Raw genomic sequence first — 72089 nt, forward strand, 5'->3', positions numbered from 1 at the left:
GGGAGCTAGAAAAAAGGAGAAAAACACCAACAAAATGTAGATCTTAGCTAGAACTTAGTCTCTTAGTTTAGGTTAGAGTAGTATAGGATTAAATTAGTTCATTTACTCTTGTATTTAGCTAATCTTGGATAAAGATTAAGGATGAAGGAGGGAGAGCATGGAGGCTCATATGACAAGGATTCTTCTCTCTAGCTCATGTGACAAGGCTTATATTTGGTGATAATACAAGATCTGTTGCTTTACGTGTTTCTAAAGTTACATGCTTTAGGTTTTGGTCAAGTTATCTATAGATTGTTTGTGATATTTCTTTAGTTATTTAATGCTATTATCTTGTGTAAGTTATTTAGTACTTTTGCTTTTATAATTATGATTAACTAGCCATTAATTGTGATAATTTCAAGGTATTAAGTTTGTAATGAAAATTGTAATTTAAAACTAGTTCAAGAAAGTACTAAACCTAGATAATACATTCATGAAAGTAGAAGTACACCTTTATGGCTTGTTGCAAAGTAATTTCATAGAATTTCATAAGTTTGTAGTTGATTTCATAGATTAGGTTGGTGACAAGGTTTATACCTACACTCTAATTTGAAACCTAATTCTCTCGTTAATTGCAAGTGTACAAGTTGTTATTGTAGCACAAAGGGAATAGGGTCGAACCCACAGGAACCATTTTTGAAGTATTAAGGTTTAACCATACTCTCTAGTATCTAAACTACTAAATAATCAATTGAAATTAAGCAACAATAATAATAAGACAATTCAAAGGTTAACAAACAAATTTGGAGTAACTCAAATAACACAAGTGTCCTAGGCAATAGAATCCATTAATCACACTCAATCATGGAAGAAATAATCAACTAATACTACTCGTCTTGTCTTGCTAGGGATGCATTTCACTAAAATAATCAGAACTCGCTTTTTCCGATGAACCGGAATTAGCTAATACCTAAGTTTCCCTACTATCATGGTGAAATCTCAAGTATCAACTAGATCAAGCACAAGAAATGTCATACACATCCACCTAAGTGCACCACTACTTTTATGTGCCTACTCTTTAAGTTCCACTCATTTATTTTCCATCATTATCAACTATTTTCAGATATTAACAACAACTAAAATGGCTTACAAATACTGATCAAGCATTCATAAGTGTTAAAGTATGAACAAGTGAACAAGAAAATACAAGATATAGAAATAATCAACTAGATATAGTCATAATCAAAGTATAAATAATTTCATCTACACCTAGAACAAAAAGATCTAGTTACACATAGTGCATTTGACAATAAAGTTCATAACTTCTATGAAATCAAACATCTTTCAAGTAAATAGAGAGGAAAGAGAGGAAGAGTTGCTCATTCAAATGAAGAAACAAGATCTCCCTTGTTCATCAATTTCATAGGCATCCAAATATTTGATTACATCCAGTGTTTTTCAAGTTTCTCTAAGAAAATAAGAAAACTAGACTAAAAACTAAAACTAGAGAGAAAACTAGAGAAAAACCCTATTTTTTTCCCTTCTAACTTCATTTCTCTCTCTCTGTCATTCCCTTTTTTGTTGTTTTACTTATTCTCCTTGTTTTCTTTTACTTTTTCTTCCCAAAAAGCCCTTAATTGGAATCTTCAATATTCCCTTCAAGTGTACAAGATGCTTGCCAGCTTTCCAGCTGAAATTCATTGTGAAACAAGAGTCAAAAAGCATGTGTGAAATATGCACAAGTTGTTCTACAAATTGCAAAAGAGAGAGGTAGATTCATGTCCTAGGATCCAAGGAGTACCAAGCTAATCTGAGCTTGGATCTAGGGTTTCTCCAATTTTTTCACTTGTTTTGCAAGCAAAATCCAAGGCTTTTCTCATAGGGGTCCGCGCTTGGATCCCATTCCCTCAGATCTATTCCTCTAGCTTCTCAGACGAGGTCTCGGATCTGAGGGTAGTGGGATGGATTTGAACTCGAATCCAACTCCTCTATTTCCAACTTCAACTTTCTTCCTTTTTCGCACGACTTTTTCTTCTTGTTTCACTTATGCGTTATCCTTCAAGAAATACATTGCATCTTCTTCAACTCAAATGATTGTTTCATGCACCAATAACCTACAAACACCATACATTTATGCATTAATCCACTCGTTTTGCATATTTACTTTACTAAACGACACTTGAAGAAATTTTCACCAAAAAGTGCTTAAAAATGGCTATGAACCCCTAAAATATGCCAAAATCTTACATGTAACCATATGAGACACACGTAAAATATTCACTTATCAGTTGGTACATAGATGAAAGCAAGTATCACAAATATAGGGAATTTATGCCATATCTTAGCCGAAGTATTGGCACTCCTTTAGTCGGGGAGTTGCACTAATTGGAGTAGATAGAAATTCCATAATCCTATGAGTTTTCATTTATATTTTTATACCCTTTTATAGCTTACATTATTTTTCTTAATTTATTTAGAGTCTAAATAATAAAGGAGTCTGAGTAATGCCTATAGTTGATCATCTTTCTTATGTGTTCAATTTTTAATATCCTATACTATCTCACGACTTATATACTTGCGAAAAATTATATGTAGAGTGTTTTAAAAAATTGTAAATTTAAAATTTAATTGTACATTGAGTTCTATTGTTGTAAGCATACCCCGGGCTCGTTACTATTCATGCAAAATTGTTGAACTTTTCTACTTTCTCCTTTAAATTTCTCTTTCCTTTGTTTTATGATAAGAGCATATTTTGAGTGATTTAAGTGTGTTTTCTTATTTAGTTTTGGTGTGTTTTAATCTTTTTTTATAGCTAATTAACTAGGATTCTAGTGAAAATATACATTTTGTGGTTTAAGTGATAAAAATTGTATTTCTATGGATTTTAATAGTGAAAACTTCATGTTTTCATAGGTTTAAGGATTGAATCATCAAATGGCATGAATTGAGAAGATAAATGTGAGAACCTGAAAATTTTCACATTTTACAGGAATTATTTTATTTCTTCGCCTACATTTTTATTACTATCCTTTAAAATATTACATTTTCTATATATTTTATAAGTAATTACAGTTTTTAAATCATTTTTCTGATATAAATTAGTGTACGTTCAATTTGATGTGCAGTAGAGGCGTGGGACCCGCTAGTGCGCTTAGTACGATAAAATTTTTGGTGATTAATTGAATTTTTGTATTAAGAGATATTATTTTTTAAGGTGCTAGGAAACAATTAGAGGTTACTTAGATGGTTTAATTTTGGAGAGACAAAAGGATAACTTTAAGCCTACAAGGTGCCATATGTCACTTTTTAATTTCAACTTGACTTTGACCACTATTCCCTAACTTTACCAAATATCCAATTTGACCCAAAATGATCTTCATTCTTGCTCCTCTTGGCCGAACTTCATAGAGAGAAAAGAGAGAGGAACCTTCAACTTATTTCATCCATTTCTTGCACAAATCTTGTAATTCAACCACCAAAACTTGAAATCACTCCATAAAAATCCTTTGCTAGGTAGGATTATAGAAGGTGGTGGAGTTGTTTTGGAAGAAAGAAACCTAAGCTACTACCTTTCTTGAGGTATCAAGGTATGTAGTGTAGAAATTCATTGTTTGTTTTTAATAATGGTTTATTAGTGACTTGTGGTGGCTAAAAATGTTATTTTGTGGAAAACTTTATGGTTTTAAGTGGAGTTTGTGAAATTTCTGATTTTGTTCATGATTTTTCTGATTTGATATGATAAGTGTTGATTGGCCATGGATGATGGCTTGATATGGTTTAAAGTGGAGCTTTGGTACGTTAATTGTAGTTATTTGCGAAAAATTTCAGTTTTGTGTGGAAATTTCAGTTTTAGGGTTCCAATCTGCCCTGTTCTGACCGGCTTTATTCGTGCATGTTAGAGGCTGAATCAGGCTTATGTTAAAACATGAAAGTTGTAGCAAATGGTGTTAGCTAGCTGCCTACAAAATTTCAACTGGATCCGAGCATTGTAGCATGTGAAATGACCAAAATACCCTTGACTGCCCATGAGCCCTGTTTCGCGGACAGATTTTTGTTTTGATGGGGATTTCCATTTTTTACCATGAAAATGCATGATTTGGCTTTGGAGGTCTTCATAAGAAATGTAGGCATATGCTTTGGCTTCGAAACGCCATAAGATTCGTTTCAATCTGATAAGTGTAGCTTCAGTTGTGCTTATTGTGTTGAAAGGTGTATTTTATAGTCTATGATGTGTATGTGGTTGATTTGAGACGAATTGGTGTTGCTTGTAGGATAGAAAAGTAAGGAAATGTAGGGGATATGCTGTCCAAATTTTGGGAGTGTTGGATTTCTTCGAATTTGGTTTGGTTTGGGATATATATAAGAAGGGCTTTTGGGGTTGTTCGAGCCCTAGATCTTTATGTTATCTTTTCGTCCCAAAATTATGTTTTGCACACTTGCATGAGTAATTATTTGGCGAGATCTACGACTTGTAGTCGAGCCTTATTTGTACAATTTATTTACTGGATTTGTGGCTGTGAGAACCATAATTGTTTACCTTGGTTATTTTAGGGTTTCTTGGTGATTAGAGCCCTACCTTAGTTGAAACTTTTGACGTATCTTTGCTTTAACTGGTGAGTGTACCACTCCCCTGGATTATTGGTAAACTGGTTGTCTGTACTTACAAATTGCTATTTGAATGTCCTTATCGACTGTTTATTTTGTACGAGACAAGTGTGTATTTTATCGCACTCATTTTTTGGCCTGTGTGACTTGTTTCCTGTATATACTTGAATCTGTTACCTGCGCCTGTTATAATGTCATTTGAAAGTGCATCCAATGATCTTCCTGTTAAATCTGAGCTCAACCTCATGGGGAGTCAATTGGATCGAGCCAGTAAAGGCTTGGTCGAGAAAATTTGACAATCCATGGGTGCCTGTTCCTGGGAAATCTTTGGGTATTGGAGACTCTAGATTTCCGGTATACTCGAGTATTACCATTCCTGTTCTTGTTTGGCGTTCGGGACTGGTAAGGGGTATGTTTGGTGATCGGAATTTTGGCGTAAACGGGGTCTACGGACATGTGTGTTTCATTAAACGTTGACGGAGGGTCAACAAGGTTGGATCAAGTATTGCAACGGGGATTTGGCTCCTGAGAGCCACTTGTATCCTTTAAATTGTGGTGTTCGTTCATTTCTCTTATTTGATGTGTATATGTGCCTTAAAAGTATTTTCTCATGATTTCTATTGTTTATACTTTTGGTACCTCATTGAGCTTCTAGCTCACCCCGTTCCGTTATCCTTGATTTCCTTACAGGGAACCATCTTTTGAAACTTTGATGTTTTGAAGAATGAAATGAGCTAGTGTAAATACTCTTTTGTCTAGCTCCTCGGGAGTTGGAAAATCCTAAATGTACCTTGATCCAAATATTTCCCTTTTGATTTGTAAATTACAGACGTATGTATATAAAACTGTTTAATCATGTTCATGCATTTTATTTGGTTTGGAAATGTTATTCTCTAGAGTTATATAACGTTATCTGTATTCGATTGGGTTCCGATCGGATTGTGACGTGGCAGTCACTGTTCATCCACGGCTTGTTTTCGTTCTTTGTTTCGTTTCTTTTAACGGTCGTTATAGCGCTCGAGCACTGTATTATCTTTCAGAACAAGTTTTTCAGGATGTGATTAGCTTAGTAGTCCTGGCGGCACTTCCATTTCGTTTTGATTTTTCGTGGGAACGTTGTACTAAAGATTGATCATATATTTTAGTTCGGCTCAACTGGGTTCTAAATGTTTATCTTCTCGAAGTTCCTTTGAGCGGTTGGTAGGGTTTACATTTGTTCCCGATCCGTAGTCCCGGCGAGAGTTGGGCAGGCGGTCCGCCGAACCCTTTGGTTCGCCTTAGGGTAAGGTGGAGCTGTCACAATAAATGGATGATTGATGATGGTTTGAAGTGATAAAAAAAGAATATGAAGTGCAAGAGATGAAATGCAACTTAGAATACAAGAAGGAAGTTTTACAGCTTTGACACCTTGTGGTATTTCGGACATATTTTGAGCTACCAACCTTGGATTGAGGTTATCCTTATAGCTTTGAAGTTAAGAGATAGCTCTACATTTGTTATGAAGACCTTAAAGTCCAGTTTAATCGTTTTCATTGTCAAAAAGTCAAATACAGAAGTGTAATTATGTTGTCAAAAGCTGATGCAGAGTTTTGACTAGTAGAGGGTATTTTGGTCATTTCTCAGTTTACACAGATTCAAATTGGATGATTCTTGATGCATTGGAAATCTAACTCAAAGGAGTACAAGAGTTAGTTTAGCTTCCATCATTAAGAAAATATTGATTGAAGTTGGACCAAAATCAGAGCAAAGAGAAGACTTGACTAGAAATGAGCAAACCTGCAAAAGAGCAAAACGTGGGTACAATACGCCACCTTAGGTCGCATTTTTTAGGTTGCGTATTCTTCAATTTCGGCTGCAACTTGCTCTACAACTTGTGCTTTGTTCACACAAGTTTTTTGACCCATTTTTCTGTAAGAATTTAAGTGGAAATAGACCAAGACAACTGTCAAAGAACCTTTACAACTCAAATCTAACTTGTTTATGGGCTCAAGGAAAATCTTAACATGATTTAACATTTTGTCTTTTGCATGAAATCCTTTATAAATAAAGGCCTTTGGAGAGCATTTTTGATAACTTTGGAAAGCTAGAGAAACTCCACAAAAATGTAGTCTTCACTAGTTTTGTTTGATTCATTAGGATAGTATAGTTAGTATAGTTATCGTTCTTGTACTTGTAGCTAGATTTGGATGAAAATTTGAGAATTAAAGATGGAGAGTTAGAGCTCATGTGACAAGGGTAACTTCTCTCCTATCGCTTTCTCTTTTATATTTGAGTTCATACTTAGCTATAATACAAGTTTGGATCTTGTTCTGCATATTTAGTTAAAGTTTATGCCTAGAGTTATGGATGAATTTTTTATATTTTGTTAGTGATATTTACTTGGTTATTTAATCATGATTAACGGCCATTAATTGTGATAATTTTAATGTGTTAAGTTTGTAATGAGAACTGAGATTTAACACTAGTTCAAGGAAGTGATAAATCTAAGAAGTACACTCACAAGAGTAGAGGTGCATCTTTGTGGCTTTAGTGACTTGTTTCATGTAATTTCATAGAAGAAATAAACTTGTAATTAATTTCATAATTACGAGAGTAGATATGGTCTAATTACAAATATAGTTGATTCACTACGAAAGTAGATTTCACACATATTAGAAATTACGCTATAACTAGTCAAGATAATAGCACTCATTTAACCAGTAATTTCATTTACAAAAGTAGTGAGGAATTTCATACCTCTAGGAGTTTTATATTGTTATTTTTATTATTTTTATTTCATGTGTATAGTGTAGATTTAATATTTTGGACATATGATAATCTAAATAATAAAAGAGTTCGAAAAACATCAGTAATCATCCATTCTTCCTTGTGGGTTCGACCCTTAATACCCTATACTCGCTCTCGCCTCGTATACTTGCCAAAAATTATGTGTGGGGTATTTAGAAATTTATAAATATAAAACTTGACTATAGATGAGCTAATTGTTATACGTATACCTCGCACTCATCATTTTGATTTATTGTTTCTATTTTTCTATGCTCACTTTCGTAGGCCAAAGGTGAATAATTCTTTATCCATGTTATAGCTATTAGTTATTATTGAATATTTCTTTTTTTTCTTTGAATTTCTCTTTCCTTTATCCTGTTCTATTTTTCTGTTTCTCTAAGCTTACTTTCGTAGATTAAAAGTGGGTAATTCTTTAATGGATATGTATGTTGTACTCTTTAAATTAAATGGAGAAAATACTTTAAAGAGAATTGGAACAAGAAAGCAAGTACTTTTGCACATGTGACATTGATTAGAAATTTAGAGAAATGATATTAGCATTCCTCAAAAAACACCATGCACTACTCAAACTTCATCTAATCCAAAAGAAAGAAAGGACTGGTTGAGGTTTTATGAGAAATGCTAATATCATTTTTCGAAATTCATTCACAAATGCATACAGAATTTCTTGGTAAATAATTTAATTTTAAAAGGTAAGTTTGGCAATCCTTATGGCATGTGACAATTGTGTCCTTGTTCAATTGTAGTTATAGACTTATTTAATGTGTCTTGACTAACTAATAAAACATGTCTAAGTTTCACCATAATTATGCACTTAACCTGCACCAAGAAATTAAGAAAAAAGTAAGCAATTTAAATTTTGATATCAGAAAATGTCATTCTCAAAGTATATCTCAATCACTCCAATATTAGAAAGTGTATTGAAGAAACTATAGTTATCAAAGTTGTTTCGAATCTTTGGTCTTTGATTTCTTGGATCTTGAAATTTTGGGCATCAGCTCCTTGTTGACTCAAGGGGTTGGCCTAGTTAGATGTATCTGCACTAGTACAGGAGTTTCCTTGCCAGTATAGTTAACAAGCCACCATTGATATTATCATTTTCTTCAAATGGCTTAAACTCTACAAAATCAAAAATACCATTTTAGATTCATTAAAGAAGGGATGGGATCATCACGACTTGTTTGAATTCCCAAGTTAGGATTGTATGATGGTGCTATAGATAAGCCATCAAGATGCTGAAATTCTTGCTGAAAATCATTGGTTCGATGGCTATCCATGCAAATTCCTTGTCAATTAGAGAAAATTGAAATAAGAAGGCTAGCTCTTGAGAGAGAGAGAGAGAGAGGAAAAAAGGCTTTAATTTTGCACATGTGATATTGACTCGAAATATATAGCAAAAGCATTGTAAATTTAAGTGTAAAAGTAAATTTGACAATCCGTATGAAAAATGACAATTGTATCCTTGTTTACTTGTAGTTATTAACATCATCTCAAAGTTTCTTGATTGACTAATAAAACTTATCAAAGTTTCACCATAATTATGCACTAAACCTGCACAAAGAAATTTGCAAGAAAGAAATAAGAGAGAGTGTGAGAGCAATTAAAATTTGGGTAAATTACTCTTTATTCATATAGTTTCACATATTACCATATGAACCCGTTAATGTTGCAAAATATCCACTGATAAGTGCATATTTCATATCTTTTAAGTGTGTTTTATTAGTTAGTTTTGGTATGTTTTATTTAGTTTTATAGCTAATTAACTATATTTCTAGTGAAAATATGTATTTTGTGGTTTAAGTGTGAAAAATTGCATTTCTATGGATTTTAATGGTGAAAACTTCATATTTTTGTAGGTTTAATGATTCAATCATTAAATAGAGAGAATTGAGAAGATAATTGGATTATTATTGGAGGAAAAGTGCGGTGTCCATGGAGGCTACGATGGGATTTACAGGAATTGTTAAAAGATAGCAGGTTTTTTAGAGAGGTGTCACATTGCTTTCGGGAAGCAAATAAACCTGTTGACAGACTTTCAAACATTGGCGTTGACTCTGGAGTAACGTTGACGTATGATTCGTTCAGTGAGTTGCCTTGTTTGGTGAGAGGTGACATCACTCTTGATCGGTTGGAGTTTCCAAGTTTTCGAAGAATTAGAGTATAGCAAGTTAGTAAGTAATAGGTTTCCTATGCTTCTTTCCTTACGCTTTATGGAGGTAAAGGCCTCGGCCCCTCGTTGTATTCGGTGATTTTCTTGCATTAATAAGATCATTTTTCATTAAGAAAAATATTGATGATTTGAAGTAGTTTAAAGAAGATATGAAGTGTAAAACATTCAAAGGAAGAAATGCAAGCGAAGATAGCTTTGACACCTAGAGGTATTTCCGCAATATCTTGAGTTACAAGTATCAGATTGAGGTGATTCTTGTACCATTTTGAAACTAAGAGATATATCTACATTTGACATGAGATATTTAAGTCCAGTTCAATCATTTTCATTGTCAAAAAGTTGAAATATAGAAGTGCAATTTCATAGTCGAAAACTGAAACAGGGTTCTAATCAATTGAGGGTAGTTTGGTTATTTATCAATCCACAGAGTTCCAAATTGGATGATTCTTAAGGTATTGGAAAGCTAATGCTAAGGGCTACAACTTTCATGTTTCGTACAAGAGCTAGTTCAGCCTCTAACATCAAGAAAATATCAGTTGAAGTTGGACCAAAAAAACAAAGCAAGGATGAAATTTATCAAGAAAATGCAAACCTACAGAAGCAATATGTGGGGTGCAGTACGCGACTCAAGGTCACGTTTTCGAGGTCGTGTATTCTTCAATTTCGGCTGGAACTTACTCTGTAACTATGCTATGTTCACACAAGTTTTTTGACCTATTTTCCTGCAAGAATTTCGGTGGAAACAGACCAAGACAGCTGCCAAGGAAGTTTTACAACTCAAATATATCTTGTTAATGAGTTCAAGAGGAATCTTAACATGATTTAACACTTTATCTTATGCAAGGAATTCCTCTATAAATAGAGGCCTTTGGAAATAGTTTCACAACTTTGGAAAGCTAGAGAAACTCCACAAAAATGTAGTTTTTACTAGAATTTCCTTAGTTCATTAGTTAGAATAGTATAGTATAGACAGTATAGTTTTATCCTATCTTGTATCATGTTAAGCAAGGATGAGGATTGAGGTTTGAAGATAGAAAAGATGCTGCTCACATGTGATAAGGGGTTCCATCTCTTCAACTTTTTAACTCTTGTATTTGAATCTTATATTTAGCTATCATACAAGTATGGTCTTTTCTTTTATATTTTTCATGTTTAGTTAAAGTTTATACCTAGAGTTATGAATGAACTTGTTATATCTTGTGAGTGATGTTTACTTGGTTATTTGATGCTATTATTTTGAAAAAGTTATTTATCACTTTTGCTTATCTAATCATGATTAACCGGCTATTAATTGTGATTATCTAAAGATGTTAAGTTTATAATGAGAATTGGAATTTAACACTAGTTCAAGGAAGTGACAAACTTAGGAGTACACTTACTAGAGTAAAGGTGCACCTATGTGGCTTTAGTAACTTGTTTCATATAATTTCATAGAAGAAATGAACTTGTAGTTAATTTCACCACGATAGTAGGTATGGTTTAGTTAAAAGTAAGTTGGTTCACTACGAGAGTAGGTTTCACGTACATTAGGAAATTATGCCATAACTAGCCAAAATAATAGCATTCAGTTAACCGATAACTTCATTTACAAGAATAGTAAGGAATTTCATACCTCTAGGAGCTTTTTATTGTTATTTTTATTTCATGTTTGTAATGTAGATTTAATCTTTTACATTTGTGATAGTCTAAATAATAAAGGAGTTTGAAAATCACCGGTAATTGAAAATCTTCCCTGTGGGTTCGACTCTTAATACCCTATACTCAATCGCGACTCGTATACTTGCGAAAAATCGTTGTGGGGTATTTAGGAATTTATAAATGTAAAACTTGACTTTGGATGAACTAATTGATATATGTATACCCGGACTCGTCATCCACATAAACTCCTATACTATTATGTAAAGTTAGCAACTTCAATTACAACAATTGACATAAAAACCCCAAAAAGCATCCACAATGGAGCGTAATAGAGGGTGTAATACCCTTTATTACACCCATGCATTATGTTCCACGTCATTATGGGAGTATAACAAGTATTACACGCAAAAAGGCAGTCAAAAGCTATTGGAATAGAGCTCATTTGACAAAATATTAAAAGCAGCAGCATGGGGCCCATATTTAAAGCTTTCAATTGTCAAAATATATCAACAGATATTAGTGCAAGTGGAAGGGGCTTGCATCTCCTAATTATGAGATATCAGGTTCAAAACCCATGAAAATGAAAAGAATAATATTAAGAGAGTTTAAATCTGACTTGACTTGAATAGGATTAGTCACATATCATAAAATAGTACTTGTGATTTAAAGCAAAAAAAGGTCAAAATATTAACCCAATTTATCCATTCAATTCAAGAGCTTTCTAACGGTCCATGCTCTAAAGAGTGTAATCCATAGAGTGATTTGATTGTGAGTCCAAGCTATTATACTTTATAGAGTGTAAATATAATTTATAATGAGCGATAGTGTCATAAAAAAAAAGGGATGATAAAATGATGATATGACATATGGATTACACTCTAAAAAGTGTAATCAATTGTGAATGCCCTAAGAAATGTATATGCTGAAATTAAGACATCCACTAAACTCCTTAATTTCTTTTTTGATCAAAAAAATATACCTAACATCCTTATTTTTTATTAATTTTTTTTAACAAGGGATCATGGGATTTGCTTTGCTGTTTAAATAGTACACCTTTTTGACCTAAACAGTATACCTTTCTTTTTTCCAAATAGTATACCTTTTGTCTAACAAAGTGGGGTTTGCTTTGCTGGTTTTGCCGTTTTTAATGGTTACTTTGGTAGATTAAAAGGGCAAATTTTATTAAATTAATGGAGGAATTACTTTAGAGCGATGCCACAAGAAAGCTAGCGCTTTTGCACACGTGACATTTGACTGGAAATTTATTCATAAAAACATAACAAATTCTTGGTAACTAATTTATTTCAAAAGTAAATGTTCCAATCCGAATGACATATGACATCGCGGCCCCGTTTAATTGTAGTTATAGACATTTTTGTGACTAGACTGACTAATTAAACTTAGTGTTGTTATCACTTTACTCCCTTAAAATATATTACTACCATCAATTTACTCTCTAACGTTATCTTTTAGTCACGTTGCCCTCATAGATAATTTAACTTAATATGTTAACAAATTTTTGACAAAAATACTTTTTATTTTATAATATTATTACATTGTTATTATCACTTATATTAACAAACTCCATTAAGTTTAATTTTCAGTCTTAAGGATAAAGTGAAAAAAAATAAGGTTAAGGGAAAATTGATAATAGTACCAAACGTTAAGGGGGTAAAGCAATAATAACCCTTAAACTTATCTATGTAAACCAAAGAAAGAGTAAAGGCAATTAAAATTTTGATATTTGAAGGAGCCATTCTCAAAATCCATTATCTCAAATTCTCAATCACATCAATAGAGCATTTTCAGAGATAGATATGGTTCTCATGCCTCTAAACTCCAAGTGCAAATTTTTGAAACCCTGAAGCACGGTTCTCTTGAGAGATGATAGTATTATATATGGTGTTTAAGTGAAGAGAAGATTACCTAATTAAACATGATTACCAAGGGAAAGTTTATCAACTCCACCATCTTGAAGCACCTAATATTAACTTGAGGAGAAATAGCAAATAAAACCTCAATCATGAAATATTAACCAAAAAGAACACATTAAGTTGATCGAAAAGTTACAAAAAGAAAAAGAGCTATATGGTTCGTATACTTATCTGGGAAATTTAATCAGTTTATTTTATCAATCCACGCTGAATATGTGCTATGTTTAAAAGGGTAAGTTGTATGTTTCTTGCAAGACGAATAGATTTTAATCCCTCTCGTAGGGCTATTATACTAGGCATGTAGGCATTTATTGATTGACATGGGAAATCATCTCCATCAAGTCAAGCTCCTTCTTCACTTCAAATTGCATGATTGGAGGAGGAACATCATATGGGATCTCCATGCAAAAGCCTTTGTCATCAAGAATTGGAGAAGCGTTGTGGATCTCTGAATTCAGGTTATTGATGCTGGTCCTTTCAAACAAGTTGTCATCTAATGCGAATTCTGGAACCTCACTAAAATCATAGTCTGGAACAAGTGGATCACTGTTTAACTCCATTGCCTCTTCATTAGGGTTTGAATTTTGTTTATGATCACCGATTGTTGGGGTATCAGTGGTCGAAGCGTTTTTTCTTCCACTACTGCTCTTCTCGAAATTCAAGCTCTTTATGTAGTTTTGCAAAAGAGAACTAGGTTTTGGCCATTTTGTGCGACATTTTCGCCTCGAGAATTGCCTTCTTTTGGTTGCATTCCAATGGTTCTTGATGGAGTTTTCAGTTCTTCCGGGCAATTTCTTCGCAATTTCTGCCCATTTGTTCCCTATTTCGGCATGAGCCTCGATCAAAATCCTATCTTCCTCCTCAGTCCATATATCCTTCTGGAAAAAACAATGACGTCAATTGACATACCTATTTATCAACTCTCATTTGAGTCTTTTTCTTTTCTCCATTCGGTTTCAGGGAGATTTAGTTTCAGAAAGGATATAGAGGAAAAAGGAAAAACTTTCTTGAGTTGATTTATCAAACTTAGCATATATTACTTATTTTATACGGAAAGTTTGCCTTTTTTATGATTTTTTTTAACCAAAAATTGATTCCAATTCTTGTGTATGAATGAAAATAATGTGGTGATTTCCCAAAGAGTAACTCTCAAAATGTGGCACCAGATGCAAAATATGTCAGCCTTTCTACATAGATATGCTCTTCTAAAACCATATAATTGAAAATTGTATATCATGTTGTTTAGACCAGTTGACATTGATTTATGAGAAATGTACATGGTAAAGTGGCAATTACTAAAAGTGAAACTCTTAAAACGTGGCACCACGTATAAAAATATGGGAAATCCTTACCTAGATATGGTCGATTTTTGAAAAGCGTGAAAACTTAAGTTGTCTTTTACACAAATTTACATTGATTTATACTATATGGTTACCAAAACATCTTTTTGCACGCATATCGTGTCAAATTACCGTGTGTATTGCATGCAAATTAGGTTTTATTTCGTGTTTTTTCTATCTGGAAGGCAGTTCCCCCCCCCCCCCCCCAACACAACCCCAAAGAGAGCAGTGAAAACGATAAATTTAACATTCTATGCATTTTTGAAGATGCAATTTCAACATCCAAAGATATTGCATGAAAGTGATCACCTCAATAGCTAGATTTTCCTATTTTCTTGTTGATGCCAAACAAAAATATAGGTGACAAGAAAATTTCAATTAAAGTCCAGATCACTAAGTTTAGTAACAAGAGAACCATAAACTTCTATTGTACATATGTCATTACTAAACCATCAAAAACCAAAATAAAAAATAATGCATATGTTTACATCCTTAGTAAATAAAATAAAGTATTAAAAAGCAAACCTTGATGTCAGGCCGTAAATGGTTGTGCCATCTTTCTCTACACTGCTTCCCTATCCTCCCTTTCAGCACTTGAGCAATATGAGACCATTTTCTCACCCCAAATTTCTCTACAAGGTGGACTAATAGCCTGTTTTCACATAAATAAACAACAAAGTTATGCTGGCCTTCATGGAAGACCTAATGAATATTATTTTTAAAAAAAAAAACTGTTAAAATGGTTTAGAAATCTTATCTACCTATCTTCTTCAATGGTCCATTGCCCCTTTGCAGATTTGGATTTTTTTCGACCACGCCCCTGCTTTTTCGTCGAAGAAGATAAGGCAATGTTGGAAAATCTGTTATTATTTCTTTTTGTGCCAGCTTCTTTGTAGTAAACACTTTCAGCAGTTATGCAAGAGCTCTCATCTTGGACACAAAAATTCAAGGGCTTAACTTCTGGAAGAGTCAAGGGGAAGAGCTTGTGGTCAGATGAATTTTCATCCGATAATGGAGTTTCTTTAACAGTATGCTTCAACAAGCCACCACCACCTTCAAAATTTTGCGTGACTAACTTACCATTGTTATTATCATTTTCCTCAAATGGATTAAACTCTAAATAGTTGAAATCTATCATCGAAGATCCATTAAAGAAGGGGTCAAAGGGATCAAAACCAGTTGTATGGATGCCTAAGTCAGGATTGAATGATGATCCTGTAAAAGAAAAGTGATCAAGGTGCTGAAAATCTTGCAGAAAACCCTTTGATTGACAGTTATCCATGCAAAAGTCTTGGTCAATATCAGGTTTCAAGAAATTGGCAGGCATGGAAAATTGTTGATGGCCAGGTTTGTTGCTACATGTTGTGTTACACTCCATGGGAGGAAAAGCAAGAAAGCCAAAAGATGACAAAGAAATTAAGATGGCTAAATTCTGTAGTGTTCACTTTCTTTCTCCATTACCTTGGCTTAATAGATAAGAACAAGGTAATATGGTATTTATTGCAGTCGGATTCTATCAGGGCCCTTCATTGGTAAGCTAGCTAATCTGATGGTTTGGTACTTGGTATTGCTTACAGACCAAAAATTTTTTTAAAAAAAATTCACCATTTCATTGATAATGTAAATGATCTTATGTATATAAAAAACCTAAGACATATGCTACAAAAGCATTAATCTTTGTCCAACGTGGGTACCTTGGTACATTAATGGTGGAAAATACTTTAATGGGTTTTTTATGACTTGAACATTAAGGTAGTGGAGAAATTAGTGAGAGAGAAGTGGAATAAGAGAGCTTTGTAGTGTTTTAGAACGTGACATTTGACTAGAAATTAATGAATAGGAGCATAGTAAATTTCTTGAAAACTAATTTAATTACAATAGCACATTTTCTAACCTGTGTGTCAAATGACAATCCTATCCCTGTTTAATTGTAATTTAAACTTAATTAATGTGTGTTGACTGACTAATTAAGATATTTATGGCATTGCATCTTAACCATGAATTGATATTTGATGGGATAAGTAATATTCCTGCAATTCTTTCCGGATTTTGTATTGTACTAGAACATGCATGCCCATGGATGTTAAGTGCTAAAACTTATGCCACACCAGAGAACTTAATGTCCAAATGGCTTAGTATAGGGGAAAAGCTACCTATTTTCTTCTTGCCCTTTAAATCCTGTATATCATCAATACCACTTATTGACATATTTTGGACTACATATAGTACTTAGTAACTAATAAAGTTTTTTTTTTCTTAATCAAATCCTAACTGAATCAACAAATATAGATCTATAGATGTGTTATCCCACTAAAGCAAAATCAACCGAAGTTTACTTCGTAGGATGGAGCCAAAAGAAAAGCCACTAGCTAGAGAGATATCAAATCAAGTTTGGGAACACCTAAAACAATATGTGAAGGACTTGACTAATTCCTAAAGGGAGTCTTTCCCAATTCAGCTGTAGTCTTCAACCGAAATTTAGTAAATTGAATTAAACTCAATGAATATCATGGCTAAACTAAGAGCAAGTTTCTAGAAACAGGACAATAGGAGTTGATTGCTTACAAACACTTCAACTAAAATGACTAAAATGTCGACAAAAGGGATTAATGACCACTGACCAGGCATATTGAATGAGTAATTGAATTTGGTAACTGAAACCTTATCTCTTTCTTCTCTATCTCTGTCAATTTGCATGCATTAATTTTAGTTCACTAATTGTCACTTAAAAATATTAATTTGCACAGAGAAACTCAATCGAGGGGTGTTAATCTATTAGGCATCAAGTGGTTTTACTTCTTGACTGTGCTAGAATGATCTAGTCAAACAATTCTGAAGTGACTTAATTTGCTGAGTGTTGTATGACAAAAAAAAAAAGAAAATAAAAGAACTGAAATGTGATTACATCTGTTATTTGGACTCAAACCTTTTAGTTTAAGCAATTCCATTTTTGTAGAACTAATTAGAAACTGGAAATCAAACCCAAAGAGGGACCTTAATGAGAGTACAACGAGGCAACAGTGATATAAAGCTTTAATTTTTGGAAAATGAAAAATGTGGTGAATATGATTGATCATTATAACTTATAGCCAATTGAAAAATGATCTGAGAATTTTTTTTTTTTTTTTTTACGTGTGAAGAATAGCTAATGGAAAAGAGAAACAGGGGAAGAATGGATAGATACTTGTCGTCTATTTTGCTTAAAAATAATGGAAGATTGAAATTTGGTTAATAATGAAAGGTATTTTTGTCATTCGTCGCTATTTTGTCTATATCCTACTCTATCCTAATCTAAGGGGAGGCCCAACTAGACCTATAGGGACAGGTGGGGACTGAACCACCACCGAACCAAACAGGTGCCCTAAGCACCCGTCTGGATTTTTTAAAAGAGCCACTATGTAGCAATTGGTGGGAGGCAAGGTTAGAAACCTTGACCTCCCATCTCACCAAGCCTTAAGAGGCTGGTGGTTAACAATGAAAGGTATGAGTTACAAAATTTATTACATATTCTCATACAAAAATGGCTTGCCAGTTTCTTAGGTTTTTCTCACAGAAACGTTATATTTCCACTACATGATTTAATAAGTTTCATCACAATAAAGAAATTGTATTATAGAAAAAATATGATGGATGACATTGTATTTTTTACCGCTACATCAATAAAAAAATTCACAATTTGGTAGATATTAGTCATATAATGAAAATTACATCCAAGCAAGATATGTGAATATCATTTTTTGTCTGCTAAAGTGGATATTTGGCATGTTAACATGAACATTTAATGGAACGTATTTATATTTTGCAATGAAAAAAAAAAAGCGCCTTCTACTAGTATTATAATAAAAGAATTGGTGACTAAAAGTTTTAGGAAAAAAAAATACTTAGGAGACAACCTAGAGATTCAGAATATACTTCATGAACAATTAATTACGCTGTTTTGGACATTTTCTATATAACTTTTCTTTGTTTCATTTTTTTTAAAATTTAGAATCTATTATTGATCGGTTTGCTTACATCACGTTGTCTTTGAGATTTTATATATATATATATATATATATATATATATATATGTGTGTGTGTATGTATATATATGTGTATTTATTTATTTATAAAGTCGATCACCCTTCATAATTGCCTGCAAACCCTGAAGCACTTTGCGCTAACTGGAAACAGGATTTGTGTTTACTTAATTATAAATTTGCTTCATTCAGAAAATTTATGCATACATGTTTAAATGTTCGAATGTCCTTACTATATTGAAATTTCACAATAAACGTTTTCCAAAAAAGAAAAGTTCACAATAAACATTAAAATAAAAATGTCCTAATACATCCTTTCCATTTTTTTTTAACCATAAAGGAGTACAATATCAGTATGAGCATGGTTTTCAGTTTTATTTTTCAAAATTTTTAATCTAATGTTCTAATCTACTTAAAGATTTTATAAATACATTTTTCTTTCTTTTGTTTCCTCGGTACAAATATAATATTCCATTACATGGGGTAAAAACTAGTTTCGAAGATAATTACTCAAGAACAGTCATTTCACAAGAAGCACAGTCACTATTAAATGGCTAATTTGCTGGAGTATAATTAGAATAATAACCATATAGTTTCGTGGATAATACTTTCATAAAAAATCAGAAGGATCGTAGAAGGTAAGAGTAAAGAAAAAAATCTTTATTGCACAAGATCTTAAACTCCCAAGCACTGTTGCTGGAAAGCTTTGCCAGGGTTTTCCGGATCAATTTCTGAGTGATGAGGAAAATCATAGGGCATCTTAGAGGCAGGCAACCAAGTTTCACTGAAAACTCTGACAACTTCTTGATAAACAACTGCATTGCCATCCTTTGTTAGATGCAGACCATCACTGAAAATTGCCAAAAAAAAAGGGGGGGTTGATGAAATCTGATCAGTTTTCAGGGTTAGAAGTTGTAAGAGGTTGGTTGAGGCAACTTAAAGAGGGAAAAAATTCGATGCCAGATAAGAGAAAGTGGATGTGAATATGTAGCAAACAAGGATAGAAGATCTGTGTACTGCATCATCAGCAGATCTAAAGTCCCACTCAATCCCCAGCCAGAGAAAAATCAACATTGAGAGTAGATATAAACTCCAAGCAGTCGTTGACATGATTTCCATGAATGAAGATTTAATACTTTCTGCCTGTCTGTCTTTAATAATCAGTGTGGCAGTGTGCATGCTTCAAACTATAGACACAGAATGAGTAAAAGTGATGCAATTACTATGCCAAAATGAGGGGTATGGATATGCGTTCCTGTGTGCACATTACATAGAATCCTTGAAAAGTTTGAATCTGAACTTCTTGTTCATAAGGAAAAAATCTGAGGTACAGGAAACTTGAAAATTTTAGGTTCACTGTTATGCAATTTCTAGGAATCAAAATTTTCACAATTTTAAATTATTCCTTTGTAGTTTTCCACAATTCCACCATGAAGGCTATCTTTACTTTGATGTTTTGTCATGCTAAATGGAGGGTTCAAACTTGGCAGCCTATAGCATTCTGGCAGAAACATTCCGCTTAAAAGGATGTCATGAAGTTACTAAAACATTAGCAGTTCCATTCCTGGTGATATCAGTTTCCTGTGAGTGTCTTTCATAAGATAATGTTACAAAAAGCTACATGATTTACCTTAAGAATTTCTTCTGCCAACCATCCATTTCCTGCATCTTGGACCAGAGATTAATTGAAGGTAGATCTAGTTCCCTGGCTAACTCAACACATTTCTCTGCATAAAGTCCAGCTGTTTCATTGGTTCTTTCTGGCAATTTCATCGCTTTCTCACCATACAAAGCCCTGATTAAGAGATGTACTTTGAAATTATTCTTTTTCAATAAACAGATGAAATCTACTCTTACGTATCTCCGGGATAGCATCCACACCAATCTGTCTTCTCATTTTAAAGCAGTCAGTACTTTTAAATTAGAATCAAGGGAGTGCAAAACAAAGATAGGTATAGAACCATGAAAATATCCTGATTACATAGTAAAAGTTGCATTCATCTAGAGTTCAGATATTGCTGGAGCTAACCAAAACAGAGAAATAGATGGAAACGAAGCAATAAAGATTCTCATGATCTCCAAATTGAATGATAGTGTGCCTCTGTGCTAACTTAAATTTTTGAAACAAGACAGAGCCAGTAACAAATTCCACCTTGATGTTCTAGATCTAGATAAAGATATAAACTATCCCACTTTCTAGGTAACATGCCTACACATGCAATAGCACTTTTAATCATTTCAGTTATAGCTGAGTAATGTATCAAAACTTGGAGGTTGTCACTGCAAAAAGAAAATGGTAAAACTGAAAAGTCTGAAATTTGCAGCTACTCTTAGCCAAGGGCATCAAAAGCAATGGCATTTTTGTTTTGTAATTTTTATGCTCTTGTAAAGCAAGGGCAATGACACTAACTCATTAAAATTTTCAAACATAGCCTCGTATTATATTCTAATGTATCGTGTTATGTTCTTGTGACTAACAACTGCTTACTTCATTCGTCACACAAGGACTACAAACTTTAGGAAATGTTGGAATCATGATCAGCATAAATCAATGCAAAGGAAAACCTATTATACCTTGCATATTCTTTGCGGCCTTCCTCATCAACTGGTGGTGGAGTAATGAGAACAATTAACATAGTGGAACAGCATTCCTGCAACAACCTTTAGAGACAATGAGATGTGAATGGGAAAATTCTGGAGGTGATTAGTGTTCCTCTTTTTGGGTCAGAAAAACTGAAAATTGGACTTGACAAACAAATCATTCCATTGCAGGCTTTGACATCAGCAAGTGAGTTAAATGTTATACAAGGTGCACCCTAACTTGAAGGAACTAATTGGGAGTAACTGAGGAGCTCACATAATTGCGTGTTTGGGCAGAATTTTACTTGGATTGCCCAAACATAGGTAAAGGCAAGGCTGCCCATTTAGTTAACAGACCCTCATTTGCCTGGCATAGCAAACCAACTAAGCCACAACCCAGCATTATCTTCCTCTTGAATTTAGCATCTGTTTTTGGCCATTTGGTTTTATGTGTTAATAGTTGTTTGCTGAAGCATATGTCCACATTTTGAAGGAAGTGGATCAGGTAAAGGCTTTGTCTTGTAAAAGTTTCTGATAATAAAACAATGAATTTCAACCAGCAAAAATAAATAATACAACTAGAAAGCAATCTTGGTCTATTTATAAAAAGTATTTCAGATACATTAAGATCACTACATGTTTTATCCTAACATTCTACATAACACCTTAATTGACTGGTGTTTAGATAACAGCTTATCCGCACACCACTCTAAGACAAAAGTTACCAGTTCATATGCGACTAGCTAACCACCAGATTTTAAGATGAAAGGATTCTCATACCTGGTTCTCATGGGAATCCAAAAACTATAAATGGTTTTGTAATTCAAAGTTCTAAATACCCTATGATGCATATTCAATTAAACAACCACATTTCTTCAGTGTACTGAACAAAGATTAGAGATGGGAAATATATACCATTCAAACTTCTATTTTTTAATCCACTAACCTGGCACGTGGATTATTGTGAACAAAATTATCTAACACTAACATCGGGAATTCATACTATACCATTTATACCACATATTATAGATAATTGTACACATATTAGCAAAAAAAAAAATTTAAAGATTTTTTTAAACAAGGGAGGGGTGGGATTTAGGAAGTGGAGAGGGGGAAAGAGGAATTGAACCCAGGACCTCTAATTCCTGGGCCTCAACCTTAGGCAACTAGACTAAGGCCTCCTCCACAATGTATAATGATGGATATAAATATAACATTAATGTAGTGCAATTATTTCAATGTTGGGGAAATTCCAAGCTATTCTCTGAAAGTAAATGACTTAACAAAGAATATTCATAGTACAATCACAAAGGAACACTTCTTAATATGATCTTACGTTATTATGTCCTAAAGAATCTATAGCACTTCAAGAAAGAGGGGAACAATGTGCACAAAAAATGTTTGTATGCTTATTCATAAAACACAAGAAAATATGAACCTTAAGATGTTGAACCATTCTCCGAAGATTCTCCTTGTATTCATCAACTGGCACATGCTGCCTTGCACTAGTTCTTCCCAAAAGCGCTGCATCATTTGCTCCAAAAAGTATGGTTGCAGCAACAGGAGGCGTTGCAGATCCCTTCAAACGAGAATTATTAGCCACCATCTTAAGCTCAAAGATTCTATAAAATTGCAGGTGTAAGAGAACCAAAGCTTTTTCAATTCACAGCCACAAAGCATGATATTGTTAGACATAAAGAATCCAATACCACGTAGGAAAAAGGACAAATGCAGATTCATCAATAGTTCAGAAAATAAAGCTTCAGTAGTCAAAAGTTTTTCAATTGTTTTGGTAGCTGCAGGAGCTTCATTCATGAAAACAAAGTAGGAATTTCACAAGATAGTGGTTATTTGTAACAACAGCTGTGTTGTTATGGAATAAACAATTGAACCAGCAAACAAACTGCAACATTAGTCAAATAAGTGAAACAACATAGATCCTCTGGCAGAAAAAAAAAAAAGAAATAATGTAATACATGAAGCAACCATATATAAATTCGTAAAAAGACAATGAAATGCAGAGTTGGGATATCACGAGTTTGATGTAAAAATAAACCTAGCTTACTCAGATGATAACAAGCTAGACTTTCAGCAATTCAAGAGAATCAAGAGAAGCCCTTGGCAGGCAGAGTACAGCTAACAGTACTTTAGAACCAGAATACAAAAGCTAGCAAGCATCATGATAAAAATCTTTATGTTGGAAATGCATAAGCTTGAAATAGAGGATAAACATCTACTGATTCTGAAAAAATGCAATTAAATTATGAATTAATATACTCATAAACAAAATTAGTAACAAAACTTCTTGCCATTCCTAAAAGGTTTATGGCACGTCTTTTGGGCTCAGTCAAGCTACTCTGAATCCAATTTTATCAGAATTAAAAATTACAAAAAACTTTGCAAGCTTCAGAATTTGATCTAATACAAAGGCTAGTACTTAATGCTCCAAAAACCAGACCATGGCATGTTAAACTAGACAAAGCATCAGAAGAGAGAAGTCCATGAAAGATCAAATTCTTTTGAACAGAATGAAATGAAAAGATTGCCTGTGAAAGTTAACATTGGCTAATTCGTGGGGTTTTAGAAAAGGGGAACTATGTACCACCACTCTTCGAAGACACAAAACTGAATCTTGTCTACAATATTTCTAGAATGCATTAACAATGTTAACCAAGAAAACAAAATTTAACTACATGGAAGGTCAAGAAGAGAGAGAATATCAGCTTGTATCTAGAACACAGAAGTAAACCATTGATTTTATTTTTTTTCCATTCAAAAAACCCAACTGTATCTAGTTACCAGTAACCAGATGAAATAAATTACTGTTCTGTAGGACTTTGCTTAGAGTGACCCTCCCTCTCATCTTCAATCACACATACATTCTATATAGCATCTAAATTCCTCTAAATCTGTAAATTTACAACTTTTTTCATCCAAGTATAACTATCATTCACCCACATACCCTCCACATAGTGGTAAAAAAATTTTATAATATTCAATATTTCATATCATATTGAAAATTTTTTCCTTGATTCAACTCAATTTCATTAAAGATCCATAAGGTTTAACATAATGACTATAAATCCACATGACAATTGCCAACAATCGTCTCATTTTGTACCTTCAATTTTCTTCACATGTCAATTTTCACTGTTAACTTCCATCTCACACGCATTATCCCTTTACGCTTGTGCTCTGTAGCAACCGTTAATCAGCCAAGCTCATTGAAGGAGCTAATACAAAATGAACAAAATTGTGCAAGCCAAGTGCAGGGGAAGTTACCTAAAAGTTAATAAGCCTTATTGCTCTCCCCACATATTTTTTTTCCCCAGATTCCACGAATTGAAAGATAGAGGAAATAATCGAAACGACACTACTCAAAAGTATTTTATCCTACTACAAGACTTAGTTGACGGGCTCAATCCACCATTCAAGACTAATTATCATGCAATGCACTTCGCTAACATATCTTCCTGCCAACTAAATTAGCTCCTTTAGATTTTAGCACTAATTGACACAATGCCATAGATCAATGGGTTAATGGTGCACAACGGATATCATCCCTGATTGATCCCAGCAAAGAATGAAAACAGAACACCCAGAAAAACACACAAAAAAAAAAACACACAACCCATCAAGCTATATAATAAACAACTCAGAATTAACAAGATAGGAAAAATTTAGTGACAAAAAATACTACCAAATCAGAGGAGAAAATCGGGATACTACCAGAGGGAAAAGGTGATGGAGCAAGAATAAAGCCCATCTGGTGTTGTATCCACCGAACCCACGATTCACTATATCAGCCTTTACATTTCAAAATCAGAAGAAAATCAATTGAATTACCATTACATCGCATTGTCTAATAGATCAGCACTCTGATATTGAAGAGAAAATTGGAGGAAAAAATGGGGAAAAAATAAACCTTGCGAGAATAAGTATCAGCAAGAGCAGCACCCCATCCACCTGATCGGAATGATTGTTCAGTTATTGAGTCCCCAAATAGTACAATCTGAGGCCTCATTTTTTTCCTTTTCAGAAGATCTCTGTGTCTCTTCACTGCTCTCGCATGAATAGACGTTAGTGGTCATGGTAGTTAGCCAATACTGTTTTCCATTTTTTTTGTCCTTTTTTCCCTCTCTTGAAGTTAGTAGACTAGTAGCAGTAGAGTTAGACCGACCAGGGGCCTGACAATTATATACATTTTGCACGGCGCTTAACTTTATTTTCATACGACGTAACTTTATTTGCACAACGTGTAATTTTAGAAGAAATTTTTGTGGATTCCACACACGTTGTTAAAAATGATGTACAAGAAGTGATCTGGACCATACAAATTTTTTGGGCCAAATCTTGGCCATGAACAGCTCAGGGACGGTCCACCTGATGACCGTCCCTGCCCCGTATCCAGTTAGACTAATCAAAGTTCTGTGATATTTTGGGAAGAAGGGCAGGAACGGTTGCAGGATTTGGCCAAAATATATATATGGTCCAAATTTTATCTTGTATCTCGATTTTAACAACATGTATGAGATTCACAAAATTTTGTTCTAAAGTTACATGTTATTGAAAGTAAGTTACAACATGTGCAAACAAAATTATATCATGTGCAAACAAAATTATATCATGTGCAAAATGCACACAACTGCCAGAAACGGTTGCACTTGCAACCGTTCCTGCCCCTGGTCCGACATTTTGCATTTTCGGTAGATGCAGCAATGCAAGTAGGGCTGCAAATAACCACTGAGCCAACTTTGGCTCAGGGCACCAAAATGGAACTTTAAGTCCTTCTTTAGACCATAGGTCGGGGTTCAAATCTTATTTACAGTGAAAAAAATTTAAATGTGACGTCAGAGTATCTCTTTGATTAGGTTTGTATACCTCTTGTTAACCCTTTATAAAATCTCTTTAGACTCTCTTCCCTCTAAAATAGGATAAATAAGATTATACAAATATTATCGTTATTGACAAAAAAAATATATAGAGTTGCAAATGAGATGAATCCAGCTGGACACTGTAACATTGAGGTTTAATTGAATATTTGTAGGTTCAAGTTTGACTTGAGATAAATTTAAATGTTATTAACTCGTATTCTAAGTAGCTTGAATTATTTCTACCTAAATTTGATCAACTTATGCTTGTTAAGTTTAGTCTAATTTTGAAAGTTCATAAATAAAAATCTGGGGTGGCGGTTGATTTTGACTAAAAAATCCTAAAACTCCCATTCAATTCGAATCGCAAAATTAGGTACTTAGACCGATTTTAGAAAATGGGTCCGATCAACATAGGGTTAGTCCCAGTTCACAAGCTTTTAAAATTTGTGAGTACCCGACCCGATTGGATATGCAAGGATATACTTTTAATGTTGTCTATTAAAACTAAAATTAATAAGAGAGTATGTAACTGTCTTTCATCAAATTTTCATATTTCAGATGATGTACTTTACTTTTCCAACAATATATGGCTATTAACTTGCTAAACTTGTTAATTATGTAATACACTTATGATTTTATTGCTAAGAATAAATGTTATTTAAAAACTTACTTAGTATAAAGATGCAAGTTTGGATTGTTATGCAATCCTTTTTAACAAGTAATGAATTAGATTTAAATAAAGTTGTTTAGACGTTTAATTATTTTTTTACTTTCAATTATGAAAATGTGATTCTTTTTTTTTATTTAAAATTAGGTATTAGGTGCTCCAACAACTTTGCCTGATACCCGGTCATTCAAGTACCCTATGATCGTAGACCGGTTAATGTTTAATTTTTATCAAACCATGACAGAGTTGTTTTATGACCCGAGTACTTGACACTAAGGATAGCAATGGGGTTGGGGGATGGGGCGGGGCAGGGGCAAAATATGTCCCCCCGCCTTAAAACGGGGCGGGGGTGGGGCAACATACACCCGCCCCATCCTCCGCCCCGTCCCCCGCATACAATAAATAAATATATATATATATAATACAATCCTAAATTTTTCAAAGTTGCACCCTTACTTACAAGTACAACGCTAGTCAGTGTCAACGGCCGCCGCAACAATTGAAGAAATTTCTTGGACTATTGTTGATTTGTTTCCAACGCCCACCCCCCAGGAGTAAGTTATCTAATTCCAACCTGTTTTGCTCCTAATCCATTTTTATTTCGAGCGGTTCCCTTCCTCCGCACTGAATGTAACTTATGGACACACATTTTCTCATTCTCAAAAATGAAGGGATTGCCAAGTGTGAGATGCTTAAAAAACACATTTTAATAAATATTCTTGTGTTTGGAACTAAATTCCTAAGACCTTTTTGAAATATATATATATATATATGCAATTGAAATTTGTAAAATGTCATAAGAGTGTTTATAGTTCTCCAAACTATCCATGGGTCAGAATACAAAAGCTATAAGCATCAAACTTATGTCAAGAAAATTTAACAAAAAATTTAGAATTAAAAAAAAAGTGCACCAAAATACAAACGGCTTTCAGATTTTCCAAATTTTCCAGTCAAATCCGGTAAAAACGTAATTGGACTGAGTATTTGCCAATAGATATTTCAAATAAGCTTAGGCTAAAATTTTTTTTTAATGCTTAGATTAGAAATCCTATCAAAAATAATTGTTAACCAATCGATTCAACTCATCCTTGTTTTGACTTCAATTAGCAGCTTATACCAAAAATTTACCTCATTGTTGTGATTTTGAAAACTAACAAAATAAAAGAATCTCATTAATATTAACATATTAATTTTGTTTACCTCATTAACATATTTCTCTCATCTCCTCTCCCCTTTTGCATTTCCTTCTTAATGGTTACATACCCAATTACAATAAGGGCACTCTAATAAATTATACCAACTCGGCAAAATTGTTAATTAAACATTCCATTTTCTCTTTTTCTGCTTTTCCTTGTAAGGCTTAAAGTCTCCCTTTAGATTTAAAAAAAAAAAAAATCTAATCATATCCAACCTTTCTTCAGTTAGTGAACCTTTAACTTTAATGTACATTTTCCCAGCCAAAAAAAAAAGACATGAAATATTTTTTTTCCTTCAGAAAATATATCCATAAGTACAATTCTCCAACATAAAAACATGTCCTAGTCAAAGAAACACAGTACTCACTTGCTAACTTATCCTCAAAAAAACAAAAAAACAAAAAACAAAAAGTATCCAATACTTTTAGACCAAGTTGCATTTCACCATCAATGTTATTTGCTGTTTCGCAGACAAGGACTTAGTAAACTGCTCCATCCCCAAATATATCGCAAGAAAATGAGACTTTGAAATAACATGAGTATTTTCTTTATTCCACTTTTTGGTATTTCTTTTAAAAAAATCAAGATTTATTCTCTAAATACCGACATATGTCCTCATCAAATAAAGTATTGTTTCTTTAGAAGTTTTCAACCTCAGGAAAAAAAACCCTTAGAAATTGGAAAACAAAATCAAATGTGAACAAAGTCAATAAAAAAAAAATCCAACACCAAAGAAAACCAAAAGAAGTATATACCATATTTTAATTTCTTAACTCTTCTAACCTATCCTCCAACTAAAGAGGCTCATGCTTTTTGAAATTAGGCACAATATTCAACACATGCAGATGATGTTTTGGAAAATAAAAATGTATCCTAACCCTAGTCTCTTGGTTAGATTCAGGCAATTTGTAGTTACCCTATTCTTCCATTTGGATCGAATCAATGTTTACTAACTAGTAAACCGACATAATGAAACAGATGTTAAATTATAGCCTTATAGGTTTTTTTTTTCCTTTTTGGTTTTATGTGAAGACTCCAATTCCTCCTTCCTCTCCCTGTGGAATTACAAAAGATTCGAAAACAATTATAACAACGATTGAAACATATTACCCCCCCCCCTCCCCAAAAAAAAAAAGAAAAAACTGCTCCTTTCCACCCGATAATTCCTGTCCCAAAAAGATGCTAATAATCCATTAGAGCAGTTAAATCATTTAGAAAGTCCAAGCACTTGTCTTTTCTTGTTCTTGAACTACTAATGAAAATATCCAAACACATGAAATCCCTCCAATCACCAAGTGGTATACCCTCTTCTGTCTTCTTGTCTCTGTCCATCACTGTCGCCCTCACAGAAAGAAGAAAGCCTTACTCCAACACAGGCAAAAGGAAACTCTCTGGTCATTGCATTATGTATTCAGTGGCCTTTGGATTGGGACCATGAAGTCATTGCCCACTTCTCTAATGAAGTTAGGTAGGCAAACTACAGGAACGATTCTCATTGTTGTAACATCCCCCTAACATATGAGAAGATAGTGGAAAATTGTATGCTTTCCACTACGTCGTGTACCTAGCAAGTTGGCCAAGTTACCAGTTGAAGTCCAAGCAATTTCCCAATATCATCCTACATCCTTTGCTTGTCTTCCCAGTGGAGTCAGTTATTGTACTCCAGGCGTCACGTCACAGTGCCTTTATGATGGCACTAGAACCAGATTTCAGACAACAAAATTATCAAAGCAAGAAATGAAAAATAAAAGGCAACTTTTCGATTGAGCAATAAAGATTTACATATGGCGACCTCCTGATCCAACTGCAATGTAGCAGACTCTGATAAAGCAAAGAGTAGGCCTAAAAGCTAAGTATTGACACTATGAAGGAAATATGCACGGTAACTTTGGGGAAGGATGCTGTTGATAGAAGACTTCTACACCAACCTTAATGACCACACAGCAAACAGAACAATTGCTGCATACTCGAGTTCAAACCAGGCATCAATTTCTGCTACCATGAAGTGAATGACTGCCTGGTTCTTCTTCCCAACAAATATAGGAACATTTACAGCATTAAGTAAAACAAGACTTAGAAGGTTAAATGAACAAGAAAGGATGAGAGCAGTTCTCTTTGTGGATGAGATAGGAGAGAACAGGCAAAAGAAAAGTAGACAAATTTGTTTGTTTGAAACATAGCAGAAAAAGATTCTTTTGTCCTGCTCCAAACCAAACTATCATATTAAGTAGAAAAGATTTGGCGCGCGTATTCATAAAGAAACATCTTTCATGTCAAAGGTACATTATCTTCAAGTGAGTGCTCTGCAGAGGATGCAAGAAAGCTACGTGCTATGCATCTAGTTTCAAGCTCTACACGCTTAATGACAAGAAAAGCAGGTATATTTGTCGCCTTTAGCAGATAAGCGAGCCATGACTTGAAGAATCCTGATGCATCATTTATCCCATGTTATGTCAGCAAATCTTTGAATATTGGCTAGGATTCAGCATCTTAAAAAAGTAAAGAACATGTTTAAGGTCCTCAGCTAATTATATCACACTAGAAAATTCCAACAAATGAACCTCATATATATCTTAGAACCCTAAAAGTAGAAGACAAATCCCATCATCAACTTGCTATATATAAGATTTGAAATACAAATCATGACATAAATTGTTATTTATGAATTACAATAGGATGTGGCTTTTAATCATGGGATACAATTAACAGGTGGTACTAGAGGAGTAACAATCATTCACATCAGGCAAATGTAAAAAAAGAGATGTGAACCATCATACATGCTGTAAGTTATGCTTCTGAAACTGCAAGTACGTATTACCACTATGATCATGCATAACATGCTTCATTATTCACACATAGGTTACACATTGAAAGTCACATAACTAGCTATCAATTACATCAGAGTCATCAGAGTTTAGATTGAAGTTTATTCTACCACTACATGGCACTATATGCTGTGAGTGATATCTGAGTAACTGGTGCTTGCACGGTCTGAAAAGAATAAGAGTTAATTCCGACCACATTTTATTTGCAGCAGTCATGTTCACCATTCGTTCTACAGAGCTTCAATCTGCATTTTCTTTATAAAATATATAAAAGTACTGCAGGCATTCTTTACTGAACCAGATATATTGCAACTTGAGACTGAACCAAAAGAGCAAAAGAATTATAGGTAAACAGACCAAAATTGAATAAATATATCATCATTAACATAGCTTTGCCGACTGCCCAAACATACACGAAAAAGAAAAAAGCAGAACCTGAAAAACATCAAACACGCTTCTCACAAGTTAGCAACAGAAACTCATGTATTGTACCATACGACCTTCTCAGGAGACCTCTCAAGCACCACTTATGACTCTATGAAGACCTTTCAAGAATGACAGGTGACACCAACTCACCAGAATAATAGCTAATATACTAGGTAGAAGAGGAACCAGTACTGCCGTGACCAAGTATAGATGGACGGGGACTGGGTGTTTGCCTTATTTCAAGTCCTTTTCCAGGCATTCTTGGACTTCTTTCTGCCCTTAGCTCATCCACCCGGGGGCTATGTGCCCTATGCAACAATCCCCGCGGGCTGTACACTGTCCTTATGTCTTCTGCTGAAGTTGGAGTTGAACTATTTACCCTTGGGCTAGATGCACGCCGGATCTCACCACGGCTTCTTGTGACAATTTCATCAAGTATTTCGCCGCTGTTAATGTGGGTAGTCCTTGCTTGACCTTCTTGCCCCTAAAAGTATTTGAAAAATAAAAAGAAAATTGAGATGAGATATTGATTTGAATGTCATATGCAAAAGCCAAATCAAGATTTCTGCAAAATTCAATATACAAGCTACAACTATACTATCAGTAAACTATCCCAACTTGATAACAATATCCAGCCGAAAACAGTCAGTAGATAAGAGGATAACAGCAAAAAGGTCCAAATTCTAGAAGCAGCCTTTTTAGATGTATGTTATCGTAGCTTACTTCATAAGATATATTAAAAGGTATTGCAGGGGCTTCCTCATATTCTGCAGCATCTAAGTCCTGTAGATGGGCTCCTTTGAAAAACTTGGGAAGTATATACTGCCGTACGGGGACAAGAAGCATGATTAATAATGGGAAAAGGACACCAGCTATTGGTATCCATGTTAAGCCAAAGCATAAAAGCAAGTAGACTGTTTGAAAGACAGTGAAGCTGGCAATTGTCCTGAAAGGAACTGTCTCAACAAATGTTGCATGATATTTCTCCAGCACCCTGCAAAATAATGGAAAGAAACCTAGTGAACTAAGAAAAAAGAGTGTTTTCCAGTACGTATGGTTTATGACAGTTTGAAGAGTTCAATAAGAAAATATCAAGCTTAGCAAATGAGAAATGTCTCCACCCAGAAGTCAAATTCCTCAGAAATTTGTGCACCAATGTAGTATTACCAGAAGGCTTTACTCCAGAAACACCTTTGCTGATGACAGAATTGACCCTGCTTTTAGAAATAAAAACAAACATACATGCAATCCTCCACCATGTATACAAACACAGACTTACTTATATTTTCTAGTTGGAGCAGTGAAAAGGAGTAATATCCTCTCCCAAAATTGGTTGCCAGGCAAGCTTTCAATTGCCATGAAAGCAAAGTATCCCCAGAGAACCGAAGTGGGAATCTTTTTCAACAGAGGCATAGCAGCAACACAACCACCAGCCATTAAAGCTTGAAGTAGATTGCTGAGACGCTGTTCTTTGACTTCCACGGGTAAAAGATCATCAACATCCTTATCCACATCAAAAACAGTCTCATCAACGGGTGCATCAATATAACCTGTACTTGAGGCTCGTTGAATCGTGGAGTCTTTCAGCTCCTTTAGTCCCTGTAACAGAAAGCCCAACAAGGATAGATGAACTAAGCAAGTGAATATCGTACACCAGCTCTCTGGTACTTAAAACTGAAAAAGCCACTCACCAAAGCTGGTGGAGTTTGGAAGACAAGTGGGGTTTGCATTTCATTGTAAGCTTCTCGCATGCTATCATAGAGCTGGCCAAGGTTTGCATTTCTGCGTATGCTTTTTCGAGCAGTTGATGCGAGTTTATTGCGTAGAAGCTATTTCAAATAGAAAACAAAAAAGAGATGTTATAGTTTATAGATATGCTCTAGCAAGAACATATGTTCTAAAGGAGCAACAATTTTCTCTCTGAAGAAACTCAGCAGTTCGGTTGGCTGGAAAACAACCTACTATGACTAAGAGAAATTAAAGTTAACAAACCTCTAGCACAAAAGTTCTGGTTTTTGCCACGTCTATTTGTTAATTGTCATCAATATCAAATATTTCTTGCCATTCAATCAGGTCTAATAAAGTATCATCCCACCAGTCTACATATTTATAACTCAACCAATGAAATTCTTAGTATTTCCTGGGACCTGTTCATGACATTAACATACAGATGTAACATACAGATGCATTTCCTGTTTTACCTGATGTTTCAGAGTTGCCAAGCTTTTGGTATGCATAGGAGATTGTGGAATGACACCATTGGAAGGAGGGATGCCGATTAGACCACAGACTATGACCTGGTCCAAGGATAGCTTAGAGTCAGAACAAGATGCTAAACCATTGAATTATCATGGACTGAAATTCCAGATTAACAATAATTCAAACCTTCAGAAACAATATAATTCTGGAGTTAGTCACTTACCAAGAAACCCAACAAAAGAAGATCATAGTGGTAGGCAGCAGGCTTCTTTAGATTGAACTCCTTTTGTTGGGCAAGTTGAGATGCCACACTGTGATCAAAATAGTAAAGCACGGCAATCATTGTGGCAGGAATAATTGCTCCAACAATATACAGTGGAGGAACATGCACCATGTCCTGTAAAATATGAACAGAAAAAGTCTCAGATCACAGATACAGATGAAAAAGGGAGAGTAAGGAGCAGAAGGAGGATCTGCTGTAGGACAAAAGAAACTGATAGAAATGCTTATATAACAATATGCATGTTTCTTTCACTGTTTGCTCAAGACAATTAAAAAATAACCTTGATAACTGTCCAATTTGAATATGCACCAGGAGACCATGGATTTGGACTAAAAAGCCGCCTCGGTATTCCTCGTGGAACACTATTTACTGGAATATAGGAAATAGCAGTCCATACAAGCACCATAAATGGAACGCCATAGTCAGCTATGAATCCGCGCAGTGAGCCTTTTAAACCGCGTTCAAGAGCCAGAAATATCAGAAGAAAGAAAGGATATTTGAAAGTACAGGATAGGAAGAAAAATAAATGATTAGAAGGTAAACTCTCGCATTGTACCAACTAAATAATAGAGGCTTAATTGAGGCACCAACTTTTCTTTCTGAACTCAAGTAGTTGAAGCAAAAATCACATACCTGTCCCATACCGCCAGGATCTGGCTTTACGGCTCCTCAATGCAGTAAGCAGTAGTCCAAATGACAGAACCAAAGCAAACATTCCATTTCCAAACCGCCACGAAGGTAGGAGTGCAGTTTGTTTTGGATTTTCTCTTTCTGGCACCCCAAACTCCTCCACAACTCCCTGCATTACTCGATTTATCCTTACATAAGTTAGATCTTGCACATGAGACCTAGCCAAACAAGGACCACCAGAACCACTTTTAAACAGGAAAATCATTCCATGAGTGATAAAGCTGTTGAGAACCAAGATAGGTCTTAAATAGAGAGAGTCATGTCATGTATCAGAAACTGTAGAGAATTTTGTTCCATTAAAAAATACACAATGCAAAACCTGAAAATAGGTCCTCTGTACTCAGAAAAATATGTTATGTGTTAAAAGACTCTAGTTAAAGGTTCCAAAAATTTTACTAGATTTTCAATTTTGCAGAATAATTGTTGTTGTCAGTACTGTTTGGAGGTTGGTTTTAGGGGTTTTCAAGTGGAGGCTCCAAAGGCTTCTGGCGATCAATCAATCGTGTTGTTTTCCTAAAAGCATAGTGAAGATTTGAGTACTAATATACATCTTAATGAAGTCAATCTTAGCAGGCTTCATTGGAGAAACCCCGGTACAAAAGTTTGCTGTGATAATAAAATTCAGGACCCAGGTGGTGTTTTTCACAAAATATAAGACTCTTGGGGTGTGGAGCCCTTCTTTTGAAAGAAGAATGGAAAATATATGAAAGGTTAAAGATTGAATTTTAGCTCACCCGAATAGCCTGCTGCATGAAGAGCATTGCAATTAGAAGGCCAAACAATTCACCAGCCAAGCGTGTAAATCTATTTATGATAGAGCAAGCACCCAAAATGGCCAGCAAGAAAAGCAAAAGGGCTGTCCACACGCATACCCTGAACATAAAAGTAAAGGAAAATCTTAATGACCACCACTAGATGCATAAGTTAGCTCCTTCTAGTGTTCAGAAGTTACCATCCAGTCCAGGCTAAGAAGAGCTTCTGTCCCAAATCCTTTCGATCTTTTGCAAAGTCGAACATAAACGTGTACATCAAAACAGTTGGCTCAGCTACACCAAGTATCAGGAGTGGTTGTCCACCAACGATTGAGTGGACCACTCCACAAAGTGCCGTTGATGCAAGAGTTTGAACTGCAGTTAAGGTTCCATCTGCAACAAATGAAACAGGGATGACACCTCTGAGACAATAACCCCCCAACACCACAAAACAAGATTACCGCCAGAACTGCTTTTCCAGAATTTAAACTTTCAAAAGGAGAAAAGAAATGAGAATATTATCCATACTGGTATTCCTTTCCAATTGCTCCCCGAAAGATATAACTGGAATAGCTGATGCAAAAAATATATATGTAGTTGGAGCAAGGATCCTTCAAAAGAATAGAAATTGATAGTTAAGCTTTACACAATCAAATGAAGTGAAACGCCATTAAATGTTTCACTAAGTTTTCACAGGATAATTTAGTCAAGCTGATAGTAAGAGCATTAAAGCCAAAAAAAATATTTATTGACCAGGAATTTACAAGCACGGTACAAGTCATCCATACTACCAACATTTAGCTATAGAAGGCATCACATACCTTATGCCTGCGCGAATTCCACCCTTCCAGTCTTGCTTGTAGCAAAGAAGCCTTCCTTTAAGATCATTCTTGATTCCACGGAAAGGAACAAATGTTTCTTCCATGATAACTCGATAAGTATGCAAATCAGCAGGTTTATTTATTTACTTTTTCTTTTCTTCACAAAGGGATAATCCAAGAGACACTGAACTTTGGACTCGAGAGGCTAATGTCACCACAGCTTTATTTATATAGAACAGGAAAGCAAAAGTTTGGGCAGGAAGACAATAGCTATTTGTCTATTTGATCATTTGTCTATTTGATCATCAATGTTCAAACTAATCATGTTTTCAGGTATACTTGACCTTCATTGAGGTTCATGATAAACAGCCAATGTTGAGGGACTTTACATCCTACCTAACTTACAAAGAATGGAGTTCTGTTAACTGATTTAAAGAAGAAAAGAATTGGTTACTCTATCAATACTAAGGCAGATAGAATTCCTAATCTAACTAGCCAATATTCTCTGGACAATTTTGAATTCCAGTAACATTCAACACAAGTCTAGCGAAACGGAATCCCCATTGAGCACAGATCAAGGCTTACTAACGATATAGACAGACTCTCTCCATCTTCTGAGATCTCAACTATGATTGACTTTTATAAAGCTCAGATCCATCAACTTAACACCTTTGTTACATATTAATCCAGAAAGTCCTCCTTTTCATTGAACTAATCAAAGATACAATAGGATAACAAAAACAACAACAAAATCTTGCTGATGCCTATGTTCAGTTACATGGTCAGAACAACTTAAGCTGCAAGACTTGGTCTTTAACTTATCTAAAGAGTTTTTAGTACTCTAGAATTGACAACAAAAATTTAGCGAAAACCCATTTCTTTAAGCTGAAATTGACTAGTTTAAAGCACTTCCAAGCCAATGAGCATTCCAAAGATCACAGGCTGAACCTTAATAATCTCAAAGAGTTAACGTGAATCCATGATTCAAAATCGAAAAATGATGATACTAGATCAATTTAGACCAAATGGGCATTACTTGAACAGACAAAACCACCAAAAGGAACACACTTTCTGAATCACATTATATACTAGAAGACCCCTTTTGGAGAAAATAAAAAAGAAAGACAATTGAAGTTCAAGAAAGATGGAACTTAATATTGAAATCTGCAGGTTACAACAAGAGATGATGAGACAAAGAAAAGGACAAATTCCAATGTACCAAGAAAGGCAAATGAAGATAGCATGAAAGAGAGAGAGAAAGAGAGCGTTGGAAGGGAAGAACTTCACAGGGAACTAACTAACTCTTGATGAAGTAAGAAGCAAGATTGGTGTGAGGGAAAGATAGTGAGTGGTGAGTGAGCATAAATAATTCTTTCTGCTGTCAATAAGAAACAAACAGAGAAATAATTGATGGACAAGAAAACAGTTAAAATTTTAGAAGAAAGAAAGTGCAATGTAGTAGCATATATAAATAATGTGAGGTGATTGGCAACTTGGTTAACAAACTTTCTACTGTCAAAGACTTTACCTGAAACAGAGAGAAGCGAGAGGAAAGGGATGATGCAAGAGCGAAACAGAAAGGGGCCATGTCAAAAGAAAGCAGGGTGTGGAAAGGACAACAATCTTCTCGAAATGATGCAAACATCCCCACAACTTTCTGAGTATTTTTTTTTTTAGTATAATTCTTTTCAGCAAGTACTATAAATTATAAAAGGGCTGCATACTTTTGTGTATAAACTTGTATTTTCAGAACTAGCTAGAAAGGAGGAAGGGTTTGAGGAATCTTTGCTTCTTGGTCACTGTGAAACTGGTCAGAAGCGACAATAACACCATCCCTGACTGAAAAATAGTTTGATATTTTTTGGGGAAAGATTAAAAAACATAGGAAAAACAAAAAATGAAGAGGTCTTATGTGACCTATCACATTATAGGAAAATCGTAGCAATTGATGAATCAGATCGAGTCACAACAGCTGATGTTGCTCAGTTTGGTCACTAATTTTATAAATTATTGCTTTTCTTGTATATTTTTGAATAATTTTGATTGTCTGGTAACTCATGATTTACACTTGATTTGATTCGATTTAGAACTCTAATTTTGAGTTTTAATTTCTTTTTGGGAATATGTTTGAATATCCAAATCACATGCGTCAACGCCAATCTGGGCATGGATTTGAAGAAACCCTGGGTCTAGTATCATAGCCTCTTTGGAAGTGGGTGTAAGAGGCTAAAAAAACACTTATATAGAATAATTGGACATTTTGTTTGGGTCCAAATTCAAAATTGAATTGAAATCTTAATTTGGGTGATAAATATCCAACTCGACCAAGTTTTAATTTATGGGATTGTTAACTAAATGTAATAACAAAGGTTTATTATAAGACATACCCGCAAAAAATCATGTTTCTCACTTTGCTCCTCTCATTTTCTAATTGAAATGATTTGCCTCTTAAAACTTTTCAGTTTTTTTTCATAATATACTACAATCAACCTAACAAATTTCAAATCAAACCCAACTTTGTGATTTTAAAGCCACTGTTTGCATGAAATTAACATATATGCCCTCATGCAAAGTAATAATTGAAGGATATTAGTGCAATCTTCTAGGTACAGAAGTGAAAAAAGACTAATATAACCTCTGAATTGAAAACTTTGGTTAGTGAACAAAAATGCCCAAGTGTACATTTCATTACCCAAAATGACAACTTTTAATTTGATCTTAAGCATATTTCTCCTTTTATAAAGGATATAAACTAGTCGAGTAGAGCCAAGTTTGGGATTAATGCAATCAAGTTCAACTTAATTTTATAAGGCTCAAACACAAATTCAAACTCGATCAAGTTAGAATTCAAGTTTAAGCGTAATGGAGCTCATGTTTGATTCTAAATAAGCTCAAATTTTAAAAATTAATATAATATCTTTTTAAATGGTTAAAATTGATATTTCACTCTAATAAGTATAATTACAAAGACATATGTTTTATAAGGCTCAATGAGCTTTGAGTCGAGTATTATTAGACTTGAACTCATCTTGAAAACTCACTTGAGTTGCTCGATCTTGCTCAAGTTGAGTGTCCATGAATAGGCTCATTTGGTCACTTTTCTTGAAATTTATGTACTTGATAGGGAAAAATCATAGTCAATTTTTGTTTGCTTGGTAAATCGTATCACACCGGAAAAGAATGGTAAAGTTTTAGATGTGGATTGACCCACTTTCATATTAGAGGGGCAGAGTTTATAATATTTATCTTGAAGAGAGTATTCTGCAAGCAACCCTATAGAAAAATCCATTATTTTTCGTGTGATGTTTTCAAATGTGCACCACACTTTTGTATGGGATTCTAAGAGTTTGTCAATTAAAATTGAGAGAAGCAATAGGAGAGTATATACAGAAAAGGAAGCTTATAGCTATTCTTATCAAAAGGGGTAGAGTTAGATAGTTAAAGAACATATTTCAGAAAGTTTTTTTATCCCATTGTAATCGTGGGGTTTATTCGATAAAATTGAAGTTTAAACTCTAAAATTTGAAGAAGGTTGACTACGTGCTGCATCAAGTTTATAGATTCTAGTGCTAAATAAAATATACACAATTTAGCATCAATTAAATAATTAAGTAGATGAGATTTTTGTTATCAAACACCACAAGATTAGTAAATGTCTGAATTACTTCAGTTTCAGCACTTTTTTGGCCGATTAAACAAGCCCTAAGTAAGATCATTAATGAGTAGTATTTGATAGAAAACTTTGATTAAGAATGAAAAGAAGAGAGGAGAAAATATCCGGCCCTTCTTGTGTTTCGTTTGAGACCTTTGCGGAGGGAAAAAAGAGAAAATTTTATTTCTATACGATTTCAAGTATTTAGTATCAGAATATGATATTTACTTTGGAGGATTAAATTGACATTGCAAGAAAATTCTTTTATCTCTGTTTATTCACGTATTTGTAGAGAAAACTTCATTACAGTACTTTGACACTTTTTTATTATGTGATATTTGTGAGATTAAAAGGTGATAGAAAAGATAAAATGAAAAATATATTTATGATGTAAGAAAAAAAATGTTCTGAGTAATCGAATATCCAAACACACTCTTTTCAATATCCAAAATAATCGTCTCCTTTTCATCTTTTGGTTTTCTCCCCACTAAAGCTACCAAACAATTATAAAACCTCAAGATAGTAATTGACGTCCAATAGTTGTTAGATTAATGCATAATAATTCATGGTCGAAATTGTCAAACTCTATTTGAAAGATTAGACAGGCTAAGACCGGCCATTTTAAGCCAACCACAAAATTTCTCGCACCAATTACAAATTCCAAAAAAGAAAACAACATTTTGCCTTTTTTTTTTCTTTTTTTTTTCGGTTGCCTACTTAAACTCGTAATTCTTACAGTTGACATCTAAAGCATTAAATTCGGCCCAAATTTACCACATCCCCCTCATATTTGTGTAAAATTACCCCTGAACTTTGTTATGGATAATAATAATTTGTTTTACATATCTACCAAATAATATCTAAATAACTTCCCCATTGATTGATTTTTACACATTTCTGACCTAATATTGTTGAGTTATGTGAATAATTCAAGCTCATTCTTAATCCTTATGCCACACTAGTTGCATGAACCGAGATCGCAAATTTAATCGAAATTCTAATTTTAGATAACAATTAGTAATAAATTGGAAATGAAGAAAAAAAGAAAATAAATTTTGTTAAGATGACAACGAGGTTTGCCTTAACCCAGCAGGCAGTCTATAGTAAATTTTACTTTATAATTCATCCCATAATTTGGAGTTTTTGGCTAAAATAATCTACTTTCAAAAAAATAATCCCAAAGTAATGCTCTTTCAGTTTTTATTCCCTTATTAATCTAGTTAGTGCCATGTAGACTCCCCATCACAGGAAAAAAGTCATTTGTAAATCTTTTGTTTATACATTACATGGTTTTTCTTTATTTAGTGCCTCAAGGACTTTCTGTAAGCAAATTAAAAAAGGAAAGTGGATCCATAATTATTGCTCCAAATTGCAATGATTTTGCCGAAAGAACCTTTTTTTTTTTGGCTGCCATTATTCCTCTCTAGCTTTATTCTTGATTATTATATCACAATTTCCTTTCTTTCTTTTTTTTATTACTTGCAATTTTATATATGGTAGTCTCCTAACTTTGTAAATTTTAAGAAGTTTGCAAAAATTCAAATTTGCATTAATCTAAGTAAACTTCTTGTCAGTTGGTATAGGTGCTTCATCAGTTAAGTTTTAAAAACTCAAGTCAAATCAAGAAAGCGACTAAACATTGCTTGGATGGCAAATTGTGTACATTATACAAAATTCAATAGGTCAAATCTTTGGTTTTCTTTTTTGTTTTTTCTTCTGGTAAACAAAATTTAAAAGTAGATGATAGCCCCCACGTGAATGGGCTGGTGGTTGGCGCCTCCTCCTCGGGACCGTTAGGTCCTGGGGTCGAACCTCCGCAGCAACATCAGTTCGCCGTGCATTTAACGTGCTAGATCTGGTTGGGGCGCTGGACCGGGCCGGAGTGGGGATTAGTCGGGCCGCCTTTACGGACTTGACCCGGACACCCCACTCCGTCGACAAAAAAAAAAAAAAAAAAAAGATGATACTTCCTAGCTATTTCATGGACCGTATACTTAAAGCTTATTAATATAGATTACTTGGTAATATTTATTAGGAGCCTAATAATTACATTGTTTATATACATAGCATAATCAAACATTTCTTTTGTCTTCTCTCGGACCCTTTCTCCTAGGAAGGCCGGCCGGGGTCTCTCTCCTCGTAATTTCTTTCTTCTTGTTTTATTCAAATAACACTCCTTTAGTTTTTTCTTAGTGAGAATATTCTCTCTCTTAGGATTTTCTGGCGAGAATTTTATCCCTATTAAATTCTTTTAATAGGGTTTTTTCTTATATATTGTCTTCTAGAGTTTTTTTGTCAGAGTTTTTGTTTTATTGTTTGTTACTTTTCTTATTAAATCTAAGATTTCTTATTTTCCTTCTGTCACATCTAGAAATTCTTAAATCAATTATGTCAGCTCTAACTTTCTCCTTAGGCCAAATTTGTTTCACGTCACATCTAGCAATTCAAGACATGTACAGAATTGAGTTGCAGCGATTCATTTGATTAGAGGAAATGCTAGGGTTTTATGTCACAACCTTTTTATTTTTCAGATCTATTTTTTTTAATTTCAGATCTAATGTATTTGTTGGATTGCAGACCTGTCATTTCTGCTGCTTGTTAATTTGATGTACAAGAGTACCAACTACATTTGTTATACAATTTTGACATATAATTTCGATCTTAATACATAATACATTGCAGGACACAAAATTTTCTTGTTTAATTGTATTTTGGGTTATGATGTTCTATTCTATCTTTTTCCTCATATGAAATAGAAGATTGAGAATCGCAAAAAAAAAAAAAAAAAAAAGGTTTGATCTCATAAATTTTTAATTTGAGTTAAACATTGGATATTTGCTGGCCAAATACCTCAGAAGACTCAAAAGAGCATGACTTCCCCAGTCAGATACGGATCTCTCATCAGAGCTGGCATATTCAACTGGGATTTCATTGGAGACAAACCAAGCTGGACTTGATTTGACTTTAGATCCCATCAAAGACAAAACTACTGACCTAATCTATCCCTATTAAACTTGTTACGTTTGAAGTACGTCCACCTTAATTTAGATAAAAAAGCACTACCGCCAAGAAGATTAACTTAAGTTATCCTTGTTAAATTGCGTATTAAGGTTAAACTCGTAAGTTTAAAAGACGTCATATGATCAAGCAAAAGAAAAGTCTCCAAATATCCAAAAATTAAAAGACAAAATATTATAATCAAAGACACAGCATTTTATTAATAGAGGATCTTGGTATATCTTTATGATTCGTATTTCTGAGAGAAAGTTGCATTGGACTAGCTGGAGTTGCATGTTCTACTTTAAACTACCATAATTATTAGTTAAAATAATAATCTTAGAGTACAAATTAGACAATTAGCTAATAATTTGCTGTAATTATTATATTAGTGTGAGTTTTGGGAGTTGATTTAGAGCTTTGTTATACAGAGTGTTCTTTTGGAGCACATAGAATGTGGTTTAATTACGAAACATCCCTAGAAGTATTTACATTTCTCAAAGTTCCCTCTTATTTGTCCAATTGGATTGGCAGGCGCCTTAAACTTGTCAATTTTTTCAACGTGACATAATTAACCTAGCAACTCCTAATTGAACATTTTCCTCATGTGAGGTGCACATATTGCAAGGAAATGAGAAGTATTACTTCTATGAAATCATAATAACAATAATTATTTTGGCTATTTCTTATGTGAAATCGAATTACATTTCATATAAGTTCGTAGTTACTTGTTTTATTTTTTCTAAGCCCTTCTAGTCTAATATATTGCTTATGGGATTAAATAATGTTCAACTAAAAAAGATAGGAAATATCATTCATTTTCAACGGTAAAATTGTGTTTAGTTGTGTATATGGCACGAACCCTGGAATAATGACCTGTTACGGTCGGAGTTCCAAAGTTTTGCTACGAAATGTTTGTGGTAATTTGATAAGAATTAGGAATAGAGATAGTAAACAAAATTATACCTATGCATTGGATGCTATTTGATAATAATTATGTTGACATAATAATACCAAGTTCCTTGAACTTTGTTGCTTTCCATTTCAATTTTAAGTTTTTTAAGTCAATATTCGGTATTTTAATTTTTTAGGGTATCGAATATTTATCTCATAGTTTCTTGTCTAATTATTTATTATTCACCAAATATTGTTGGTTAAATATATAGAGTGGTTTTTTTTTTTTTTTTGTATTCAATCAAAAAGAGTAAGGAAAAAAATTAAGAGACTAGTGGCAGTCTTGGTTGTTGTAAGGAAAATTTCAAAATGAAAGCAAGATGTGCTCCACGTTTATGTTGTTAATAACAAACTGTACATACATGTATATATATATATATATAAGTGTGTGTATATATGCGTGTGCGTATGTGTATATATATATATATATATATGTATGTATATATAAATGTACATAAATGTAGACCTAGAATTAGTTTGTTCAATTCTCAAGAAATCCGCATAAGTAGACCAAATTGTGCGATTCCATACATTCAACTATCCAAGTCTTCTTTTGACCAACCAAAAAAAAAAAAGGACTACTATCCAAGCCTTGCTTGAGGTATCATCCCACTAGTTATCCTAGTCTAGTCTTATGATAAGTTAGTATTAGTCCCATTACACATGAATTGTTTTATTTGCATGATCGGTGCTGCAGAAAATCATGTGACATTGAATTTGGCATGCTATAAAACCAGAGAACAAAACCTAGGAAAAACAATTTTAATGCTAGAAAAAAAAAAAGAAAAAGAAAAAGAACACACACACTCACACACGCAATCTAGGGGTAAAATTCTTTGACATTGCATTTGGAATGTCCGAAATATTCCCTTTAACAAGCAGACTGTTATCCTTTAAGACGAGGAATAATAAAACTAAAAAGTCAACATTAACATCTTGTTTCCGCCTGTATCTGACTACAGAAAAAAAAAATTATTATTAACCATAGCCTATAATTAAAGATAAACTAATATCAATCATGTAAGCCCTGCTGATCAACAAATACCATTGGGCAGACTACACCGGCCAGCTAAAAGGAGAAAATAAAGTTTCATTAGTTAATATATATAGCAGCCGATCTCAATAGCTGGATTGTCGTTTTATATTTGCATGGAAAGTGTCACGTCTTGAACTGATTAAATGCATCGTTGACATTACCTTTATAGTAGAATTTCTTCTTAGGCTGTCATGTGAATACAAGTTACTCATTCATTTTTTGCTGTCATTAGTTGTTATTGGTGTGTTTGTTGTACAGATATTAAGTACATGTTTAAGTACTTGATCGAGGTTTTTATTTTGGTACATTAAGGGACTTTTTTTCATAGTTTAGTATGTGTCATCAAATGAAAGATAAATGCTCCATTCCCCTATTCCCTCCCTACCCCCGCTGGTCGGGATACCAGAGGAGAGTTCAACTCCCTGACCACTATCCCTCACGACCAGTAATTAAGACATATAACCAATATATAATGCACGATAAACAAATTAAATAGAGAGAAAATCCATATTTGGCGATAATTTTAGAGTTTTAGTACTTGGCCAGAAAAATGGAATTGAGCCTATGGTTAACATTATGAAGTTTTCATTCACCACTCCTTGAATTCTATAAACTTTAGCTGCAAAAATTTTATTTTTTCATGAAAAAAGAGTAACACCGAATTCATTGCTTCTCGTATATATGCCCTTAAAGAAGAACAAATAGCAGATCCAAATAATAATATACTTTGCCTCTTGGGAGAGTCCTGCAAGTCGCATATATATATAGGAATAAAAGGTAAGATCAATCTCAGTTTTAGTACATGAGGTGACTATTTGAAAAACATAATATGATTTCGGTATTGCATTTTCTCTTACTTTCCCATGTGAAGGCCAAAAATAAAGTATATTAAATAGAACATGTAAGAAAATGACTTCACTCGATGCATTATGAACTAAAGTCTTCAAGATTGATCATTTGATCCCAACTACCCTTTATTTAATTGCTAAAATTAAAGTCTATGCAATTTAATATACCATAATTGGGACAACTGAAGTGAGTGACAGATAACGGTTGCATTCTTTTTTCCTTTTGTTTTGTTTGTATTGAAAATCAAGAATGAAGTAGTTAGGCTGATGCCATCCTCCATGCTTAATAGCTAATATTGCAAATTGTTTGACTTTAATTTTTCCCACATCCAACCCAAAAAAAAAAAAAAAAAGTAACAAGAAAAAAAAGGTCTTGCACGCACTTACCTTTATAAATGAATATAAAAAAGATTGTCTTTACATATATACTCTGTCAAGTGTCGCCTAGCCAGATCCTTAATTCCTTTCTGCTGCAAGATATGAATGCTAGCTAGTAGTTTTTTTAAACTAGTCTTTTGAATAAATTCTTTCCTTTTGCAGCATATTGGTGGGATATCTAAGAATTGCAAAATGAACATGTTATAGAAACTTCATGATCTTGGCCCAAATAATTAATGACGAAGTTCAAATTTAAATTGAAATTAAGCGGCATATATCTATATCTGTTAATTTATATATATACTGTCAGTGTACATAAAATTTATTTAATAATTAAACCTTAATCTCTCAGATGTTACATGCTAATGTACTGAAATCTATAATGAAATTTCATGTGTAAAATTTGAAGACATGAAGTACATGTGTAATCACAACTAGTAAAAAAAAGCAAAAATTAACTAATTGAGGTAAAAAGTCCAACCACTTTCAAGATATGTTTGCCTTTTTTCTTTAACCAATTATCATCTCTTACACTATTCCTACAGTCCCACTTCTACTTTAACCTTACTTTAACCTATTTAAGGGTGGATCTAAGATATGTTTGCCAGTACAAGAAAATGAGCAAATCTTTATGCATGCATATTCTATATTCATATTCTACATTCCGATTGCTCACTGAGGTCAGTTTGCCAAAGAGGAACCTAGTAAACTTCCACTAAGACAAATTTACAGTTATCTTCATAAAGTGTCTTATATTCTATGGTAGCAATCTACTTCTTTCTTAATATCTTGCAGTTATTTAAAATTTCCCGATCTACGCATCAGTGGAATAATTTTTTAATGTATCGGTGGTTTTTTCGAATGCCAACACACACACAAACCTAACTCTTGATCACAACTTTTGGCTGCTATTGGTTTTTTTTATTGAGTAGATCATGATGGACCTAAAATTCGAAGATAAAAAGCTCTGCCTAGAACAACAGAAAGAATCGGTTCTTGGATTTTGGGTGCACAATGTTGTTGTGTCATTCTAGTTTCCAAAAAGTGGCAACTAATGACTTACGCAACCACTATTAGCTACTAGGCTTTTACAGTTGGATACATGCACTTATATGTATCCTATCAATTGGATGATTCAAATGGTTATCTAATCGAAAGAGGAAATGAAATGTAACGTCATCTGCTATTCTAAGAGGAAAAAAAAAACTAACCTCATCTGTACACCAAAGCTAGAGTACATGAACCACAAATTCAGGTCACTTAGAAGTTAGAAGACACATTTTATCGTACCCAAAAAAAGAAAAAAAAAACCACATTTTTATAGTGAACATGTAGGCTTATGTCTTTCCAAACTTATCCCAAATTATTATTATAACAGGAATTGAGCCTTTACTTCTCATTTTTACGTGCTACAATGGAAAATCATACACCAGATTGCCTTACTAATATAGATAGGAAGGCTCGTCTTTTTTTTTTTTTATATAGAAAGGATAATTTCATTCTATATAAAACTGCACTAATGACAAAAAAAAAATCAAATGAAAGATGACACAAATGCATACAGATTTGAAAATTAATAAATACAACATATCTGAATAATCAATACAAATAAATAGACAACATTGAAGACATTGAAATTCTAGCGTATCTTCTATCCAGATGAATGATTATAACTCCGTATATCCGTGCATATCTTTTAACAGTCAAATGTGACTTAGAATTGGTTCAAATTTAAAGAGAAATTCAAATATGACAATAATAACGCAAAAAATTGTAGATATGAGAAACTAAATATATAAAATCTCAAATTTCATTGAAAAATGACAATAACTAAAAAAATTCTCACAAGAAAAAGTCTAGAAGAGAATAAAATTCTCATTAGAATATTTAAGAGAGAAGAAACCATTACAAAGACACTGTAAGAGAGAAGAATCTGTCATTAAAAAACTTAAAAAGAAAATTTATTTAAACAAAGAAAACTAAACACTTGAGAGAGAGCTCCTACCTATAGGAAAAGACTAATTTTTTCTAGTCTCCGTCCCATGGGAGGAAATCCAAGAGAACGGGGAGAGAATGATTCTAAAGAGGAGGAGGAGAACTACGGTTTGATATGATTGGAGGAAATTAAATAGAGTGTTTGTTCTCTTAGGGGGCCTTCAAGAAACCAAAACTAAAAGCTCAAAGTTCGAAATTCGAAATTTGAAAACTGAAATTTAATCACCAAAGTATTTATATATAATTTGCTGAATCCTTAAAGTCAAATTTGTCCAATAATCAACTGAATGTGAATTCTGAACTAGAATATTTTATTTTCATGTGTACTAATAGTTCAATACTAAAATTATGTTTATTTTGATATTATATTATTTTTCAAATATTAATTTTTTTGTACTAATAAATTGCATGCTAATGTGAAAACCATTCATATTTTGTGTTTGTGTGACTGTGTGTGTATGTGTGCGTGGCTCAATTCATCAATAGTATGCATTCCGTATACGGATATTGTTTCTTTATTTCTTTTACAAGTGGCAATTTTTTGGACTTGCTCTTTTGAATGGTGATTGGTTTGCACACTTCACCCCATACTTTCTTTTCATTTCTTCCACAAAAATTATCAAATGGTCTCGTAAGCAATATCTATTGGTTCGTCAGGCCAAAGATAATCTTCTACCTAGAAATTGTTAGCCATTGGGTGGCTGGCTTGTATCCTTTCCACTTAGTTCCCGTGGCTGTCATATGCAACTTGCTGAAAATGTTTCGCAGGCTGTCGGCTGTCCACATAGTTTAGGCAACTCACCCTTATTCTAAAATTTCCTAAATTTGTCGTGTTGTCAAGTACCTTCATGATACGTAAACCTTCCATCCAATGGTGTGATGCCACGTGGCACAGTAGTAATACACGAATTTCACTCGGGGGACATTTGCCACCATGTTATCCACATAAAGGGCAATCAAAGACATTTGCCACATGTCTGTAATTCCTCACAGACGTTTGCCAGCGTAGTCTTCTGTAAGCATCCCAACCAAGGGGAGGTGTCAAATGGGAGGGGCTCACAAGTTTCATTTCGAAGTTCAAACCAGTTAGCCCTAGGGTGTAAATGAGTTAAGGTGAGGTGGAAACAAATTTAAGTCGAATGTCAACACAATAAAATAGGGTGTAAAAAAATTTTAAAATAACCATTTCACCTTGAAATGAATGGAAATAAATTGGTGAGACCTTGAATCGATTATTTCTTAGTGTCAAAATATTAAAAATTCTTAAACCACGTCCCTCACAAGAGTTATCATGTCGATTTTACTCTATCACTGACATGACTATGATGCCTCCTTATTATTTATTTATGCCCTTTTTCTCACTTCCACATTTAGTACAATATTTACTTGTCACTAACCTCATCATACCTCACATATTCAACTTTTAATGTTAGCTCTACTGAATCCCAAAAAATACTTTAAAAAAAAGGTATTGTAAAGCAAACAACAAGGAGAAAACTCGCAAAGCAGATTTCAAATTTCACACTGATTGGGAGCCCTACCACAGAACAGAGGGACTCGCTAATTTTTCAGGAACTGGGACAGTTGAAGATTTGGACTACGTATCGCAATCTTTAACTACGCATTGTTGGGATACGTGGGTAAGAGTTTTCCCACAAGTAAGAGGATATATATATCACTTGATGGTCAGATTTACATAGACAAGAGAAGGTAATTTATACCATTTTTATCTATTCTGAGCAAAAAGAGTACACTTACACAAGTGCATTGATGATTTCACGGGATTTGTTTAAACACAACCATATAAGAGAGCTGTTGCTTGATAAATAGACGAGATTTGTTTATCATGATACTTGAACTTTTATAAGTCATCTTTGCCATTAGTGGAAAGGGGGTCCCCTCCATTTTGCACTGCTTTGTTTGCCCTCAACAAATTGTAGTTAATAGTAACACAAAGAAGTTTACAAGTTACTTGTCACCTTGCAAGCGAGGGTCGTATTTAGCCTTTTAGAGGCAAAAGCCGGACTTGTTAGTTGTAGGACCCCGTGATTTGTTTCCTTAGTGACAATTTCTTTGGTAGGCTTTAACTTTTCGTAAAATCCAAAGTCATAGACTAGAATGCATTATATAAACAAATTTGGCATGTCATCAATTGATTTTAAGGAAAATATGATATTGACTCATAAGATGTTGACACTTTTTCAAGAGGGAGTAGCCCTTACAAAAAAATTAAAAACATCCCACAGCCCTTACTATTCACTAGTGTGAATACCCGTACTACACACGGTGCTGACATTATTGAAAAAATGAAAATAAAAGGGTGAATTAAAAAAGGTTAAAAAATTGTAACAACACAATTAAAATGTAATATCTGTCTGACTATAGTTTGAAATATGATGGAATGTGTATATCATTCAAAAATTGCCTTTTTTCGAAAGATAGATCCTGAAAAAATAATAGAAATTTATATTAGAAAATGAATGATATATGAATGAAAATGAATATAATTAAATGTTGTTAAAATGAAATACTTACAAATATTATGCATTCGATTTGATAATCTTGCATGAAGGTGCGAACACTCTTCACACCAATCAACTTTTAGTACGAAAGCCAAAATTGGTAATTTAATTAATTCTGTTGAATTTTGTGTAGTGCGTACTACAAATGAAAATGCACGATCTTTGTATGAATTGATTCGTTGGTTGAACAACCTATCACCATTGTCCTGAGAATTAAGTGCGTGCGAAATTCAAAATTAGTGGAGCAACCTACTATCGTTATTAAAAAAAATGATAGGTGGCAACAAATGGACAAAATAAGAACAAATCTTTTAAATATTCGGTATTTTGATGTGTTATTATTCTTTTGTAGTCGTGATTTTTTAGAGTTGTAAGATTACATAATATTATTGATTTGGAAATGTTGTATTGTTCGATTTGCAAGTCTATTTTGTATTCAAGATATTTTAGAGTTGTAAAATTAAACAATATTATTGATTTAAAAAATATTATAATTTATGTTTTTCAAGTCTATTTTATATTAATGATTTTTTAGATTTGTAAGATTAAATGATATTATTGATTTGATAAATTTTGCATTTTTTGATTTGCAAGTCTATTTCGTATTAATGATTTTGTAGAGTTGTAAAATTAAATAAAATTATTCAATTTAAAACTATTATTTTTTTGGATTTGTCAATCTAAATATTTTTCTTTTTCTTTTTCTTTTTCTTGGAAGAAGGATATATTACCTTGTAAATCTGACCCTATGTTATACATTAACCGGTCAATAAGTAACCATTCGAATTGAGGAAGTGTATGGTTAGCTAAATTAGAAATGAATTGATTATTTGATCCATAAGCACCCTTAATTTGTGTACTTAAGATAATATTTTAAAAAATATTAAATATAATTACATGAGAAAGGTATGAGAACATTACCAATTTGTTCTGCTGTAACTATGTTAGCAGGCACAACGTCTTGCATAGCAGGAACAAATTCTTCAGATAAATCTGCATAATTTTAATAATTCATAAACATTATATCATGAACATTAAATATAGAAATAAGGTGTATAAGTAACATTAATAGAGTTGAAAATGCAATGGTAATGGTTAATTATGTGTTAAAAATAAGCGAGAAACCTAGATCTTACCATCTTTATGGCCATCACATGGCGACGTTGATGTAAGGGGAACTTCAATGATTGCTGAGTCACTATGTATTCCATCTAATATTATGTCATGTAAACAGTTGATTTAGCAAGATAATGCAGCAAAAAGTGTAATTGCAAGATGAGTTTGACGATATAAGAAACTTTATATTTACCATGATCACGTTGGATCACTGGTGATATCGATGGCTGTCGAACTTGAGGAGAGGCAGAATTTTCATTTCTTTGATCTAGAAATGCATTAAAATATATATTAAACTAACAATCAATAGTTTTTGTATTTGTTTTAAATGTAATGATGTGATACATTGTATGAGAATTTTTAACCAAAGAAATACAATAGTTAAAGAAGAAATAGCATCAATGGTCAGATATACAATTGTATTCTAATCAAATGAAAATTAAGTACTAATAGAATTGTTGTTAACACCCACAGTTAATACAGTAATCCCTATATAAAAATATTTTGTTACATATAGTAATTTGAAATACATGGCTAAAACTACTAACATGCAAGTGGCTAGTAGTTTGTTTTCGTATATTATTGTCGAGGTATATATTTTTTAAAAAATTAAATTTGAAAGGTTAAAAAATAAATTATGAAGGTTAACTAATATATTTCTTTTATTCCGTACGTGGAGGAAATGTAGGGAAAATGTAAGCATGATTATAGGATTTGTAGTATATTCAATAACTTGATGCTCAAATTATCGATGAGGTAAAGTTTGCCTAAATAAGCTTTACAGTGCCCTAATTCATTGCAAAAAAAAAGTGCTAAATAGTCCTAATTGGCATCGCCAGTTACGGCAACGTGCCAGTGGCATCTAGGTCTAATTTTTTTTTGGGGTCAAAATCTAGTCCTAATTAGTTCTACTATTTCTTGATAATGTTGTATGCTTCCGAATTAAAATTGTATTAAAATAGCATGTGAATGAGCATTTGTCTTTAATTAAGGAGTAAAAGGATTTAAAGTATAAATAACACACTATAAACGGTTTATGAAGTAGATAGTGGGAATGTTTTAAATTTTAAATTTGATTAGTGATAGGGTTGGTTATAACCCACTACTTTTTTTATTAAAATAAATATAAAAATCTAGAAAAAAGAATGAGAAGTTTGGAAGCCATTGAGAGGGTCTCTACTAAAAACCCCTTACTTTTATGTATTAAAATAAATACAAAAATCTATAACCCACTGCTTGTTCCGTTCTTGGGATTTTTTTTAGGGTTAAATATAGTAAGCCCCTTAACTTTACATTTAGCTGCACTTTACCCCCTCAACTTTACATTTAGTTGCACATTTGTGATTTTTTTGAAACGTGATTGTAATTTGCAAAGCTCATTTGTAGGGGTGGTTATAGGGTTAGTTTGGTGATAAATATTTCTTAATTATAAAAATGTAACATTGTATTAAAATAGCATACTAAATGAGCATTTGTCTTTAATCAAGGAGTAAAAAGGATTTAAAGTATAAATAACAAACTATAAATGGTTTATGAAGTAGATAGTGGGAATGTTTTAAATTTTAAGTTTGATTAGTGATAGGGTTGGTTATAATCCACTACTTTTTATGTATTAAAATAAATATAAAAATCTAGAAAAAAAATGAGAAGTTTGGAAGCCATTGAGAGGGTTTCTGCTAAAAACCCCTTTTGCAATATATATAGATATAGATTACCCTCTTCCGCACCTTCCTAACCCAAAAATCCCACATCGCTTCAACTCTTCTCCCTCCCACACTCTTCTCCCACAATCTCTTATCGAATTTCTCGCAACCTATTTATCTCATATTCTACTACTTTTTCCACCTATTTATAGTTGTAAATAGTGCCCAATTTTTCAACTCGTTTTTCAACAAATGACTATGGGTATGCAATTTTATTAGTTTCAAATGGGTAACTCAATTGAACCCATTAATTAGCGGCTTTTAAATGGATAGATTGGGACTACCTATTTAGAGCTAATTAAATTAGACGTAGATTCAAATTCATCAGTAAGTAAATTTAAATCACTGCCAATACAATAATTATATTCTACTTTTTGCAAAGGCATATTTAGCGTTCTTTTCCTATTCTTTAATTTTCATTTTTTTTAATTTTTTTAAAATTTCATCCTACTTCCTCCCTCCCTTCCATAAAAGTTTTAATGAAGTCATTGAGTGTTAATTGATTTCTTACATTCACACCTAAATTATTTTGATATTCTTGTAGAGTACAAAATTTGAAACTCACCACTATTGGTTCTGTTTTTTTAGGTAAAAAGTTATTTATTAATATGATGTGTTTTTATTTTTGTTGATTACAATGATATCTTATTTTATTGCTCAACGAATATGGGAGAAAAAATAAATAAATTTTTGTAGTGGTTCGTAAATGGGTAAGATATCCATTTAACCCATATAAATCACCCATTTTAGTACTTTCATCCCAACCCACAACTACAGTTCCCTTTACTTTACCCTCCCCAACCCTATACTCCTATCTTTATACTCCTTTTGCTATTTAGGATCTGTTACCTCACTTTTACCCTTTCCAACCTTATACTCCTATTTTTCTATTCCTTTTATTATTTAGGATTCGTTGCCTCACTTTTCAAGTGTTTTTTTTTCAAATAAAAAGTTAGAATTATAGTCGTCAAGGAAAAATAATTGGGTATAACTTTGGCAAAATACTACTATTTTTTGTGACGACTACCCAATATAATTGTTTAAATAAATATTTGTTTTAAAATTCTTTATAAACACTCCAAAAAACAACCATCTAAATGCCCTTTTATTAATTTATTTGTTTTATGTGCACTCTTTGATATACGCGTTATATGAAAAATTATCTAGATGGAGCTTTGCTCATTTCAAAAATTATTTGGATGATGTTGTGTGTCAGAATGTTTATTTCATTGGTTGGAATAATCGTCTAACAGGACGAGTTTAAGGCTAAAAAAATTGATTTAGTTGCAATAAGTTAAATGGATAAATAATGGTTATAATTGGATATGTCATCTGAATATTTGGCAAATCTATGTATATACCTAGAAGAAAAGTGCTAAAAATATTACTATGTAAATGATTAAAAATGGGACTAATGATATTATTCCTTAGATTTGACAAATAAATTTTTATTAATGAAGAAGTAAAATGGGCTAAAGTGATAAGTTGTAATGGGGTGAATGATTTTACTATAGGACTAATCAAATTATCCAAATTTATTTCCTTTAATTATGGAAGGAAAAAGGGGTAAAAGTCTGGAAACAAACTATAAACACAATTTATTAATGACTCATTTGGTTTTAAATTTTAAATTTGAATTGTCATAAGATTAGTTGTAAATCACTATTTCAACTTTTTAATTGAAATTATGTATTAAAATAAAAAAAATTAGAAAAAAAGTATGGAAGACTTGGAAGCCATCCAAGGGGCCTCCACTAAAACCTCCCATGCAATATATAAAGATATAGACTAGCATCCTAACATGTACTATGCACGGATTTATATTTCATTTCAAAATATATATACTTATATATTATAGTATAGGAGGTTTATATTTCAATTCGAAACAATAATATATAGTTATATATTATAGCATAGGATAAAGTATATGAAAAAGGGAAAAAAATTCTTTCAAAGAAGTGTATACTTAACATGTTAAAAAAAGTTTATTTCGTAAGTACAAAATGAACTTTATTAATTTTGATATCTTAAATAAGATGAAACCAAATTTTGTTTAATTGTTGTCTATCAATATATGATAATAATTGGAATAAAATAATTTAATTTATAATGATTTACACGATAGAGCAGTTGTAAACTTATTTATCAATATATCATGTTATGCCTATATCTCAAAATTTTTAACATTAAAAATATAAAGATATAAAGGATAACTAATTCATTTTCCTCAATTTTAGAAATTTTTTTTCTCCCATCTAGTAATCCTGAAATTGTTTAGTGCTTATAGAATAAAGTTCTTCATAAACTTTAATATAGATTTAAAACAATCTTTGTAAGATGTGTTTTTAAAATGTTTAAAATTATTGAAAACTATCATCCTTTCCATCCTCTTTTACCTATTAGCTGGCTATCCGCTACCTTCTATGACTTTTAGATCTCTTATACTACGGTGTCATCCTTCTCATCATATTCCCACAATCATATTCTTTCTTCTCCCCTCTCTCCGTCTAACCTTGTAGTAGTTCAACTTCCTTTTTGGACCTTTTCCTTCACTCTTTAACTCTTCAGTATTTTCTTTCCCTTGCTTATAGTTAGTCTCTACCTTCCTATTTTAGCCACCCAATTTCCTATTCTTTTCCTTTCACCATTGTCCCAAACCCTTTAAATCCATAATTTATTTTTTAGGCTAGTAGTACTTTATGGATTTTTAAAATTTTTATTTCATAAATTTTTTAAATCGGTGACCAAGTTTTAAAAATTTTAATTCATATTGTGTAAATATTTGTGAAAAACGAAGTCAGCCTTCCTAATTTTTATAATTTTAGTTTATATTATAAGAATATATATATATATATGTATATATGTGTGTGTGTGTGAATTAACTACCTTTGAATTAATTTTTTTATTAAAAAATTTATTTATTTTTTACATCCCTTTATAATTAAAATTAATATTTGATATTTTTAGATGTCATATATTTAAATAGATGAAAATTATTTTAAGCATAACACATAAAAATAATTATGTTAGGAAAAATTTTAGCTCCTCTAGAAAAAAAATCTTGTCTTTGTCACTGATTGAAATGCTTGTAAGTGAGATTTATCCATGGTGAAAGTATGATACATAATTTTTTTTCACTGTATTTAATTTATATGATGACAAATGAAATAGGTAAATTGGATTAGTGATCATCAGTTTTGTGAATGATAATGAGAGTAAAATATATTATGACAATAAGATACGTTGAATTGTGAAAATTGTAATTTAAACATGCTCCTAAATTTTGGATATGTGACTTTCGTAGTTGCAAATTTCTTAAATTAACAGTTAGTTATTACTATCAGTAATGTCAGCAGTAAATGTGAGACATGAATTGAAATTTGCAGATATCATTTTACATGGGTGGTTATTATCTGTTAGTTAAAATTTACGAGTTTTAATTTTATGGGTTAGTGGGGAAAATATGGAGGAAATGTGGGGAAAACGTGAGCATGATTATAAGATTGGTAGGAGCGGTTATAGGATTAGTTAAGAGATAAACATTTCTTAATTATAAAAATGTAAAATTCTATTAAAATAGCATTCAGACTTTTGACAATTTTGGAAGCTCCTTATCCAAAACCCCCTCTGCAATACATATAGATATAGATATGCAGTCCCATGAGAAGTATCACTGCCCTACTGCCACTAAGTCGAAGAATTCCCATGAGAAGTATCACTGCCCCTACTGCTATTGAGTCCAAATAAACCTCCTCTGAGGGGAGAAACCGTAGATAAACCTCCCACAAGTGAGAGATTTAGTTGACCATATACATTTTCGATCACATCACCAATTGGTGTTCTGAACGACACTCCAATACCCACAGTACCACTTTTGTCATCACTGGCAGCATCAAATTCGATGAAAGTAAAGTTTCGAGCCAAATATTGCGGATGCGTAATAATGAGTCCCCTATGTTTGCCATCAGAAAACTTAGATGTATACACTCTTAAATCAGAGGCGGCAATGTGAGTATAAATACTTGCTACGCATATATTTGGAACTTTTAAACAACTCTCTGTCAAAGCTTCAGGGCTAATAAAATTGAAATTGTTATCATTATCCTTTACCTCTAAACCAAAATCATTCAAGTACTCTGGCTGATCAATTTTGGGGTGGGTGCGGGTAGACAGGGGATATACAAATTGGCGTAAAAAAAGCTCATGAACTACTATGAAGGAGTTTTCTAAATCACTCTTAGAGGTAGGCATCAACCAATAAGGATGGTCTGCTAATGCTATAATAACTGCCAAACAAAATAATAAAAACGAAAAACTTGGTAAATAAATGATAAATTCTAGTAAAGATTGATGCGTGGTGAGAAATAAGTTTAACCACGTGAAATGTGGCAAATAAATGAGAAATTCTAGTAAAGATAAGATAATGTTGTAATAACTTCCAAACAAAACAATAAAAACGAAAAAGTGGTAAATAAATGATAAATTCTAGGAAAGATTGATGCGTGGTGAGAAATTAGTATAACCGCATGAAATGTGGTAAATAAATGAGAAACTAGTGTGAATACCCGGCATAGTGCTTACGTTATTGAAATAAATTAAAAGATTATACCAACATAATTTGAAAAAAGGTAAAAAATTATACCAACATAATTAAAATATAAGATTTATCTAACAATAGTTCAAAGTATGGCAAAATTTGTAAATCATTCAAGAATTACGTTTCTACAGAAGATGGATCTTAAAATAATAATAAAAATTTATATTAGAAAATGAATGATATATGGATAGAAATAAATGTAATTGCATGTTTTATTTGATTTCAAAATGAAATACTTACAAACATTATGCATTCGATTTGATAATCTTGTACAAAGGTGCGAACATTTTTTACACCAATCAACTTTTAGTATGAAAATTAATATTTGTGGTTTAATTAATTCTATTGAATTTTGTAGAGTTCATACTACAAAAAAATGTTCAGCGAGACTTGTATTTCTTGGAAGTGAATTTGCTGAACTTTTTAAAAATATTTCATTGGGATCACTATGGTGTGAGATTCATTTTGTAATCAGTTATTTTTTTCTTTGTAATCTTACAGGTTTGGAATTAAAACGCCATTGAAATCAATGATGGAACCAATGGGAGCCATAACCCTCCTCCCCAAGTTTTAAAAATTTTAATTCATATTATGTAAATATTTGTATAAAATAAAGTTGGCCTTCCTAATTTTTTATAATTTTAGTTTATATTATGAGAATATATATATATATGTATATATGTGTGCGTGTGTGTGTGTGTGAATTAACTACATTTAAATTAATTTTTTTACATAAAAAAGTTATTTATTTTTTACATCCCTTTACAATTAAAGTTAATAATTGATATTTTTAGATGTCATATATTTAAATAGATGAAAATTATTTCAAAATGATATATTACAAACATTATGCATTTGGTTTGATAATTTTGTACAAAGATGCGAACATTTTTTACATCAATTAACTTTTAGTATGAAAATCAATATTGGTGATTTAATTAACTCTGTTCAGTTTTGTGGAGTTGATACTATAAAAAAAATGTTCAGTGATACCTGTATTTTTTAGAAGTGAACTTACTGAACCTTTTTAAAATATTTCAGTGGAATCACCATAGTGTAAAATTCGTTTTGTGATCAGTTATTTTTTTCCTTTGTAATCTTGCGAGTTTGGAATTAAGATGCCATTGAAATCAATGATGGAACCAATGGGGGCTAATGGGGCCATAGCTCCCCCCTCCCCCAAGTTTTAAAAATTTTAATTCATATTGTGTAAATATTTGTGTAAAATGAAGTTAGCCTTCCTAATTTTTATAATTTTAGTTTATATTATAAGAATATATATATGTATATATGTGTGCGTGTGTGTGTGAATTAACTACTTCTGAATTAATTTTTTCTTAAAAAGTTATTTATTTTTTACATCTCTTTATAATTAAAATTAAAATTTGATTTTTTTAATGTCATGTATTTAAATAAATGAAAATTATTTTGAACATAACACATAAAAATAATTTCGTGATACTACAAAAAAGTATTCAGTGAGACCTGTATTTCTTAGAAGTGAACTTGCTAAACCTTCTTAAAATATTTGAGTGGGAGCACCATAATGTAAAATTCGTTTTGTGATGAGTTGTTTTCTCCTTTGTAATCTTGCAGATTTGGAATTAAGACACCATTGAAATCAATGATGGAACTAATAGGGACTAATGGGGCCATAGCTCCTCTCTCCCTCAAGTTTTAAAAATTTTAATTCATATTGTGTAAATATTTGTATAAAACAAAGTTAGCCTTCCTAATTTTTTACAATTTTAGTTTATATTATGAGAATATATATATATATGTATATATGTGTGCATGTGTGTGTGAATTAACTACCTTTGAATTAATTTTTTATTAAAAAAGTTATTTATTTTTTACATTCCTTTATAATTAAAATTAAAATTTGATATTTTTAGATGTCATATGTTTAAATAGATGAAAATTATTTTAAACATAACACATAAAAATAATTATGTTAGGAAAAATTTTAGCCCCTCTAGAAAAAAAATCTTGGCTTTGTCACTGATTGAAATGCTAAAATTTTAACTATCAGTAATGTCAGCATTAAATGTGAGACATGAATTGAAATTTGCATATATCATTTTACATGGGTGGTTATTATCTGTTAGTTAAAATTTAGGAGTTTTAATTTTATGGGTTAGTGGGGAAAACGTGGAGGAGATGTGGGGGAAACGTGAGCATGATTATAGGATTTGTAGGAGCGGTTATATGATTAGTTAAGAGATAAACATTTCTTAATTATAAAAATGTAAAATTCTATTAAAATAGCATTCAGACTTTTGACAATTTTGGAAACTCCTTATCCAAAACCCCCCTCTGCAATACATATAGATATAGATATTTGACAAAAAAAATAATATATAAAAATATGGATATGTGTGTGTGCATGTATGTATGCGTGTGTGTAGTACATATATATGTATATAACACACACACATACACACACGCTATATATGTATGTATGTACTATATGTGTGTGCATGCATGTGTATATAATATATATATGTGTGTGTATGTGTATGTGTATTTGTGTGTCAGTATATAAATGTGTGTGTCTATATATATGCACACATTGGTACATAATGCACTATTATTATTATTATTATCGCTTTATATAGATGGTTTTCTTTTTAATTTTTTTCTTCTTTTCAGAACCTTTGGGGGCCCGAACTAATAGATCTGTTTATTATTGTGTTTATTATGTAATCATAGAAATTTTGTTTATTTATTCTTTTTGCTACACAATGGAAGTTGTTTTTGTTCTCCTCGGGCATCCACAAGTTGCACTCATGTCTACAATGGAATCTTTCTCATATCATTCTTTTCGGCCCTGTGCAATAGTCAACTAAAGTACTGGTAAAATTGGAGTTTATGAAAGGACAAACAGAAAGTTTCAGGCAGTTTTAGCGTCTAGTTCAAAAGTCTTCTTCAAGGAATACCTAGATTTTTGAAGCATTTGATGCACATTAAAGAGTATTGGGTAATCCCAAAACCATATCTTGACAAAAAAAAAAACATTAGTTATGAATCTCCATTGGAACAATTAAAGACTCGTCATTGGTTTGAACCAACTTCTTGATGAAAGAGGGTTAACGAATGAAGCAATAAAACACAGATCAGTCAAGAACAGATTAAACTTGACACAAAAAAAAAGCATTTCAGTTGAGGATTATTTAGAACAATCTTTTTATTGTTTACTATAGCACATAAGGAATGTGCATATGCGAGAAAAAAAATGTGGTTAGCAAAAGTGTTCAGAGAAAAATAAAAATAAAAAGGATAGTTGATCCGAACTAGTTTAACCAATCAGACCAAGAATGCTTCATCAAAATGCTATGATCTCCCGTAACATTTAAACATTATTGTAGACCACAACATTAATTTTGTTATTATCAAAATAAACTAAAGAAAAGGAGAAATGATGGGAATGTTGAAAAGTGAAAATAAAGTAAAAGTGTTGAAGACATTCTTCATGATATCATGCACTGGTTTTTGTCATAACATAGCAATTACAAAAGGAATGGAAAGACCTTCAATGGAAAACGATGTGGTGACAAACATAAAGAAATGAAATGGTCGGCGGGTACTTCCTCTCTTTGCTCCCAGCCATCCTTCGTTGGTGCTTTTCACAATTTCAATCCTAGCTCATACTTTTTTGCTATTTTCCGCCACAGACATTGAATGAGAAGTAAAGTCATTCATAATTATGTTTTCTATCGTGGTCAAGTACATAACATCATCATCCAACCATTCTATCAATATTCATTTACAACTTTACGATGATTTTATGTGGATTTCATGATTATTGTCAAATTAATTAAGGGAAAACATGTTCATTTTCTCCGTTATTTGCTAAGTACTTGATTCTTGCACATTGCTAACCCTACTACCCATGCATTGAGTATTAAGCTTTCTGGCGGTCAACTCCGTAAAAAGCTGGGAAACTTATATGGTGGGAGTCGATTTGATTGTACCATGTCTTTTGCAATAATGGAAATTCAATGGATGGCATATAAGCAACTAGCTAGCTGGACGGATTTCTTTTCATTTGATGCCAATTGGAAAGGCATATGACCATGAGCTCAGCTAGTAGGAATGCATGTCTTGTCCACGTTGCAATCTGGTGACATCTTGGCAGTGACCAATGAAAATTACTGCAAAAACCAAACCACACATAGAAGCAATAATATTGTTTCACGAGTTTATTGATTGTGGTTCTTAGTTCTCTGATCCAAGAAGCAGAAAATTCCTTGTACCAAGATAGGAGAAGTTGCAATCAAATGCGTTGACCAACATGCCAACATAATTAAAGAACCCAAAGTAATGGTCATGAACTTCGTTGTGAAACACGGAGGATTAAAAAGAAATAAAGAGGATAAATCATTTTCAACAAACAATTTGTCGGAGCGGTGAATTCTACCCTATCTAGCAACGCTACATCTTTCTTAAGTGAATTTTCAGATTTAATTGTGTTTTCAATTCCACCCCGTCGAATCTATCTCAAGATCTTTTAGTGAGAGTTTTCTTTAATTTTTTTTCTATTTTCTTTTAGATATGAGTTTTTCGAGACTTTGTTATAGGATACGGGATTGCTTAGATCTATTTCATCAAATATCATCATTTTGTCTGAATTTAAAGTAGGTAATTAGTAAATCTAATAATTGGAATATGCACACATATTTTTGGTGTTGTAGGTATTTTATCTAACTGTTAAATTTTTTTGGGCTTTCACAGTGTGAATTTTGTTGGTTTTCTAGATTTGTAGTAATAGTTTTTCTTCTTCAGATCTGTATATTAGAGTGTGTCTGATGTAATTCCTATCATTAATGTAAATTTAATAAAATCATGATGTAATTTATGTAATTATAGTAGATTTAAGCACACCACATGTTGCGCTTTCAACGTGTTTCCATGGACCATGCTGTGGAAATTGAACCACGTACACCATATGGTGTGCCCAGAAATGTGGCAAAGAAGGTGTGCCCAAGTATTTAGTCCGTATCAATTATCGGCCAATTATTATTCAAAAAATCTTCATTTACGCTGTGTACTTGCAAATTAAATTAATTGTGAACTACAATTTTTTTTTATATAAAAAGGATAATTTTATTCTAAAATATGTACAAATAACAAAAAGTACATCAAACATATATTTATTTATTTATTTATTTATTTTATATATCTTAAAATCACTTGACACGAAATATCTTCAAAACAAAAAACTTGATGATAACATTGAGACTCCAAAAGTATCCTCGATCAGATGAATATCACTGTAACCCTAATCAATATGTGTGCATATTTTTTAATAGTTAGTTTGATAAAAAACCATTTCAAACTTGAATATAAATTTAGGTTTGGCATCATATACGTGAGAAATTTTAGATCTGGGTTTTTAGATTTACCATATCTCACCAAAAAAATGAAAAAAAAAAAAAAAAAAAAAGCTCCTACAAAGATATTTTGAAAGAAAATAAAACTCCAACTAGAAAAATCTAAGTAACAGAGAAGAATCTGTCTCTAGCTAGCTATTTATGAACTATTATTGGTAAACTCGAATTGGATTGGAACTTGAGTCTTAGCTTACGAACTATTATTAGTAAACTCAAATTGGATTGGAACTTGAGTCTTGGCTATTTTAAAGGGGGAGCTTCAGTAGCTTAATGAACAATTTGCTTAAAGAAAAAAAAAAGCTTAATGAACGATGCTATGAGTTAAGCTTGAATGGGAAATTTTTAACCCCGAGCAGTCGGCTGTTTGATGGAGCATTATTGAGGATAGATGGTTTACCCTATGTCATGTATGACGACATATGTACATAAATTAAAGGGACAATTTCATAAACCTCCCTGAGGTTTCTGATAATTTCACTGGCCTTCCCCAAAATTTGAAAATCACTTATTCAGACAATCACTTATTCACAAACTTCGTGTGGGGCTAATAGTTTTCATTTTCCATCTCATGGAAAACCCTTTTCGCTCCGCCTAGATTTATCCCCCTCTAGGGCTATTTTAGTGATAGGTTCTATAGAAAGTGGACGATCATAAAATTACACAAACCTCCCTTGAGGTTTATGATTTAGTAACAAAATCAGTTCATCTCTAGAAAAGTATGGTTAAAAAATTACTTGCAGGAGAGAGATGAAAATTTTGTTCCACAAATGCCCCTTATGCATTCCACTCAAGGTCTATTAGTAAAAGCAATTATCAGTCAAGATGTACTGCAGATTTCATTTGCATTATAAACATATTTTTTAATTTACTTTTTTATATTTTCAACTACCTTTTTATCTCGCATACATTGCAACAAGTGCTACAATAATTATTCCAAATAATACTCTATCCAAACACACTATGTAGTCATGATTGTCTCGGAAAATTTCATGATTTTGGACTGAGATTTTAACTTTCAAATATTAAACTGAGAATAGTAGAGATTGTTTACTTGATTTAGGGTATGCCTTTTGTGATTTTGCATAGAAAAGAACAACCAATTTTGCCTTTCTTCTACCTCCTTTCTCAACCACTTCCATGAAATTACTTTGATACGAAGGCTATCTCATTAGTTCTAAACCAATGGGAAAAATCTTCAAGAACAAACTTATTTTTCTATTTCTTTCCTCTATGCTTCCTTTGTACTATCCGAGCATTTCTTGTATACGATTGAAATGTGGTCATGTCAAGTCCTATCAATCACAAAATGGGACCAATTAGTGTAGCGAAATGGCACCATTTTGTGTCTTCTAATCTCAGATAATGTGTTGGGATAGATAAGTAATTTCATGTTAGGTCATGTCAGTAAATGGGCCCCTTATTTTGCTAGAAGAGGTCAGTGTAATTTTTCAAATTTCAGGGGAGGTCAATGAAATTGTTGAAAACCTCATGGGAGGTTTCTGCAATTAAACCTATATTAAAAGAAAGCATGTACATTGTACAGCATTTTTCACTTATGATATAGGGATAATTTTAGAAACCTCCCCTATGGTATCTCATAATATCACTCAACTCCTCTGAAATTTTTTAACATCTCACTTGCCTCTTCTATTAGTTTGACAAGACCAAATATCCCTATCAATGGTTCAAATTGACAATATTATCTTTGCACTCTTAATAACTATTTAACCAAAATGTCAAAATAAAAAGAGACTTTTTACACCAAAAAGTATTGATAAAAAAATAATCAAATCGCTATCCAAGATTGATCCATATTTCTCTCTATTGAGATAGTGGTGGAATAGCAAATGATGTAGGTAATTTAAATTTAGTCAAAGTCAACCACTTAAAAGGATTTTGATAGGTAATTAAGACCTTGAAAATTTTTGGTGGGACAGTTACATGGAAGTCAAGAAATTTTTTTAGGAAATATGTTTTAATACATATGTAACTTAAGTTGTATTGAAAATTAAAATATTCTCTTTATGTGTGTGATTTGTAATATAAATCATACTTATAGAATAAATTTATAAATTAATCAAAATTTAAAAATTAATCAAAAAATGATCCAATGACTAAATATATATCTAGGCATGTAGTATGCTTTCCAGAACATTATTGATTACACTAGGTAATTGTTGTTGTATATCTAAAAAAAATTACTCATTATTGTATTTATAACAGCTCATATTTTCATATTTTTACTTTGTAACCTTATTTTATTTTTTATTGTTGCTGTAATCATCATAAGTAGGATCACATAATTGTAGTTTTAGAATAAAATTTTCTCTTTCTTGCATTTCTTCCAAAGGGAGCTAAAATGCTACAAAAAATGTCATTCTAAGAGAATGTGAGATTTAAAAACTTAAAGGGTGCTAAGTGATATTATGAGAAACATCAAGGGAGTTATCAGAAATTATCCCTATGATATATGCATGTTTAATGATAACTAACAGGAGTTTTGAAGAAATTAAAAGAATTTTTTTTGGGTCTAATCCTTACTTAAAGATAACTGGCCTAGTTGATCACTAATTAGGTAGTGATCACAACACTTACCATGTGGCCCAAAAAGAGAATACTCTCATATGCTAAGAAGTATGCCTATCTATTTATTCCATATTGTCGGCCAACTATGAATCCCATGAAAAATCTTCGTTTATGCTGTCACCGTGCACATTGAACGAACCCTAAATTGCCCTCAATTTATAAAGTTTATATTACTTTCAAAAATAATTATAAAATATATAGCACAAATATAAAGAAAAAGTATCAGGTTTTCAATACCTGTATTTAGTTATTATTTAATAAACAATTATTATAATAGTTTTATCAGTATGATAGGCTATTGTACATGGCGCTTTGTTGGGGATACACATCTCTTCTAAGTTGGAGAAGAAAGTATTGTCATAATTCTTTTAGAGTTTAGAGTTTATAAATTTTTTAATTGTTGGAACTATCATAGTTTAATAGTAGTTTTGGACGGTTTCTTTTTAAATTATTGTTGCTTTTGCTACAAAGAAGAAAGAGATCAACAAAAAATTGGACCACACTCAGAGTTGTTTTAAAAAAAGTCACTAATTCAACATTTGATAACGGTAGCAACTAAGTCAATATTTATAGTTTGTAGTTCTGTAAGAGGAATGAAAAAAAAAAGTGACTAGTTTTACTCGCAAAATATTAAAAAAGAAAAGAGAAATAAGAAGAGAAAAGGAAAAAAAATAAAATTGTTAGAAATCTTAGAGGAGGTTTCTAAAATTATTCCTACATTGTTTTAACGAACTATCTACAATTTATCGGCATTTTTTATATCTGATGATGTCTGTGTCTAATGATAACTATAACTAAAAGTACGTAACACTCGTTGATAACTAATATTTTTCGCATTGATCATAGTTGAGCCGGTGCTTGGAAATCTTAGCGAAGTTCGAGCAGAATTTCCTCCACTTTCATCTCAACTCGGATGAACTGCTAAATCAATGAGTTGTATGTCCTAAAACCAAATTAAGTTTATCATATATTTATTTAATGTTACAACTTCAAACTTTTCTATTTTCTTTTTTGTAATAATTCTTTCACGTTTGCTTACATTGCTAGCTTCTCCTAAGTTCGAACAAGATAATAATGCTACATTGACATGGTTTTCCTTCATAGGCAACGGAGAAAATTCATTTTGAAAGGATAAGCAAAATGTTTTGATAACTTTTTTTTTAGCCCAATGAAAAATCGCCAAATCTTACAAAAAGAAATTGGAATGAGGAATTTGAGAGTCCAACAAGATATTTCATGATCGTATTACTAATCTTTTAAGCATGTATTTTTTTTCAATTTATATTTTTTGTTGAAAAGCTATGTTGTCCCAGCCTAAGACATGAGATCAATGAGCACACTAAGAAAAACTTTTCAAGATTGCGCTGTCTACAAAGTAATTGCTTTTGTCCATTATAAAGAGAGGAATTAGGCATTTGTATTAATGCAGAGGAATCATATTCAAAGCCAGCCTTGATTCCAATCCTTGACCTTCTTCATATTTCCATCTGCCTGCCAATGAAATATTCCCATGCAAGAATTCTTGATATCAATTCCCAACACGTCAATCCATTTCTAGAAAAGTGTATACGTGGATGCAACAGACTACTAGTATATGCAAAGCATATTTTTATTCAAAAACTTGAAAAGATGATACCATAATGTCAGATTGAAAATGATGATACAATGTTTTTGTGTACGTGGAAGTACAAATTCTAGAACAAATTGAACAGAAATAAGGTGGATGAAGAAGTTGATAATTGGACCTTGTAGCCTTTAGCCCGTCTTAAAGAGAGTAATCGGGCTTTTTTTATTCTACAGAATTCACATTCAAAGCCTGCCTAAATTGCAATCTTTGACCCTCTCGGGTTTCCATTGGGCTACCAATAAAATGCTTATTTACCAGAACTCTTACGGTTTTTTTTTTTTTTTTTGTTGTTTTTTTGGAAGCAAATATGTCATTCAATCTTGATATTAAATCTGCCAAGGCAGCATCAGAGACTTCCTTTGGGAAGTTTAGAACCCAAATTTTTTTTTTTTTGGTTATCAAGGAGAGCTAAGCAGCTCAATACATAGATACTAAACGGGGGTGGTTACTCCCACAATATCCAAGTTCAACCATCTCCGAACTATATCCGGTGGGCTCTATAAACGATACAACCCTGGCTGCTTCTTGAGGCTATTTTTAGCTAAACAATCAGCCCTATTGTTTCCTTCTCGCCAAATATGTGATATCCTTACCTCCCATTCCTTGTGTCTCCACTGATCAATTTGTTTTAGCAGGTTAGAGTAAGGGCTCAAGTGAGGTGGCTTGTCCAGAAGCAAAATCGCAGCTTTTGAATCTATCTCTACAATCACTCTCTTAGTCTCTTATGTCCATCTTCCCAAGCTAACTGTAGTCCATGTATGATTCCCTATAGCTCCGCAACTATATTCGAAGCTACTCCCAAATTCACCTCAAATATTACAACCTTCAAGAGAAACAGAAATTTTGATAAAATGTGGGCAAGCACATTATTGTACCTCCTCACATGTGAAATCTTAACAAAGTCAATTCCAGATAACATCGATATGATTCCATGAATAAGGTTTCCAATTAATGACAAGTCAGAATCTTTGCCGTTAATCTTCTGGATAATATTTTAGGGATGTAAGCGAGTCTAATCAAGTCGAATACTCTAGTGTTCAAATTTATTTGATTAGTTTAACGAGTTTGAAATTTTATTCAAATTTAACTTGTTTATTTATCAAATCGAGTTTGAACAAGTTTTTTTATTAAGTTTGAATGTTATCGAATATAAAACGTTGTTCAAATTTAATTTAATTAGTTGGCAAACCAATTACGAAAGAGTTCTTGCCAACCCAAACTCAGATTCGAAATTTGGTTCATCTTTCTGTCCTATATATTTTGCGCATCACCTTCCAGTAGGAAATGAGTAATCCCAAAATCTCTGGCTAACTGAAGAGCTTTGAGAAAAGTGTTCTGCAATTTGACCCTCAGGAAACTTCTCAGCCAATACTGCTTCAGTCTGACCCAAATGGTTACTCACAACTACACCAACACCAGCACCGTCTTCAGAGAAAGCACCGTCCACATTGATCTTAATAAAATTCTCATCGGGGGCTTTCCATTTGCATTGAATAGTATTGCTGCAACTTCGATCCTTACAGTGCAGATTCCTATTTTTCTGGAGAAATCCCTCCACACATAACCATCCACATGGATTGCATCCTATCCTTTTCTTGAAAGATTTTGTGGTTCCTGCATCTCCATATAATCCAACTGTCCAAATGGTGGTGGCTACTACCTGAACAGTGTTTTTATCCTCTCCCTGCAATAAACAATCAAACCAATCTTTAAAACATGAAGCTCAAAATTTTTTAACAGATTTGAGGATGCCCAAACCCAACCCCACTTCCTGAGCAAAAGTAGTCTAGAAAAATATGCTTCTCTGATTCCGGATGGCAGCCATTTGTAATTTTGAACATTTGTCACTCCATTTGTAAAAGAGTGTGTGTGCGCATGTGATATAATGAACTAGTGGTCAGATAACAAGAAGATAATATGTTTCAAATTAAAATGGATGTCCTGTATGTTTGTCAAATACAATTATAAAAGAAATTTTAAAAAATAAAGTAGTGGATAAAGAAGCAAATAATCCAAGCTCTACTGGGAATTGTCAAAGGAAAAATGCACTTTTCATCTCCGATGTTTTAAGTGTTGAGCAATTTCGTCCCTAAAATTTTATTCAAAATACATTTCATCCTCATAATTTTATAATTTGAATCAATTTTATTCCTAAAGTTTCATGCAAACACATTTCACCCTCATAGTTTCATAAATTTGATCAATTGAGAACAATTGAATCATTGTTAATCAATTTGGACAGAATATCATCACATCACTAGCATGTCATGTTAATATTTGTATTGCTAATAATTAATTCGGTCATTGATTTAATTACATAAATAATAATGTGTGTGTTTGGATAGGAGATTTTTTTTTTAATTTCTGATATGATGTATGTGAAATAAAAAAATTGATTGGATGATAAATAAACGAATTGAAAAACATGTATATGATGTAAAAAAAAAAAAAAAAATTTGCAAACAATTCTTTCTTTCACATTAATTTTTTTCTCCAAGTGGTTGCAATAGGATTGTTTGAAATTTTTCTCCAATTGGCTATAATGGGTTGTTTCTTCTTCAAGACTTTGTTTCCTCTTGATCTTTTCATTCGATTTGTGATTCAAAAGAGAGTGATGGTGGGCAAAAATTTCTTAGTTTATATAAAGAAAAGGAGAAAATAAATTAAAATACAATTTTGAGGTTTTTGTTAATCCAATGTTTTTTTTTACTATTGAGCATGAAGTGGTTAAGTGATGATATTCCATTTAAACTGTTTGACAGTTCATCAATTGTCCTCAATTAGTCAAATTTATGAAAATAAGAAGGTGAAATGTGTTTGCATGAAACTTTAGGGATAGAATTGGTTGAAATTATAAAATTAAGATGTTGACATGCGTTTTGACTGAAACTTTAGAACCGAAATTGTCCCACGCCCCAAACGATAGGGATGAAAAGTGTTAAGTTCATGGGTAAAAAGTTGTATCCCACATTGGTCCGAGAGATGGAGAAAGAGCGGTTAATATATAAGTAAGGGTCCTAGACCTTATAGTTTAAGCTTTTGGGTCAGAGTTGGTTTCCTGACTTACATATTGGACTTTTTGGTAGACTCTCTCGAGGTGTTTCTCCCTATCAAATTGGTATCAGATCTTCAAGTTATGAAACTGGGCTACTTATGAGCAAGTAGATTTTTCTCGGAGTTGGACCGGTGCAAATTTTCTTCTTGATGGTAGACCGAAGTGCCAAGAAGTTTGGTTGGTGTTTGACCAAGTGTGTTATAGGTTTGGTAGGGGGTCCGGTTGATGTTAGACTAAGAAACCAAGAGTTGGCAGGGATCCAGAATGCAGTTTGAATGTTGAAGGATAGTGGGTCTATGTTTGAGAGAAGAGGTGACCTTGATGATAAATGTGGACTTGCATTGAGTATTAAAGTGGGCTCAAAAAAGGGCTTGTAAATTTGGATTTAATGTGGGAGTTACTCATGAAAGGAGAGATTTGTTAGATTTATGAATAAAAAGTTGTATCCCACATTGGTTCGAGAGATAGAGAAAGAGCGGTTAATATATAAATAAGGATCCAATATCTAATAGTTTAAGTTTATGAGTCAGAGTTGAGTTCCTGACTTATATATTGGGCTTTTTGGTGGATTCTCTCGAGATGTTCCTCCCTATCAAAATGTGCATTTTTTCCAATTGCCACAAAGCTCCGCCCAAGAACTTCTCCTCTTATCGTTGCTGGTACGAAGGCCCAACTAATTTCAAGTGCTAGATTTGTGAAATCTCCTCTTACTAGCTGCATTCTTTTCCAATTTCGGCTATCTTTTATGATAATTCATGGCTGAAAATTGTATTTTTGCTGGTGAAAATCATAAGAACTAAAAAATTTGCAGCCATACTATCACATACCTTATGAATTGCTTTGGCCAAGAAAAATTTACAAAATGAAGTACTAAGCTTGCTTATAAAAGTTGACCAATTATGCCTAATTTTTAGCAAAAAAAAATTTGTGATTGGGAATTACTGCATTTAGTTAATAATTGATGGAGAATGTAGTGAAATTTATGATTCTATCTCAAAAAAAAAAATTGCTTACGGATCAAAATGATGAAGATTGCCTTCGTTAGTTTACTGATTTGAGTGTCAATTTTCTGAAATAGCCTAAATGCAATGGACTGAATAATAGCCTTCACTAGTAAATTTTGAGGTAAATTTTGCCTTTATTGTAGTTCTACAACAACAATGGTTTTGTTTGTTCAAGAGTTGGAAAACAAAGTACTAAAGGAGTTACCAATTGCAAAGATGAAGAGAAAGAGAAGGCAGAAGCTTAGGGATGAAGTGGTTATTTGACTTAAAGGGAATGGAGAATAAGATATTTCGAAATTGGTTAACTCTCACTGGAACATTAGCTCCTTATTTTGAGTGAAATAGGATTAAGAGCATTAACTGACCGGATATTCTCCACTTTTCAGACCAATTATATACAATATCTTCACTTATCATATGTTTAGATTCCTGACTGCCTATTAAACAAAGTAGATTTGTGTACCCAAGATGCAAAAAAAGGGAGAATATTATAAAACTTACCAAAATTGATTGGAAGCAATACTTACCAAAAGTTTATATATTTCAACAATTTTTCAAGTGATTAATATTGATTTTAGTCCCTAACTTTTGATATTTACAAAACAAATGAATGATACTAATATCTCTTCAAGATATACTTTCAGTTATGAAGCAAATCAGATTCAAAGATCAAGTGCTATTGAAAGAAACAAAAGTTACTGAAAGCTGTCGGACGCTTGTGAAAACAGGATCGGACGTCCGATAATCATTGCGCAACTTCGGACGCATGAAGAACTCCATCACCGGACGTTCGAAGGAAATAAGACATTCCCCCTAACTCACTGATCTTTATTGGACGCAA

The 72089-nt window shown here is 32.7% G+C and overlaps 3 protein-coding genes across 3 annotated transcripts; all 3 read right to left on the reverse strand.

Annotated features, from left to right (window-relative positions):
* Positions 1 to 13421: 13421 nt before the first annotated feature.
* Positions 13422 to 15780, reverse strand: LOC113769081 (transcription factor MYB98-like). The gene is made up of 3 exons (XM_027313563.1): positions 15215 to 15780; positions 14979 to 15105; positions 13422 to 13991 (listed from the first exon to the last, which is right to left on the reverse strand). The coding sequence occupies exons 1-3, from the start codon at positions 15778 to 15780 to the stop codon at positions 13422 to 13424; spliced, it is 1263 nt and encodes a 420-aa protein (XP_027169364.1).
* A 3262-nt stretch (positions 15781 to 19042) lies between these two features.
* LOC113768198 (GDSL esterase/lipase At5g62930) lies at positions 19043 to 25180 on the reverse strand. Its single transcript, XM_027312462.1, has 6 exons — positions 24978 to 25180; positions 24782 to 24859; positions 22491 to 22631; positions 21047 to 21123; positions 20103 to 20267; positions 19043 to 19322 (listed from the first exon to the last, which is right to left on the reverse strand). The coding sequence occupies exons 1-6, from the start codon at positions 25074 to 25076 to the stop codon at positions 19148 to 19150; spliced, it is 735 nt and encodes a 244-aa protein (XP_027168263.1). The 5' UTR covers positions 25077 to 25180; the 3' UTR covers positions 19043 to 19147.
* Positions 25181 to 30902: 5722 nt separating this feature from the next.
* Positions 30903 to 37172, reverse strand: LOC113768606 (probable boron transporter 2). The gene is made up of 12 exons (XM_027313033.1): positions 35786 to 37172; positions 35493 to 35575; positions 35165 to 35357; positions 34947 to 35085; positions 34156 to 34321; positions 33803 to 33969; positions 33463 to 33636; positions 33242 to 33337; positions 32732 to 32869; positions 32320 to 32639; positions 31764 to 32034; positions 30903 to 31524 (listed from the first exon to the last, which is right to left on the reverse strand). Exons 1-12 carry the CDS (start codon positions 35887 to 35889, stop codon positions 31210 to 31212), a joined length of 2166 nt encoding a protein of 721 aa, XP_027168834.1. The 5' UTR covers positions 35890 to 37172; the 3' UTR covers positions 30903 to 31209.
* Positions 37173 to 72089: the final 34917 nt, after the last annotated feature.

Source organism: Coffea eugenioides, chromosome 4, assembly GCF_003713205.1.
Source record: "Coffea eugenioides isolate CCC68of chromosome 4, Ceug_1.0, whole genome shotgun sequence".
NCBI lineage: Eukaryota > Viridiplantae > Streptophyta > Magnoliopsida > Gentianales > Rubiaceae > Coffea > Coffea eugenioides.

Coding starts and splice junctions, on each gene's coding strand:
- LOC113769081 (XM_027313563.1), bottom strand. CDS start 15,780: ATGCCTGCCAATTTCTTGAAACCTGATATTGACCAAGACTTTTGCATG. Junction 15,106..15,214: donor TGGACCATTGAAGAAGATAG/GTAGATAAGATT, acceptor ATGTGAAAACAG/GCTATTAGTCCACCTTGTAG. Junction 13,992..14,978: donor ATTTACGGCCTGACATCAAG/GTTTGCTTTTTA, acceptor TGTTTTTTCCAG/AAGGATATATGGACTGAGGA.
- LOC113768198 (XM_027312462.1), bottom strand. CDS start 25,076: ATGAGGCCTCAGATTGTACTATTTGGGGACTCAATAACTGAACAATCA. Junction 22,632..24,781: donor TCCATCACCTTTTCCCTCTG/GTAGTATCCCGA, acceptor TCTCGTTTGAAG/GGATCTGCAACGCCTCCTGT. Junction 21,124..22,490: donor GAATGGTTCAACATCTTAAG/GTTCATATTTTC, acceptor AGGTTGTTGCAG/GAATGCTGTTCCACTATGTT.
- LOC113768606 (XM_027313033.1), bottom strand. CDS start 35,889: ATGGAAGAAACATTTGTTCCTTTCCGTGGAATCAAGAATGATCTTAAA. Junction 33,970..34,155: donor ATCCTGGCGGTATGGGACAG/GTATGTGATTTT, acceptor GCGGTTTAAAAG/GCTCACTGCGCGGATTCATA. Junction 32,870..33,241: donor TGGCAACTCTGAAACATCAG/GTAAAACAGGAA, acceptor TATTTGAAATAG/CTTCTACGCAATAAACTCGC.